Source organism: Nicotiana attenuata, chromosome 10 (genome assembly GCF_001879085.1).
Source record: "Nicotiana attenuata strain UT chromosome 10, NIATTr2, whole genome shotgun sequence".
Lineage (NCBI taxonomy): Eukaryota > Viridiplantae > Streptophyta > Magnoliopsida > Solanales > Solanaceae > Nicotiana > Nicotiana attenuata.
In genome coordinates, this window is record NC_031998.1 from 33,599,466 (window position 1) to 33,671,554 (window position 72,089).

A 72,089-nucleotide genomic window follows, 5' to 3' on the forward strand; every position below is an offset into this window, starting at 1 on the left:
TTTTTGCTTTTGATCAAATAATGTTCAGTCATTCGTGAGTAGTATTTCAGCCAACCCTTTCATGTTCTTCTCTCGGCTCATGTCTACATGTAAAATCTTTTTTTTCTTAATTGTAGAAGGGCAAAGGTAAAGGCTTTTAAACTAAAGGCAGCCACAGGTTGTAGATATCAGTCAGAGTTAGACTTCTTAAGCTAGAAATAACTAGAATTTATCACGACATGCCTCAATCTGCTGAAAAATATTATGATTAACAATCGTATATTTCTTTCACTAAGCCAGTTCCTTGTGGTCCGGCCATTACCTTGATCCCGCGCATAGCGGGAGCTTAGTGCACCAGGCTGCCCTCTAAGCCAGTTTTAAATCGCAAAGCAACTACAAAATAGAGAAATGAGCTTCCATGAACTTCTAAGAGCATCCATATTCCGATGGCATGAAGGTACAAATAGCAAAACACAGTAGTTGCAAATAAAAATTATTTGCTAAAGGCAGCCACTAGTTGTAGATATCAGTCAGAGTTAAACTTTCCTAGTCCTCTTAAGCTAGAAATAATTAGAATTTATCACGACATGCCTCAATCTGCTGAAAAATATTATGATTAACAATCATATATTTCTTTCACTAAGCCAGTTCCTTGTGGTCCGGCCCTTACCCGGATCCCGCACATAGCGGAAGCTTAGTGCACCGGGCTGCCCTCTAAGCCAGTTTTAAATTGCAAAGCAACTACAAAATAGAGAAATGAGCTTCCATGAACTTCTAAGAGCATCCCGATGGCATGAATGTACAAATAGCTAAACACAGTATTTGCAAATAAAAATTATTTGCTAACCATATCAATAAATTTCTTTACAATCTATCTTAATCTAGAAAACACACCGATAAGAAAAAGCATTTACAAGCCAAAAATCTAAATAGATGAGCACTATCTCCCAAAAGAGGCTACGGTTTGTCCTAAGGATTGGAGCACACCGATTTTTAGGTTATCAAAAAACCCACACTCTGGTACCATTATATTCTGTTCATTTATTCTATTATGCCGTATGATATCTTTCAATTATAAAATATTTCTTCTATCTTACTGTTATGACACATCATAAGCATGTGTACACATAAATTGAGACTTGAGTTAACAAATCCTAGCATATACATATATATATATATATATATATATATATATATATATATATATATATATATATATATATAAACTTCTTTAGACGACCATAACCATATTATTTTCTTAATAAAAAATTATGTTTGCTTCAAGTTCTGGACATATCTGCATTGTTAGTTTTAACAAAGATTGTAATGTCATATGATTTCGGAGCTAATTCATTGAAAGAAAAAATGATTCATATCAGATTGAACTTGTCTTATTGTCTCTTCCTGAATTTAGAAGATCTAAGTAATACTTCTCTAAAGCATAATCCTTCTCTAAACCACAACTTAATTTTTTGTGTTGCCTTAAAGTTGTTGTTTTATTTGTCAATATTATTGTTCGACTGTAATCATAATTGGTGTTTCATCAACAGCAAACACAAATTCAAAAAAAAATGTTGGGTTCACAGAAATTAGTAATCAGTTTAGAAGTAAGTATTTAATTATTCTAGTATTATAATTTTCTTATTACAGGATATACACAAAATCAAAGTTGTCCATTAGCCTCATAAAATACCAAAACAAGTAAAAAAGATTAAATATATCAGTGAAGCTGAAAAGGTAGTAGGAAGAGATTTGTTAATCTTTCACATGGACATAACTCAGGCAAAAAGTTATAATCTATAAACATGAAATTTTAAATATAACATAGCAATTTTGGTGATTTTTCAATATCGGAAAACATATTGTTGAAAGGTGTCACGACCCAAAATCCATCAAAGGCCGTGATAGCGTCGGACACCTCTGTCATGCAAGCCAACATTGAGTAATTAATTAAACTCTCATTTTAATATACTAGGAACCATAATTTCCTTTAATTTAACTAGTTAAAAGGTAATCATCACTGAATAAACAAAATATTTACAACTTTTAATATTAAAACCATAATCATCCCAGAACCCGATGTCACAAGTGCATGAGCAATCACTAGGAAATCAAGTGAAGTACAATTACTGTCCGGAATACAGATTTGGACAGAATGTAAATACAATACACTGAAAGAGAATATGCTGGCTGCGGGTCGCCTCGAGAGATGCAGCTCGCCTAAGTCTCCGTATCATCCATGTTGCTACGTTCATTAGGCCGTTAGAGGTACATGTGTCTGTGCAACAAAAATGCACAGCAAGTGTGGCATGAGTACAAAAACAACGTGTACTCAGCAAGTATCTCATCTAATCTCGAAGAAGTAGAGACGACAGGTCGACTTCGACACTTACTAGTGGTCCAATGATAATATACCAATAATTTAGTAAATCGAGGATTTTCATAAAAATGACTGTAGCTCAAATAGCATGAGGCAAGTAAAAAATTCTTTCGTTTATAGGAAATTCCGAAATTCATTTTCATCATTTATATATTTATCTCAGGCCAGGGAGAAACAAATATTAACATCTATGAATTTCAAGGCAAGCAATACAAGCATGCGCAAATCATGCCGAGGCCGTACAACCCGATCCAACAAATATTTAAACTGTGAACTGCCAGAGGGTCGATCGCGAACCATATATGCATCTATTTAATCTACCGAGGCGTTCGTCCCGTTCCTGTTCCACAATAGATAAACACATTCAAACAGTCAAATCAAGAATTCATCAAGGAGCAATTATTCAGGAAAAGGCAAGCTTCTCTTTTAAAGTCAAGAAATGATGTCTAGCCTTTTAGAAATTTATTTATACGTTCGATATGTTTTAAGCATTTTTAAGTTGACAACAAGGTTGCAAATATTACAAATAAACCATGCTTTTGGGCCCTAGACTATCCGGACTTAAGCATAATAGTAGCTACGCACGGACTCTCGTCACCTCGTGCGTACGTAGCCCCCACGAATAGGAGAATATATCCAATTAATTCACCTATGGGGACAATTCCCTCTTACAAGGTTAGAAAGGAGACTCACCTCGCTCCGAAGTTCCATAACTGGCATTCCACGCCATTCCAAAGACTCAAATCGATGCATAACGCTCCAAAACTAGCCAATAATTATGCATACCCATTAATATATGCTCAATTACTCATGATAATCCAATTTATAAAAATTCCTAACCCCGATCGAAAAGTTGACAAAATTGCCCTCAGGCCCACGTGCCCGGATTCTGAAATTTTTTCGAAGATAAACTTTACCCATAACCTCACGAACTCAAATATATAATTTACTCTCAATTTCATGCCCAAATTCGTGGTCAAAATTCAAAAATACCAATTTTTACGTTTTCTACCAAAACCCCAAGTTTTCACTAATTTTCCATGAACTTCCATGTTAATATATATATATATATATATATATATATAATCCAAGTATTTAACTTGCAATATGTGGGAATCATTTACCTTGACATGCATGATGAAGATGGAGCTCCAAAATTGCTCCTAGGTCGGCTTCCATGGAGGAAATGAGATGAAATCAGCCAAACCCATTTTTGCAAACTTATACACTGCTGATCGCTGCCAACTCCGCACTACTAAAAAGTAGCAAGAGAGGGTCGCAATAGCTTTTACTCGATTTTTGGTCGCGATCGATATCCACAGAGAGCTTGAATTGGAATCGAGTATCTATCTAGTTTAGGATTGCATATGTGTTCCAAATTACACTTCTATTCATTTTTGGGTTTTTTTTTACTTCTACTATTATCTAACTACAAATGGTAATTGCAACTAAATTATGCTAAGAGTTATAATGCTACAAGTTGTTCAAATAGGTTTAAAAGGCACTAGGGTAGTGACTACCGCCTAGGTGGTCAATTGACGGGTACTTGAATCTAAGGCATGCTTGACACGTTTGGGGAGTATGTTATAACCGTTGCACGACTTCACCCACTCTACACCTTTCGGTGGTTCGAGTGATTTTGTCCAAATTGGCTTTCTCAAGACCAATTGGGTATGCAAATTTGCACAAGCAACTAGGGTTCAATTCGGGTATTACTCTCTCGAGGTTTAACCCTTTATTGGGGCTATCAATCTCTTGAGTATGCCCCAATTCATTGTTGGACCAATTTCGGAGACTTAGGCTCTCTTTCTCAAGAGGAGCTCAAGTCAACTCAACACAAACTAGTGTTTGCAACCACTAATTCAGAAATTAATCATGAAATTGGCCCAAATAACAAACACCCATAGTCAAATTAGCCCAAAAATACAAGACCCATCCATTATCCACACTAGGGTTGAGCCACAACCCTAGCTTATGGGTCTAGCTGCTCATAATTAAAGAAGAAAAGCAAGAAATAGATGAAGAAAAGCTCATAATAATTAATCACTAAGATAAATACAAAGATTCAATGATTAAAAGTAGCTAAAATTGCCCAAAATGGCTTAGAAAGTCGAACCCACGAGTGCAACTGCTTAATTACAATATCTGATACCCTAAAAATGGAAAAATAAGCTATTTATACTAGGCTGAAAAATCTGGACAAAAATGCCCCTGTGGGGTTAGTGCGGACCGCACAAAATGGACCATGGTCCGCACTGGGCTTTTGGCTTCAAAATCTAGCTCTCTGAACTCAGGCTCCGCGGACCGCACAGAATGGACTGCGGCCGCGGAGGCTTCTAGTGCGGTCCGCGTAAAATGAACTGCGGACCGCGGAACCTTGAAACTCTGAAAATGCAACCTCTTTGATTCTCGGCTCTGCGGACCGCACTAAATCGACTGCGGCCGCATTGCCTTCAGTGCGTACCACACAAAACCTTATGCGGCCGTACTGCCTCTTAGCTTGAAATTTAGCCTCTCTGAATCTCCTAGTGCGGACCGCACAAAGTGGTGTGCAGCCGCACTAGGCCTGTTTAGCCTGAGCTTGTCTTGTCTTTGGCAATTGTGCAGGTTTCACTCCATTTGAGCTGACCTTTGACATCTCGTCACTTTGATGATCAAACCTGCAATCAAGCACAACTTGTGAGCCTTTTGGGACTATTTTGTATGAATTTCTAATCAAAGCATAAGCAATAAGGAGTATAAAATGCGTCAAAATCCCTAGTTATCAACTCCCCCAAACTTAAGCTTTTGCTTGTCCTCTAGCAAACAAAATAAGACCCACCCCTTAAGTGACTGTCCAAGAAAAATTTCAGCTGTCCTAAAGTGACCTCAACTAGCCTCAATTGGGACTAACAATTGCCCTCAATACACATTTACTCTTTTAAAACACCATGGATCAAGTGCGACGCAAGAGCATCAAGAATTGACTCAACACATCAAAGAACTCTTTTCTATTACTTTGGTCATTGTGGAACCCAAACTCACACATCCTCAACTCTCCCTAAGCAATCCTCACCTTTAAGATAGTGGCACTTAGAACGAGGACAATGGGAATTCACTCATCTCTCTCAAGAAAAAGCCACAAGCCCGGCTCTAGTTACCATATGCTTGCCCCTTATGTGAGTATCCACTAATGTAAGCTTCATTCAACTCAAGATCATATAGGACTTTTGTGGAGACATTGTGAAGGCTTTTGGTTCAGGGTAGGAAATGTTTTGGTGTAAGTAGGTTCCATCTTCCCTTAAGCACTTCTTTTGATTCATTCGGCATCCATTCACTTGACTCTTTGAGTCATTTCACTTCTTTCTGAGGGGTTAGAGAGACACATTGTCACCCTTTCTTATGCATTTCAGATCTTTTCTCCTTTTTCAACAAACATTCAGGGCAAGTTCTAGACCAATGGCTCGGGACATGGACTTGCAATACGATTACTCACCACACAAGCTATGGGATTGCTAAAGACACAGAGTCGGGGGCCCACAACGACCATAGATAAGATTTAAGCTCACAATGGTCCCGAAAAACCACTTGATGATTATCGGCCAACACAAGAGTCTCAAGGTCACGACTTTCACCATCCTCAACACAACAAAATGTCTTTGACCATAGGATCAAAGGCAAATGTGCTAGGCCCAAGTGAAGCTTTGCTCGAGGCACCCTTAACTATTAACTACCAAAAACAAAAAGAAAAAACGGACTCAAACCCTTAAGAAGGTTGTCACGCCATCTATCATTGGGAAGAGCCACCCGGTTCACACAACACCCCACCTTTGGAAAGAACCGTGGCATTAAGAAAACCAAAGGCTTATTGCAAATTTCAAAAGAAGCTACGAATCACAACAAAGAAACTAAAAATGAAGAAATTTTAGCGAAAAGTAAAACTAGAATATAATACAAGAGGGGATTTAGTCGAATATACAATAGATGGGATGAATATCTACAATGTACCATAACTTTATATACAGACCAAAAGTAAAATAAAAGTGCGAGAAATGTAGCTAAATGTTAAAAGTATATACAGACCAAAGATGAAAAATCAAGAAAGCATAAAAATTGTTAAATATATACAATCATCCAAAATGTAGGGCCTACCCCCTCAAATGAAAGCTGTCATTGTCCCCAATGCCAACTAGTCTAAATAAAACATCAAAAAGAGAGAGGGATAAGGATATAAGGAAACTCCCTATGGCCTGTCTGTCTGCATAGGCTCATGTGTGGTCCCTGGGTCTTCTCTATGCTCGGGAACTTCAGACTGGTTCCCTGTGTCCTGCTACTCTGCTGCTGGGACCTGGGCCTAAACCTGGACAGGCTCCTGAGATACATCCGGTGGCTGACTGGAGGAAACCTCAGTTGGATCGGCCAACTGGATGACTGCATCATCTGCTCTGGGAATCATCCTCCTCCTCTTGGGAGGCCTCCGAGACTGCTGCGATTGTGAAGGAACTGCTGGTGCTGGGTCCTGGAGCAATAAGTCTAAAGGCAGGTGATCTGCCTTTAGTCTGTCAACATCCTCTCTCAGCTCCTTCACGGACTCCTTGGAGGCCCGTGTCTTCCTCAGCTTTTTGTGCTCCCTAGCAAGCTCCTTGAGAGCCTTGCTGTGTGAATCAACTGCCTTAGCAAGCTTCTTCTGGTTGTCGAGGATTTTCTTCTGGTTGTCTAACATCTCCTTAAGAGCATCCTCTATGGACTGTGGAACCTGTGGAGCTGGAAGAGCCGACTGAGCCTCAACAGTGGTGGTCAAAATGGACAACTTGGATGAGGCAGTTTGCATCCAGTTGTTGATACTCATAAGTGCCTGGCTCAATCTGTGGGCAGTAATGGGATGGGTCCGGGAAGATGGAATCTCCGGGCCTACTGAGGTAGATGGGCCAGCAGGAATGGTTGTGGATGTGGATGGACCGGGAGGGATATCTGTGGAAGTGGAGGTAGGCTCAGCAGGAGCCACTACCACAACTGGCTCTTCAGACTGGCCAATTGTAGTAGTAGCTGTACCCTTGAAGTTCTTGCTCTTGGGGTTGTCATCCCCCTGCATGCTATACCAGGAAAAGGGGGCCTTCGCTTTGACTGTGACATCGAAGGACCTCTTTTCCACCTTCAAGTCCCGGAAGTACATAGTGAGGGTGCTGGAGAAAGGAGAACGAATAGTACCTGTCATGCTCGGCACCCACAATGGAGATAATCATCGACATCACATTCCCCACATTGATTGGGTACCCCGCCATGATCGAAGCTACCAACACAGCCCGGGAAAGAGGAAGGGTGTTGTCATGTGTCGTGGGGTCCAACCTGCTACATACAAAAGTCTCCCACCCCCGTGCCTCAAAGTTTAAACTCCTTCTCAGAATTTTGACTCCAGCAGTCAACCAGTCAGGGGTGGTACCTGGGATTGCCAGGTATTGTGCTAGCCAGGGACGAACTTCTTCACCCATTTCTAACTTTGCCATGTACAAGGTCTCATCCTCCTCATTGAGGCCAAGGTATTCGTTGAGTTTCTTCCCTTCAAATAACACTTTCAGATTCCGAACCTTGGTCACTTTGGAGCCCTTTTTGATGTGGGCTACATTGCAGTAAAACTCCTTGACCATGTGTTCATTGGCATCCACACACTCTTCTAGAAAATGTTCCCAGCCCACTCTTGTCCTAAACTGCCTCAGCACGTTGGGATTGTGAGGTAAGAGGTCTTTGTAAATAAAACTTCGCTCCAGGATCTACTTTCTCACCGGCCACCACTCCCGAAATTTATGGTATGCCACCTCACTCACGAATCTATCTTGCCAAGCTTCTGGCTTTCTAGTTCTGGCAATGCCTCCCACCTGAGGCTCACCACCTTCTGCTACCTCCTCATCTCCCTCTACTTCCTCCTCATCTCCTCCTCCACCCTCTCCGGATAATGAAACTGTGGGAGAGGTGGAGTATTCCCCACTACCTGCTGTTGAGCCCTTAGACGACTCAGAAATAACATTTGTTGGTGCTTGGGCAGTGGTTGATGGTGGAGGAGTGTCTCGTAACCTAAACCTCTCTGGCCAGTCAGGGATGTGTGTTGGTATCGAGTCGGAGGAAATCTCCCGGGATGGCTCATACTCACTGCCCGAGGAATATGAAGCAGCTCTGTCAGCAGCTTTGATCATCTTTCTTGTCTATTTAATGCTTTCCCGGACTTGGGGAGTGAGTTTTATTATTTTCTGCTTCCCTCCCCGGGTAGATTCTCCTCTGCCTGGTTGTTTGCCTCGTTGTCTCACCATTGTCTACAATCATAATTCAATCAGCTTATTAGTGTCAGTGTAATCAGTTAAGACAAAGTTGCAGAAGCAGGAAAGAAAAGTGGCAGACAGGTTGCAGAAGTTACCCAGTGCGGCCGCACAAAATCAACTGCGGCCGCACTGAGGTCAATGCGGACCGCACAAAATCAACCGCGGTTCGCACAGAGGTGGGGTTCAAACTACCCACTCTCTGTATCTAGGCAGTGCGGACCGCACAAAATCAACCGCGGCCACACTGCCTAAGGTTCAACAATAAGAAGATTATCAGTGCGGTCCGCACAAAATGGTAGTGCGGACCGCACAAAAATGACCGCGGTCCGCACTGAGTGCCCTGTTGTGGCACTAAATTAGGATTTCATGTATTTTGATTTTGGGTCCAATTTGTCCACCTAGGTAGTGTCCCTACATGATTACCCATTGATTTTAACTATCTATGTCTATTTTAACCTAGAAATCAATAACCCTAACCTAATCAATTGAAGAAAATAAGGGAAACATAGAAAAGGGAAGAAAGAAAACAAATTAAAAGAAATTAACAAAAATTAAACAATCAAAGAAAGATAATGGTACCAGATGTGAGTTAATGAAAAATAACAAGTCCAAGCAGTTGAGTGCAAGCAAAAGAGATGGTGAACAGTAGATTTAGGGTTCTGAGAGTGAAAGGTGCGAAAAGGGTAAAAGGAGGGCCTCAGGCCCTATTTATAGAAAAGGACCTGGGCCCAGTCTCACCAACCAGTACGGACCGCACAAAATCGACCGGCGGTCCGCACTGCACAGCCTTGTTCCAGTTCAACTTAGCAACCCACTGCGGTCCGCACAAAATGGACCGCGGCCACAGTGGTCCACCGCGGACCGCACAAAATGCAGTGCGGCCGCAGTGGCAAACTTCAGAGAGTTATCACATCACCCTTTACCGGTGCGGTCCGCACAAAATGCTAGTGCGGCCGCACTGGCAACTTCAGAGACCTGTGCATTTTTTTTCAATTATGTCCTGCACTGCATCAACTCAATCCTGTAACATCTCACAACCAGTTAGCCAAAAAATCAATCCTACACTACAATGAAAATCAAATAAAAACAAGAAGAAAAACACATGGGTTGCCTCCCAAGAAGCGCCTGATTTAACATCGTGGCAGGACGCATGTTACCATCCAATCATTTGAAATGAACAACAGCCACCACATGGCTATCATCAAACTTCCCCAAATAGTGCTTGACCCTATGCCCATTCATTCTAAGAACTTCCCCACTTTTGTTCTTCAAATCAAGAGCACCAAACGGTGTCACACACACTACTTCAAATTGTCCGCTCCACTTTGACTTCAGCTTTCTCGGGAACAACCTCAGTCGAGAATTGAATAAGAGCACCAAATCTCCCACCTTGAACTCCTTGCCTCGAGTATATTTTTCATGAAGGTATTTCATTTTATCCTTACACAGAGACGAACTAGAGTAGGCATGGAACCTAAATTCATCAAGCTCATTGAGTTGATCCACCCAAAGATTAGCAGCTATATCCCAATCAAGATTCAACTTCTTCAAGGCCCACATGGCCTTATGCTCCAACTCCACTGGTAAATGACATGCTTTCCCAAACACCAACCGGTACGGCGACATACCAATTGGAGTCTTGTAAGCGGTCCGATAAGCCCATAGAGCATCATCTAACTTTTTAGACCAATCGGTCCTATTGGCATTGACGGTTTTGGACAAAATGCTCTTTATCTCCCTGTTAGACACTTCAACCTGGCCACTTGCTTGAGGATGATAAGGCGTAGACACTTTGTGGTTGACACCATACTTGGAAAGCAAGGCATCAAAAGCTCTATTACAAAAATGCGATCCTCCATCACTAATAATTGCCCGAGGCATACCAAACCTTGTGAAAATGCTCTTCTTCAGAAATGCCACCACACTCCTAGCTTCATTGTTGGGCAAGGCCACGGCCTCAACCCATTTTGAGACATAATCAACCGCTACAAGAATGTAAGTGTTTCCACACGAGCTTACAAAAGGGCCCATAAAATCGATACCCCATACATCAAAGATATCAACTTCAAGAATTGTGTTTAGAGGCATCTCATCTTTCTTGGAAATCCCGCCCGCTCGTTGACATTGATCACACCTTTTTACTAGATCACTTGCATCTTTGAACAAGGTTGGCCAATAAAAACCACAACTCAGAACTTTCGAAGCCGTCCTCGCCCCTCCATGATGGCCACCATAGGGGGAGGAATGACAAGCCTGTAGGATGCTACATTGCTCCTCCTCAGGTACACACCTCCGGATCACTCTGTCGGTGCAAATCTTGAACAAGTATGGCTCGTCCCAATAGAAGTCCAGACTATCCCGTTTGAGCTTCTTCCTTTGGTTAGAAGAGAGCTCACACGGGATGATGCCAGTCACAAGGAAATTAGCAATGTCCGCAAACCATGGCATATCACTCATCGACACAGAAAGTAGTTGCTCATCTGGGAATGTATCATTGATCTCTAGGCCATCACACGGCCTTCCTTCCTCCTCCAAGCGGGACAAATGATCCGCCACTTGGTTTTCGCTACCTTTCCGGTCCACTATCTCCAAATCAAACTCTTGAAGTAATAAGACCCATCGCATCAGTCTAGCTTTGGAGTCTTTCTTTGTCATCAAATATCTAAGAGCTGCATGATCGGTGTGCACTATGACTTTGGCTCCCATAAGATATGGCCAAAATTTTTCCATGGCGAACACAATAGCCAACAATTCCTTCTCAGTCACCGTGTAGTTCCTTTGAGCTTCATTCATAGTCTTGCTCGCATAGTACACCGGATGAAACATTTTGTTCACTCTTTGACCCAAAACTGCCCCAACCGCAACATCACTCGCGTCGCACATGAGCTCGAAAGGCAAGCTCCAATTGGGTGCGGTAATGATTGGGGTGGTGGTCAACTTATGCTTGAGAAGTTCAAAGGCTTGCATACATCTCTCATCAAACACGAACTTTGTATCCTTTTCTAGCAACTTGCATAGAGGATTCACTACCTTCGAAAAGTCCTTGATAAATCACCGGTAGAACCCCGCATGCCCAAGAAAACTTCTAACCCCCTTGACAGAAGTGGGGGGAGGAAGTCTTGAAATCACCTCAATTTTGGCCTTGTCAACCTCAATACCATTCTTTGAAATTTTATGACCCAAAACTATGCCCTCTTCAACCATGAAGTGGCATTTTTCCCAATTTAGCACAAGATTGGTGTCTTCACACCGGGCCAACACTCTATCCAAATTGTGCAAACACTCATCGAATGAATCACCCATAACACTGAAGTCGTCCATGAACACCTCTAATATATCTTCCACCATATCGGTGAAAATGGCCATCATACACCGTTGGAATGTTGCCGGTGCATTGCACAACCCAAAGGGCATCCGAGAGAAAGCAAAGGTGCCATATGGACAAGTAAAAGTTGTCTTCTCCTGATCCTCGGGAGCTATCAAAATTTGATTGTACCCTGAATAACCATCCAAGAAACAATAGAAGGCACGCCCAGCAAGGCGATCAAGCATCTGGTCCAGGAAAGGCAATGGGAAGTGATCCTTGCGGGTCACCTTGTTCAGCTTGCGGTAGTCCATGCACACCCTCCATCCGGTCACTGTCCAGGTTAGAATAAGTTCATTATTAGCATTGGTCACCACGGTCATACCACCCTTCTTCGGCACACATTGCACCGGAGAAGTCCATGAGCTGTCAGAGATAGGATACACCACGCCGGCATCTAACCACTTGATCACCTCTTTTTTCACAACTTCTTGCATTGCCTCATTGAGCCTCCTTTGATGTTCCAAGGAGGGTTTTGCATCATCTTCCAGAATAATCTTGTGCATACAGAATGCGGGGCTTATTCCCCGAATATCAGCTAGAGTCCATCCAATTGCCTTTTTCCGCTTTTTGAGCACGGCAATGTGGCATCTACCTGCATGTTAGTAAGACAAGAGGAAAGAATAACTGGTAAAGTTGAATTAGAGCCCAAGAATTCATACCTGAGGTGTGGAGGTAATGGCTTCAACTCCAACACCGGGGGTTCCTCAATTGAAGGCTTTGTAGGAGGAGTCTTTCTATTTTCAAGGTCCAAGGATAGCTTCCTTGGCTCATAAGAATAAGAGCCCATTCCATGCAAAGCATTCACGCACTCCACTCGGCCCGCATCATCATTGACATCCAAATTATAATACGGCCTCCAAAGGGTCCTCAACATTGATCATTGCACTAGTATCATCAATTATCACAGCCGTGACTAGATCCACAAATGAGCACACTTCGGTACAATTGGGCTGCTTCATTGACTTGCACACATGAAAAATGACCTTTTTCATCACCCATCCTGAAAGTGAGTTCCCCTGCTTCCATATCCACTAGAGCCTTCCCCGTAGCAAGGAAAGGTCTCCCTAATATGATCGGGACCTCATAATCTACCTCACAATCCAAGATTACAAAACCAGCTGGCAAGATAAATTTGCCCACCCAGACGAGCACATCATCAACAATACCCAATAGTCTCTTCATAGATCGATCTGCCATTTGCAATCGCATGGAAGTTGGCCTCGGTGGCCCAATACCCAAAGTCTTGAAAATTGAGTAGGGCATTAAGTTGATGCTTGCCCCAAGATCACATAAAGCTTTAGCAAAGTCTGCACTCCCTATAGTGCAGGGGATAGTGAAAGCACCGGGATCCTCTAATTTCGGAGCCATTGAATGTACTATAGCACTAACTTGGTGGGTCATCTTGATAGTTTCACAGTCCATGGATCTTTTCTTTGTCACCAAATCTTTCATGAATTTAGCATAGCCAGGCATCTGCTCTAAAGCCTCTACCAAAGGAACATTAATGGATAAGCTCTTCATCATGTCAATGAACTTTTTGAATTGATTCTCATTTTTCTGCTTGGCTAGCCTCTGAGGATAAGGGGGAGGTGGCCTAGGCAAAGGTGCCTTGGCTTTTGGCACAACCGGCTCCGGCATGTCAATTACGTGCTCCCTAGACGGGTTCACGTCACTTTGTGTTTCCACCTCGGCATCTTGAATATTGATCCTCACTTCTTCATTCACATTTTCATCAACCACATTCTCAACCACCAAAGGAACTTCATCTTCTTGCAACTCAACTTCATCACCCAAAACTTGCTTTTGTTTGGAGGCATTCACATCACCGCCTCGTCCACTCCGAGTATCACAGCAACATGATTGTTCCCACCCTTCGGGTTCACTACCGTATCACTCGGTAGAGCCTCCTTAGGGCGAGTATTCAAAGACTATGAGATTTGGCCTAGCCAGACCTCCAAATTCCTAATTGAAGTATTGTGAGAAGCCAATTACGCATCGGAGTCAGCATTCTTTTTCATCATCTGTTCAAACATCATTTCAATTCTACCCATTTCATTGTTGGAAGAACTAGGACCCTGGGATGGAAAAGGCGGTGGATTGCTCGGTTGTTGGTACATTGGGGGCCTTTGAAAGCCTTGCCCCTGATTTCCTTGGTTATTGTTCCACCCGCCTTGGTTGTTGTTGTTTCCACCCCAATTGTTGTTGTTGCCCCAGTTTCCCTGATTGTTCCGATTGTTATTTTGATTTCCCCAATTGTTGTTCCCTTGTTGTTGATTGTTCCAATTATTGTTGCCTTGTTGTTGGTTACCCCAATTGCCCTGGGATCGCCATTGTTGTTGTTGGTTGGAAGAATTTCCTCTTTGGCCTTGGTAATTATTCACATATTACACCTCTTCGTTCTGCCCATCATAACAATCATCTTGGAATCCACCACAATCATTGTCAAATTGATCCGAATTCCCTTGGTTTTATTGACCTCTCTAGCTTCTATTGTTCAAAAGCATGTTAACACCCTCCATGGCATTTACTTGGCAAGGATTCTGAACTTGTTGCAATTATGCCTTTGCTAATTGGTTCTTTGTTGTTGTAAGTTCTGCTATAGCCTGTCCGTGGTCATGTAGTTCCTTGTGCAAATGAGTGACCGTGGGGTCACCATGTGGCACATTGGCTCTACTTTGCCAAGCGGAGGATGTGTCAGCCATTTCGTCAAGAATTGCACAAGCTTCATCATAAGGCAGCTTCATGAAATTTCCCCCAACCAATTGATTCACTATGCACTAATTTGTTGTATTGATGCCCCGATAGAAGGTCTGTTGTATCATAGCCTCGGTCATATCATTGTTGGGGTATTCCTTCACCATAGTTCTATATCTCTCCCAAATCTCGTGTAATGGTTCGGTGGGCTCCTGCTTGAAGGCTAAGATCTCATCCCGTAGTGCTGCCATGTGTCCCGGTGAGAAAAATTTGGCAATGAACTTATCCGCCAACTCATCCCAAGTTGTGATGGAATGGTTGGGAAGTCGCTCAAGCCAGTGAGAATGGGAAGATCCTCAATCGAAGTGCATCCTCGGACACATTGGTTTGCTTGCTCCCACAAAAAGTATCCACGAACCCTTGAGATGTTTGTAAGCATTTTTAGTGGAAGCGCCCGTGAAGTACCAACGCTGCTCCAGCAATGTCAACATCACATTAGTAATTTGGAAATTGCCCGCCCGGACTGGGGTGGGACAATTGCACTTGCATAGCCTTGGTTGGGAAGAACTCGAGGAACCGCCCTTGGAGGTGGCGGAGGAGGTTCTGGAATGTTCTTATTTGCATTGGCCTGGCGGCCTCTAGGTTGTCCTTGAGTTGCAAGAGGCACCTCTTCATCTCCATTGTCATCAACCTCCTCCCCCGATATCACGTTTCCAAGAGGGTTATTAGCATTTAATGCCATTTTTGTACCTGAAGTATTGAAACACACAAATTAGTAACAAAGAAGGAAAGAAGTACAAAACACAAATCTATTTAGATAGATAGCCAAAACCGTTAGCTCCCCGGCAACGGTGCCAAAAAGTTGATCACGGCCAACCCTGCACTACTATTAAGTAGCGAGAGAGGTCGAAGCAGCTTTTACCCGATTTAGGGTCGGGATCGAATTCCACAGAGAGCTAGATATTGGAGTTGGGTGTCTATCTAAAGTGGAGTTGTGTATTTGCTCCAAATTGCACTTCTACACATTTTTGGGTTTTAATTTTGATTCTAATTCTATAAACTACAATGATAAATTAAACTACTATAAGCTAGGATTAAACTATTGCAAGTTGTTCAAATGATTAAAGGGCACTAGGGTAGTGACTTTCGCCTAGGTGGTCAATTAACGGAATCTTGAGTCTAAAGCTAGATTGACACAATTGGGGAGTATGATATAACCATTGCTCGATTCTACTCACTCTATACCTCTCGATAGTTCGAGTGATTTTGCCCGAATTGACTTTCTCAAGACCAATTGGGTATGCAAATTTGCACAAGAAATTAAGGATCAAGTCGGGTATTACGATCTCTCGGTTTAACTCTTTAATTGGGGCTATCAATTCTCTTGAGTATGCCCCAATTCCTTGTTGGACTAATTCTAGAGACGTAGGCTCTCTTTCTCAAGAAGAGCAAAAGTCAACTAAACACAAACTAGTGTTTGCAACCACTAATTTAGCAATTAAACATGGAATTAGCCCAAATATCAAACACCCATAGTCAATCAAGCTCTAAAATACAAGACCCGGCAATTACCCACACTAGGGTTGAGCCACAACCCTAGCTGATGGGTCTAGCTACTCATAATTAAAGAAAGAAACAAAGAAATAGATGAAAAACAACTCATATTAATTAATTGCTAAGAATAACTAGAAGATTCACTGTTGAAATGAAGATAAAATTGCCCAAAATAGCTAAAGAAACGGAAGTCACGAGCGCAGCTCAGTACANAAAGGTGCGAAAAGGGTAAAGGAGGGCCTCAGGCCCTATTTATAGAAAGGACCTGGGCCCAGTCTCACCAACCAGTACGGACCGCACAAAATCGACCGGCGGTCCGCACTGCACAGCCTTGTTCCAGTTCAACTTAGCAACCCACTGCGGTCCGCACAAAATGGACCGCGGCCACAGTGGTCCACCGCGGACCGCACAAAATGCAGTGCGGCCGCAGTGGCAAACTTCAGAGAGTTATCACATCACCCTTTACCGGTGCGGTCCGCACAAAATGCTAGTGCGGCCGCACTGGCAACTTCAGAGACCTGTGCATTTTTTTTCAATTATGTCCTGCACTGCATCAACTCAATCCTGTAACATCTCACAACCAGTTAGCCAAAAAATCAATCCTACACTACAATGAAAATCAAATAAAAACAAGAAGAAAAACACATGGGTTGCCTCCCAAGAAGCGCCTGATTTAACATCGTGGCAGGACGCATGTTACCATCCAATCATTTGAAATGAACAACAGCCACCACATGGCTATCATCAAACTTCCCCAAATAGTGCTTGACCCTATGCCCATTCATTCTAAGAACTTCCCCACTTTTGTTCTTCAAATCAAGAGCACCAAACGGTGTCACACACACTACTTCAAATTGTCCGCTCCACTTTGACTTCAGCTTTCTCGGGAACAACCTCAGTCGAGAATTGAATAAGAGCACCAAATCTCCCACCTTGAACTCCTTGCCTCGAGTATATTTTTCATGAAGGTATTTCATTTTATCCTTACACAGAGACGAACTAGAGTAGGCATGGAACCTAAATTCATCAAGCTCATTGAGTTGATCCACCCAAAGATTAGCAGCTATATCCCAATCAAGATTCAACTTCTTCAAGGCCCACATGGCCTTATGCTCTAACTCCACTGGTAAATGACATGCTTTCCCAAACACCAGCCGGTACGGCGACATACCAATTGGAGTCTTGTAAGCGGTCCGATAAGCCCATAGAGCATCATCTAACTTTTTAGACCAATCGGTCCTATTGGCATTGACGGTTTTGGACAAAATGCTCTTTATCTCCCTGTTAGACACTTCAACCTAGCCACTTGCTTGAGGATGATAAGGCGTAGACACTTTGTGGTTGACAACATACTTGGAAGCAAGGCATCAAAAGCTCTATTACAAAAATGCGATCCTCCATCACTAATAATTGCCCGAGGCATGCCAAACCTTGTGAAAATGCTCTTCTTTAGAAATGCCACCACACTCTTAGCTTCATTGTTGGGCAAGGCCACGGCCTCAACCCATTTTGAGACATAATCAACTGCTACAAGAATGTAAGTGTTTCCACACAAGCTTACAAAAGGGCCCATAAAATCGATACCCCATACATCAAAGATATCAACTTCTAGAATGGTGTTTAAAGGAATCTCATCTTTCTTGGAAATCCCGCCCGCTCGTTGACATTGATCACACCTTTTGACTAGATCACTTGCATCTTTGAACAAGGTTGGCCAATAAAAACCACAACTCAGAACTTTCGAAGCCATCCTCGCCCCTCCATGATGGCCACCATAGGGGGGAGGAATGACAAGCCTCTAGGATGCTAAATTGCTCCTCCTCAGGTACACACCTCCGGATCACTCTGTCGGTGCAAATCTTGAACAAGTATGGCTCGTCCCAATAGAAGTCCAGACTATCCCGTTTGAGCTTCTTCCTTTGGTTAGAAGAGAGCTCACACGGGATGATGCCAGTCACAAGGAAATTAGCAATGTCCGCGAACCATGGCATATCACTCATCGACATAGAAAGCAGTTGCTCATCGGGGAATGTATCATTGATCTCTAGGCCATCACACGGCCTTCCTTCCTCCTCTAAGCGGGACAAATAATCCGCCACTTGGTTTTCAATACCTTTCCGGTCCACAGCTCCAAATCAAACTCTTGAAGTAATAAGACCCATCGCATCAGTCTAGCTTTGGAGTCTTTCTTTGTCATAAAATATCTAAGAGCTGCATGATCGGTGTGCACTATGACTTTGGCTCCCATAAGATATGGCCAAAATTTTTCCATGGCGAACACAATAGCCAATAATTCCTTCTCAGTCACCGTGTAGTTCCTTTGAGCCTCGTTCATAGTCTTGCTCGCATAGTACACTGGATGAAATATTTTGTTTACTCTTTGACCCAAAACTGCCCCAACCGCAACATCACTCGCGTCACACATGAGCTCGAAAGGAAAGCTCCAATTGGGTGCGGTAATGATCGGGGTGGTGGTCAACTTATGCTTGAGAAGTTCAAAGGCTTGCATACATCTCTCATCAAACACGAACTTTGTATCCTTTTCTAGCAACTTGCATAGAGGATTCACTACCTTCGAAAAGTCCTTGATAAATCACCGGTAGAAACCCGCATGCCCAAGAAAGCTCCTCACCCCCTTGACAGAAGTGGGGGGAGGAAGCCTTGAAATCACCTCTATCTTGGCTTTGTCAACTTCAATCCCATGCTTTAAAATTTTATGGCCCAACACTATGCCCTCCTCAACCATGAAGTGGCATTTTTCCCAATTTAGCACAAGATTGGTGTCTTCACACCGGGCCAAAACTCTATCCAAATTGTGCAAACACTCATCGAATGAATCACCCATAACACTGAAGTCGTCCATGAACACCTCTAATATATCTTCCACAATATCGGCGAAAATGGCCATCATACACCGTTGGAATGTTGCCGGTGCATTGCACAACCCAAAGGGCATCCGAGAGAAAGCAAAGGTGCCATATGGACAAGTAAAAGTTGTCTTCTCCTGATCCTCGGGAGCTATCAAAATTTGATTGTACCCTGAATAACCATCCAAGAAACAATAGAAGGCACGCCTAACAAGGCGATCTAGCATCTGGTCCAGGAAAGGCAATGGGAAGTGATCCTTGCGGGTCACCTTGTTCAGCTTGCGGTAGTCCATGCACACCCTCCATCCGGTCACTGTCCAGGTTAGAATAAGTTCATTATTAGCATTGGTCACCACGGTCATACCACCCTTCTTCGGCACACATTGCACCGAAGAAGTCCATGAGCTGTCAGAGATAGGATACACCACGCCGGCATCTAACCACTTGATCATCTCTTTTTTCACCACTTCTTGCATCGCCTCGTTGAGCCTCCTTTGATGTTCCAAGGAGGGTTTTGCATCATCTTCCAGAATAATCTTTTGCATACAGATTGCGGGGCTTATTCCCCAAATATCAGCTAGAGTCCATCCAATTTCCTTTTTCCGCTTTTTGAGCATGCCAATGTGGCATCTACCTGCATGTTAGTAAGACAAGAGGAAAGAATAACTGGTAAAGTTGAATTAGAGCCCAAGAATTCATACCTGAGGTGTGGAGGTAATGGCTTCAACTCCAACACCGGGGGTTCCTCAATTGAAGGCTTTGTAGGAGGAGTCTTTCTATTTTCAAGGTCCAAGGATAGCTTCCTTGGCTCATAAGAATAAGAGCCCATTCCATGCAAAGCATTCACGCACTCCACTCGACCCGCATCATCATTGACATCCAAATTCAACAATATGGCCTCTAAAGGGTCCTCAACATTGATCATTGCACTAGTATCATCAATTATCACAGCCGTGACTAGATCCACAAATGAGCACACTTCGGTACAATTGGGCTGCTTCATTGACTTGCACACATGAAAAATGACCTTTTTCATCACCCATCCTGAAAGTGAGTTCCCCTGCTTCCATATCCACTAGAGCCTTCCCCGTAGCAAGGAAAGGTCTCCCTAATATGATCGGGACCTCATAATCTACCTCACAATCCAAGATCACAAAATCAGCTGGCAAGATAAATTTGTCCACCCGGACGAGCACATCATCAACAATACCCAATGGTCGCTTCATAGATCGGTCTGCCATTTGCAATCGCATGGAAGTTGGCCTCGGTGGCCCAATACCCAAAGTCTTGAAAATTGAGTAGGGCATTAAGTTGATGCTTGCCCCAAGATCACATAAAGCTTTAGCAAAGTCTGCACTCCCTATAGTGCAGGGGATAGTGAAAGCACCGGGATCCTCTAATTTCGGAGCCATTGAATGTACTATAGCACTAACTTGGTGGGTCATCTTGATAGTTTCACAGTCCATGGATCTTTTCTTTGTCACCAAATCTTTCATGAATTTAGCATAACCGGGCATTTGCTCCATAGCCTCCACCAAAGGCACGTTGATGGATAAGCTCTTCATCATGTCAATGAACTTTTTGAATTGATTCTCATTTTTCTGCTTGGCTAGCCTCTGAGGATAAGGGGGAGGTGGCCTAGGCAAAGGTGCCTTGGCTTTTGGCACAACCGGCTCCGGCATGTCAATTACGTGCTCCCTAGACGGGTTCACGTCACTTTGTGTTTCCACCTCGGCATCTTGAATATTGATCCTCACTTCTTCATTCACATTTTCATCAACCACATTCTCAACCACCAAAGGAACTTCATCTTCTTGCAACTCAACTTCTTCACCCAAAACTTGCGTTTGTTTGGAGGCATTCATATCACCGCCTCGTCCACTCCTAGTTGTCACAGCCATAACATGATTGTTTCCTCCCTTTGGGTTCACTACCGTATCACTTGGTAGAGCACCCTTAGGGCGTGTATTTAGAGATTGAGAGATTTGACCTAGTTGCACCTACAAATTCCTAATTGAAGTATTGTGAGAAGCCAACACATTGGAATCCGCATTCTTTTTCATCATTTGTTCGAACATCATTTCAATTCTACCCATTTCATTGTTGGATGAACTAGGACCCTAGGGAGAAAAAGGTGGTGGATTGCTCGGTTGTTGGTACATTGGGGGCCTTTGAAAGTCTTGCCCCTGATTTCCTTGGTTATTGTTCCACCCGCCTTGGTTGTTGTTATTTCCATCCCAATTGTTGTTGTTGCCCCAGTTTCCTTGATTGTTGTGGTTGTTATTTTGATTTCCCCAATTGTTATTCTCTTGATGTTGATTGTTCCAATTATTGTTGCCTTGTTGTTGGTTACCCCAATTGCCCTGGGATCGCCATTGTTGTTGTTGGTTGGAAGAATTTCCTCTTTGGCCTTGGTAATTATTCACATATTGCACCTCCTCATTTTGCTCATCGTAGACATCATCTTGAAATCCATTACCATAATTGTCAAATTGATCCGAATTCCCTTGGTTCTGTTGACCTCATCGCCTTCTTTGGTTCACTAGCATGTTAACACCCTCCATAGCATTCACTTGGCGAGGATTTTGGACTTGTTGCAACTGTGCCTTTGCCAATTGGTTCATTGTAGTTGTAAGTTCTGCTATAGCCTGTCCATGGTCATGTAGTTCTTTATGCAAATGAGTAACCGTGGGGTCACCCTGAGGCACATTGGCTTGACTTTGCCAAGCGGAGGATGTGTCGGCCATTTCATCAAGAATCTCACAAGCTTCGCCGTAAGGCAACTTCATGAAATTACCCCCAGCCAATGGGTTCACTATGCATTGATTTGTTGTATTGATGGCCCGATAGAAGGTTTGTTGTATCATTGCCTCTGTCATATCATTGTTGGGGCATTCTTTCACCATAGTTCTGTATCGCTCCCAAATCTCATGCAATGGTTTGGTAGGCTCCTGCTTGAAGGCTAAGATCTCATCCCGTAGTGCTGCCATGTGTCACGATGAGAAGAATTTGGCAATGAACTTATCCGCCAACTCATCCCAAGTTGTGATGGAATGGTTGGGAAGTCGCTCAAGCCAGTCCAATGCTTTCCCCCTAAGTGAGAAAGGGAAAAGCCTCAATCGAAGTGCATCCTCGGACACAATGGTTTGCTTGCTCCCCCAACTGGTATCCACGAACCACTTGAGATGTTTGTACGCATTCTGAGTGGGGGCACCGGTGAAATACCCACGCTCCTCCAATAATGTCAGCATCACGTTGGTTATTTGAAAATTTCCCGCCCGAATCCGGGGCAGAACAATAGCACTCGCATAGCCTTGGTTGGGAAGAACTCTGGGAGCCACTCTTGGAGGTGGAGGAGGAGGGTCTGAAATATTGTCATTTGCATTGGCTTGGCGGCCTCTACGTTGTCCTTGAGGTACAAGAGGCACCTCTTCTTCTCCAATGTCATCTACCTCCTCCCCCGCATTCACATTTCTAAGAGGGTCATTAGCATTTAAAGCTATTTTGGTACCTGAAGTATTGACACACACAAATTAGTAACAAGAAGGAAAGAAGAACAAAACACAAATCTAACTAGATAGATAGCCAAAACCGTTAGCTCCCCGGCAACGGCGCCAAAAAGTGATCGCTGCCAACTCCGCACTACTAAAAAGTAGCAAGAGAGGGTCGCAATAGCTTTTACCCGATTTTGGGTCGGGATCGATATCCACAGAGAGCTAGAATTGGAATCGAGTATCTATCTAGTTTAGGATTGCGTATGTGTTCCAAATTACACTTCTATCCATTTTTGGGGTTTTTGTTTACTTATACTATTATCAAACTACAAATGGTAATTGCAACTAAATTATGCTAAGAGTTATAATGCTACGAGTTGTTCAAATAGGTTTAAAAGGCACTAGGGTAGTGACTACCGCCTAGGTGGTCAATTGACGGGTACTTGAATCTAAGCCATGCTTGACACGTTTGGGGAGTATGTTATAACCGTTGCACGACTATACCCACTCTACACCTCTCGGTGGTTCGAGTGATTTTGCCCAAATTGGCTTTCTCAAGACCAATTGGGTATGCAAATTTGCACAAGCAACTAGGGTTCAATTCGAGTATTACTCTCTCGAGGTTTAACCCTTTAATTGGGGCTATCAATCTCTTGAGTATGCCCCAATTCATTGTTGGACCAATTTCGGAGACTTAGGCTCTCTTTCTCAAGAAGAGCTCAAGTCAACTCAACACAAACTAGTATTTGCAACCACTAATTCAGAAATTAATCATGAAATTGGCCCAAAAAAACAAACACCCATAGTCAAATTAGCCCTAAAATACAAGACCCATCAATTATCCACACTAGGGTTGAGCCACCACCCTAGCTTATGGGTCTAGCTGCTCATAATTAAAGAAGAAAAGCAAGAAATAGATGAAGAAAAGCTAATAATAATTAGTCACTAAGTTAAATACAAAGATTCAATGATTAAAAGTAGCTAAAATTGCCCAAAATGGCTTAGAAAGTCGAACCCACGAGTGCAGCTGCTTAATTACAATATTTGATACCCTAAAAATGGACAAAATGCCCCTGGTGGGTTAGTGCGGACCGCATTAAATGGACCGCGGTCCACACTGGGGCTTTTGGCTTCAAAATCCAGCTCTCTGAACTCAGGCTCCGCGGACCGCACAGAATGGACTGCGGCTGTAGAGGCTTCTAGTGCGGTCCGCGTAAAATGGACTGCGGACCGCGAAAGTTTGAAACTCTGAAAATGCAACCTCTCTGATTCTCGGCTTTGCGGACCGCACTAAATCGACTGCAGCCGCATTGCCTTCAGTGTGGACCGCACAAAACCTTATGCGGCCGCACTGCCTCTTAGCTTGAAATTTAGCCTCTCTGAATCTCCTAGTGCGGACCGCACAAAGTGGTATGCGGCCGCACTAGGCCTATTTAGCCTAAGCTTGTCTTGTCTTTGGCACTTGTGCAGGTTTCACTCTGTTTGAGCTGATCTTCGACATCTCGTCACTTTGATGATCAAACCTACAATAAAGCACAACTTGTGAGCCTTTTGGAACTATTTTGTATGAATTTTTAATCAAAGAATAAGCAAGAAGGAGTATAAAATGCGTCAAAATCCCTAGTTATCAACTGCCCAGGCGATCCTTCTTCGCGTTCGCGGTGAACAAAATTCTCAAAAGTTATTTCCAAACTCTTCTCAGATAGCCTCTACTATAATGGCTATAACTTTTTCTGCAAAAATCCAAATGACAAATGGTTTAAATTTGAGAACTAGACACCAAGATATACAACTTTCATGTTTTGGTCATCTCCCAATCCTTATAGATTTTGAGATATAAGCTGCCAAAGTCAGCCCTGTGCAACACAAATTTCATCTTCATCTTCCTGAATAGCTTGTAGTGTACTAGCCATAATGTTTTGTACACAAATCCAAATGATAAATGACTTACCTTTCTGAAAGCTAGACACAAAGGGCTACAACTTTCATTTTTGGATCATCTCCAAATTCCTTATAGATTGTGAGATATGAGCCTCCGAAGTCAGACCTGTGTAACAGAGATTTTCTTCTTCGCGAACGCGAAGAACAAAATCCCTGAAGCCAAATCCTTCTTCGCGAACGCGAGAAGTTCCTCGTGAACGCGAAGAACAACACCAGACACCAGCATCAGCTATAGCAAAACAACCCCGAAACACACCCGAGGCCCCCAGGACCCCATCCAATCACACCAACCAGTCCTATAACATAACACGGACCTGCTCGAGGCCTCAAATCACATAAAACAACGCTAAAACCATGAATTGCACTCCAATTCAAGCTTAATGAACTTTAGAATTTCAAACTTCTACATTCGATGCCGAAACCTATCAAATTACGTCCGATTGACCTCAAATTATTCACACAAGTCATATTCGACATTACGGACCTACTCCAACTTCCAGAATCGCAATCTGACCCCGATATCAAAAAGTCTACTTCCGGTCAAACTTCTCAAAAATATTCAAATTTCTAACTTCAGCCAAATGACTCCAAAATGGCCTACGGACCTCCAAATCCACTTCCGATCGCGCTCCCAATACCAGAATCACCATACGGAGCTATTCCCAGACTCGGAATCCCAAACGGACATCGTTAATACTGAAATGCACTTCATCCCAAATTTATGAAATTCACCCAAAAATGCTAACTTCCACAATAGGCGCTGAAACGCTCCCGGGTCATCCAAAACTCGATCCGGACATACACCCAAGTCCAAAATCATCATACAAACCTGCTGGAACCTTTAAATCCTGATTCCGAGGTCGTTTACTCAAAAATCCAATGTTAGTCAATTCTTCCAACTTCAAGCTTTTGAAATGAGAATTTCTTTCCAAATCCAATCCGAACTTCCCGAATTTCGACTCTGACCATGCATACAAGTCATAATACCTGAAGTGAAGCTACTCATGGCCTCAAACCACCGAATGATGCGCTAGAGCTCAAAACGACCGATCGGGCTGTTAATAAAGGTTTGCAAACTTAACTTTTGTTACTTATGGCTCTGAAGCCAACACAAGCCAACATACGCGAGAAGAAATAAATAAAAGCTACCGTAACCAAATCTAATATTGAGGAAATTATCTATATTTAAAAATCGCAAACAAATCTAAGTACATATTTCAACATCTATTTTTTGAAGATTATAGAGCTACATCAAACTTTGAAATTAGAGTTTGAATATTTGAAATTTTTAGAGAAAGTTAAATCTACTAATCAACAGAGATGCATGCATCCCATAATCAGAAACCCAAAAAGCTTGCTGCATAGTCTTGATTAAACACAGAGGAGGGGACTTGAGACAAAAAAGAGGAAGGAGCGACAAAGAACGTGGGAAAAACCAAGATATGAGAAAGTTTACCCTTTTCAGGTGAAAAGCTCCAAGTTGTCTCTCCATTTTGCCTACACTTTCTCCCTCATGCCTTACTATCTAACCCTAAAAATTCAGATCTGATTTAAAAAAACAAAGAACATTAAAAGTCAAAATAAAGAAAATACATACATATCAAGATCCTTGGAAGAGGAGCTAACTAGTGAAGTGGGCGTACCTTTGAGAAACTAATAAAGAGGAGACATGGGAAATGGATCGGAAGAAAGATGGTTGAGAAAGAAACAAAGGAAAATGCGGTGGCTGCAAAGTAAAAGCCGCGTAAGGAAGTGATCACGCCCAACTATGCCTTATACAAAGGACTAAGTGGTCGTTGCAAATATAACCCGGTTTAAAAGTCCGGAGTCAAATCCCACAGAGAATTAACGTACTAATCACAACTTTTGGTTTCGCAAAAATCCAGGTAATGAAATTCCAAAAATATTAAATAATGAATTGAGTGTTTACTAACTAATAACAAGGTAATTAAGAAGCTGTAAATTTACTACTAACAAAGCGAACGTTGTAGACAAGATTGGAAAGGTCTAGGGTTACGATTTCCCCTCTTATCGGAGTCCTCTCTGTTACGTCTCCTATAAATTTGCCTAGATACTCTCTACCGATCATGAGCACTTTAGGTGTTGTAATTCTCTTCCGAGCAATTACAACAATTTACTAAACGTATTCTTCTGAACTACACTAGCTAGCATTATTTTACCGCTTACTAATCGCACCAAGGTTTCGTTATTCCTAACTCCACCTTTAAACCCTTCGCATTGATCCCTCATATACGTTAGGAGTAGTGTTGTTCAACAACTACCTAAATATGTACCCTTTTCCAAGTAATACACACTAAATAGGCATAGATTGAGGGCCCTTCAATCAACCACAATAATTACGTAGCTGAACAAGTAGAGAAAATTCAATGGCAAATTTATATTAAACGCAACAAAAATTCATCCTCCAAGAGGTTCCATCAAACCCTAGAATAAAGAGTTTAGCTACTCATAATTGTTTTCACAATCACGATATAAGAATTCATCATCAATGATAAAAAGGGGAAGAAGAAAGATAAAAACTCGTTTCCAAATCTTCCGTCTTGTTTCTTGCCTTTTCTTGCCTTCAAAATTCTTCTAAAAATCGAGATACCCTCTTTTTGGGTGAGAAAGGCTTCATATAGGTCAAGGAAAGTCGCCTTTGGAATTACAATTTTAGCGCTGGAATAATTTTTCTCGGAGGGACGTGCGCGGCCGCGCATCTGGCCACGTACTTTGGCCAGTTTCTGCCTGACTTGCGTGGCCCCGCACCTGGGCCATATTCTGCACTCTTCTTCGTTCTTCTTTTTAAGTACGCTAACCTCATTCGATCCTCTAACGAACTCCCAATTTACTCCATAAGATTTTACTTGGCCTTCAACGCTCCATATTAGCTCAAAACGCTCCTTAACCTCATTGTACCCCGGAATTGCTCCTGCAAAGCATAAAATACTCAATCAGAGCAATTTACTACCATTTAACGCTCAAACATCAGTAAAGTGCGGCCAATTTAGAGTGCAAATAGTGGCCAAAATACATAGTTATAGCCTACTATCAATACCCCTACACTTAAACCATTGCTCGTCCTCGAGCAGTCAAACCACACTTTACATAGACACAACCTCACTAAGCGACTTTCCTAACTCATCACACCAAGAATATTTCAGATAGGCTAAACACAGTAGTGTAACATCTTCACCTCAAGAATTGACTCACAAGCACCACGCATTATTCACAACTTACTCACTTACTCTAACATAAAGGTCAAGAATTACCTTTCCTTCATGCATCAAGTGCCCTCCCACAACATAAGAGAATAGTTACACAATCAATAATATTCAAGAACAATTAGGAACTCCAAGATAGACAGAATTCACTCACTCTCAGAAACGACATTCATATGCCACAAAAGATGCACCATAGGCTTGCCCGTAGTGTACTACTCTACTAATTGAGTTCATTCATTCAAGGATCAAGTAGGACTTTTAACTGATTGTAGTGTAGGTTGTGGGATGGGTAGGATACATTTAGATATAAGAGTGACTACACCTCCCTAAGCACTTTAGCACATACACTTTAGCAGTTGAAACCCCACACTTATGTCAAACCATACTCCAACTTCAAATCAATATACATTAGCTCCAAATTATTTAGGCACCATTTCATCAAGAGTCACCACTTATCAAGGAATATTTTTTTCACAGCAATACAACTATTTTTTCCTTTTCTTTCCTTTTCAATTCAAGTGGCTCTTACTTTTTCAAAATAGTGCACCTTTCTCCTTATTTCATTAGTTTCACTCAAAAGCCAAACCAACCACCCTACACTTTAACTTTTACAAAGTTCATAACAATTCAAGTGCTCATGAGAGGTGAAAAGGTTCAAATAGATGGTTAATTCCAACAACTGGATAAGGCTTGTAATGTGGTTGCCAAAGAAATAGGTTTACAGGATCAAAGGGGTTAACTAAGATACATAACAATTAGGTGGTAAAAGTATATCACTGGCTCAAAAAAGAAACGCCTATATCACTTCCAATACTAAAAGAAACTATTATTTCGCTTTGCAAACACACAGGGCAAGTTCTAGACATCATATGTAATGCACAGAATACAACAAACCTCAGACGCACATGGCACATGACTCACTCCAGATTGGATAATCCACAACACTCTAGTCAAAGCACTAAAGCCAAGTTAAGAACATACAATTTAAGGCACTTATACCAAAGTCAACAGCTGAGCCTAAGCGTCACACTAAAGCACTCGCTATTCTCAAGGCATAACGAAGTTAAGAGACCTTGTTTTCATTTCAGCCCATAGACCAAGGGTTCCTACTTCTAAAAAAATAAAACTGACTACACCCGGTTCAAACGAAATCCTTGAAAAAAAGCTGCGGACCAAAGAAAAACCAAGGGGGAATTGATACACTACCAACAAAAGAAAATCTTTTTATCTTTTTCTTTCGACTTTAATCCCTCAAGAAACCCATCGAATGATATCCATCATTGGGAAAAGTCGAAACTTTTGAGTTTTTTTTACTGCTCAAACTAACCAAAGAAACTAACACTAATCTACATTACTATATATATATATATATATATATATATATATATATATATATATACACAACATAAATACAACAATATCCCCCACCCCACACTTTAAATGGTGGCATGTCCCCATGTCACATGATGAAAAATGTAAGGCAAAGGAAACTTCCCTGATAGAGTCAGTCCTGGTCGGAGACGGTGCCGGGATCGAGATGGCAAGCCCTGCCAAGCGCACGTAGCCATGCCAGGACATTCCTCTTAGATTTGGCATTTTGGGTAGCAAGGACATCCACTCGAGCTCCCAAGTCTACGACAGAAGTACGCATCCCCGCCATTTCTTGCTCCAAGGCCATCATTCTTGTGTCCCATCTGACAACTGAGGTTCCCTCAATAACCTGCTCATGCAGGGGTGAAGCAGCCACAACCGCAGCTTGCCCTTCATTACCCTCTTTTGGAGCATCAGAATCATCACTACTTGTCTCAACAGGTGCAACAGGATCCTTCCCAATTGCCACTTTATCAGCCCGAAACTTCTATTCTTTTTTTACTTTCCCATCCAAGTCCCTATTTTCCGTTACACGTGGCGCACGGCATAATCTAGTGACTAAGGATGGAAAGAAGAACCCATACCTTTACACCGGACAACGAATGAATATTTCGTCATGAATAACCTTAGCCACATCAAAATCATGGCCATTGATAAAACACCAGATCAATGCTGCCCGGGGACCATTCACCTCAGTGGTATAGAAGAGGGCAGCATGTGGCTATTGATGGCGTAGAGCCAACACTTCCCTTCAATGGTAAGCGATGCCGAATGAAACTTCCGCCCCGGGTTAATCCACACTACTTCCTTGTTGGGCACACATATTGTTCGAAAGAACAAATTCCACGATGTTGGTACTCTGCCATTGGTGTCATAGTAGTCCCTCGCTTCAGGATCTTCTCCAAACACCCGCAACCGGTAAGCCCTCCGAATGGCCTCTATGGATGCATCCACACTCTTCTTTCGCATCGTGCAGACATGGTTCACATGTTCCGGGCAGTTTGCATAAAACTCCCGCACAACCATTAAATTGGCTTCGTCCGGTTCTTCAAACAAGATACCCAGCCTGCGCCGGACCAATTCACGATACATATTGGGACAGTCATTTTGGAGGCACCCCAGATCAATTCCCGTCTCCGGTATGGGTTTCTTGGAGGCCTTATGACCAAAACGTTCCTGGGCTGCGCTGGATACAAACTTGGTACTATCATACTGGCGAGCATTGGCCGAAGCACGCGGCCGGGATGAGCCTGCGTGACCACTGGAGGAGGCACCTGTGGTTCTTCGTTTTTGGATGGCATCACACTACCTGAAACAAATACCACTATCAGCAAAAGGCACGATGTGTGAACCAAGAGCGGTTACTCAGACTTCACCAGTACACTTGGTCACAAAACTACATTCTTAAACTCATTGTGGCATTTATACAAACACTTGAGGTGCACAATTCACCCAAACTCCCAAACAATAATTTTATAACCCCAATTCAACCACAGATATACCAATGTTGAACCTAACCCATCATGATGAAATTCGAATATTACCCCAACCTACAAATAAGTATAACTAGAAAAATCAAAGAAATCTACTATAATTCCAGAAAAAACAAAGAAATTAAACTAAATTAAGAAAAAGACGATGACACTTACCTGAGGGAACTTGTGAGGATTTGGGTTGGGGAGACTAAGAAAGAAAGCAAAAGAGAAGAAATGAGAGAAAAGGGAAGTTATGGGAGAGAAGAGATGAGAGGAGAGGATAGGGTTTTTCTTTTATTTTGAAATTGGGGTGGGTGGGAAGGGATTGTTCGATCCTTTTGGGTACAGAGAAGGGGGGTCGGGGCTTTTAGGTTAGCAAAAAAGAGGGGTCGGGGTATTTTAAAAGAAAAACAAAGAAAAATAAAATAAAATAACTAACTAATTAAATACTCTAGAAAAAGATGCCTAGTGCGGGGTCGGTGCGCGGCCGCGCATGTGAGGCAGTGGGGATCTAAAAATGCGTGGCCATATGCGCGACCGGCCACGTTTGAGTTTTTCTGTTTTTGTTGTTTTTCCAGCTTTTTAACTTGAGCTACTGTTGGCCCCTCTTCAAATTGATTTCTTCACCCGAGTCATTCCAACCCGCAATGTTTCATCCCTGCAACATTGATAAACCTGTCAATACTTCCACAATTCAAAATCAAGCACGGAAAATAAAGAAAAACACAAAAAGAAAAAAAATTGGGTTGCCTCCCAAGAAGCGCTTGATTTAACGTCGTGGCACGACGAATTACCACAAAACCATGGGTTGCCTCTCAAGAAGCGACTGATTTAACGTCGCGGCACGACTCGGGCTATCCCTTATCAAGGATCTTTCAAGTACAAGGTCGAGATCATTTTATCTTCCTCAACCATGCCATGATAATGTTTTAGCATTTGTCCATTAACTTTTGAACTTGCGGGAGACATCTTCTGACGTAATCTCGACGGCTCTAGTTGAATGCATCTCTACCACACGAAATGGTCCTGACCATCTTGACTTCAACTTGCCTGGAAACAACCTCAATCTTGAATTGTATAGCAATACCATATCTCCGGGTTTAAAACTTCGCTCAAGAATATTTTTGTCATGCATCATCTTCATTCTCTCCTTGTATAGTCTTGTGCTCTCAAAAGCATGGTAGCGAAACTCATCAAGCTCGTGCAACTCTGTGACTCTACTTGTACCTGCCTCTTCTATACCAAGATTACTGCCTCAATGCCTACAAGGCTCTATGCTCCAACTCCACTGGTTAGTAACACGCCTTCCCAAATACCAATTTATACGGTGACATGCCAATCAGTGTTTTGAAAGCGGTACGATAGGCATAGAGTGCATCATCTAACTTTGTCGCCCAATCTGCTCTTGTAGCATTCACGGTCTTTGTCAAAACGCTCTTTATCTCTCTGTTTGAAACTTCTACTTGCCCACTCGTTTGTGGGTGATATGGGGTGGCAATTTTGTGGCGTGCACCATATTTTTCTAACAACATTGCGAAGGCTCGGTTGCAGAAGTGAGTGCCTCCATCACTGATTATAGCCCTTGGAGTGCCAAATCAGGTGAATATATTCTTTCTCAGGAAACCAACGACTCCATTTGCATCATTTGTAGGGAGTGCTGCAGCTTCCACCCATTTTGACACATAGTCCACAGCTACGAGTATGTACTTGTTGCCATATGAGCTGACAAAAGGCCCCATGAAATCGATTCCCCATACATCGAACACTTCTACCTCCTGAATTGGGTTCATGGGCATCTCATGTCGGGGGGAAATATTTCCGGTTTGTTGGCATTCATCACAACCCTTCACCCAGAAGTGTGCATCTTTGAACAACGCCGCCCAGTAAAAGCCTGACTCCAACACCTTCGCAGCTGTCCGTACTCCCCCGAAATGGCCACCATATGGGAATACGTGACAAGCCTACAAAATAGAAGATTGGTCTATCTCGGGGATACATCTCTGGATCATGTTATCAACACAAATCCTGAACAGATAAGGCTCATCCCAATATTACATGAGATAGTCACGAATGAACTTTTTCTTTTGGACAGAGGAAAGGTCATAGGGAACAATATCGCTTGCTAGGTAGTTTGCAATGTCTGCATACCATGGCGCTACCTCAAGGTTCGTGGACAACAGTTGTTCATCCGGGAGAGTCTCCACAATCTCTTCCACCTCAACCTTCTTCTCTACTCCTTCCAGCCTAGACAAGTGATCAGCCACTTGGTTCTCCGTTCCCTTTCGGTCATGGATTTCTAAGTCAAATTCTTGCACCAGTAGCACCTATCGAATCACGCGTGACTTTGACTCCTTCTTCTCAATTAGGTACCTGAGAGCAGCATAGTCAGTATACACAATTACCTTCGAGCCTATCAAGTATGACCTAAATTTGTCAAATGCAAACACTACTGCAAACATCTCCTTCTCGATCACTGTGTAATTTAGTTGGGCACCACTCAAGGTTCTACTTGCGTAGTAGATTGGATGCATCACTTTATCTTTTTGCTGCCCAAGAACTGCTCCCACAGCATAGTCGTTTGCATCACATATCAGCTCAAATGGTTGCTCCAGTCGGGTGCAATTATGATATGTGCAGTCACCAGCCTCTTCTTCACTTCCTTGAAAGTTACCCCGCAGTCATCAGAGAACACAAAAGGGTGATCTTTTTCAGCAATTTACACAACGAGTTAGCAATTTTGGAAAAATCTTTTATAAATCACCTATAGAAACCGGCGTGGCCAAGGAAACTTCTTATTGCCTTGACGCAAGTGGGTGGTGGCAAGTTTTCTATTACATCAACCTTTGCGCAATCCACTTTAATGCCTTTACTCGACACTAGGTGCCCTAAGACTATACCTTCCTGTACCATGAAATGGCACTATTCCTAGTTTAATACCAGATTAGTCTCAATACACCTCTTCAATACTCTTTGCAAGTTCATAAGGCAATCATCGAATGAATTCCCCACCATTGAGAAGTCATCCATGAAAACCTCCATTATCTCCTCTACCATATCTTTGAAGATGGCCATCATGCACTTTTGGTATATGGCGGGTGCATTGCATAGGCCAAACGGCATTCTACGAAAAGCGTAGATGCCATATGGACAGGTGAATGACGTTTTCTCTCTATGTTCCGGGGCAATGGAGATATGGTTATACCCCGAGTATCCATCCAGAAAACAGAAGTGGGACCTCTCCGCCAATCTATCTAGCATCTGATCAATGGATGAGAGTGGGAAATGTTCTTTCCGGGTGGCCTTGTTCAACCTTCTGTAATCGATACAGATTCGCCATCCTGTGAATGTTCTTGTTGAGATCAACTCGTTGTTCTCATTTTGCACTACAGTCATTCCACCCTTCTTTGCAACACACTCAACTGGGCTGACCCAGTTACCGTCAAAGATGGGGAAGATGATTCCTGCGTCTAACCACTTAATCACTTTTTTCTTCACCACTTCTTTAATGTTGGGGTTCATCCTTCTTTGATGTTCTCTTGAAGGTTTGTGCCCATCTTGCAGTAAAATCTTATGCATACAAAATGCCGGGCTGATACCCTTAATGTCTGTAATGGTCCAACCAATTGCAGTCTTGCACTCCATCAACACCTGTAAAAGATGTTCTGCTTACACATCTAACAAACTAGATGAGATAATAACAAGTAAAATTGAGTTAGGTCCCAAGAAAGCATACCTGAGGTGAGACGGTAGCAGTTTTAGCTCCAACTGTGGTGGCTCTTCAATTGATGGCTTAGTTGGAGGGGTCTCTCCTTCTTTTAAGTGTAAAGTCTCGAATTCGAGCTCTCTTTTCCAATACCCTTGACCTTCAAGGTCCAAAACCCACTCCGCCAAGTCCTCACCATCTACCTCTTCTAAGTTCGTGAGGTAGGCTGCTAGAGGGTCTTTTGCATTCAGAGTCTCATCTTCCTCCTCCAAAATCACATTCATAGCTTCTATCAGAGAGCAGTTAGCAAAATCACTGGGTCGCCGCATAGATCTCTACACATTGAACGTTATCTCTTCATCGTTCAGTCTCATCTTTAGCTCCCTAGTTTCACAACCAATTAGAGCTATCCTAGTGGCCAAAATGGCCTTCCCAAAATTATGTGAATCTCCTCGTCAACCCGGCAGTCCAGAATGACAAAATCTGCCGGAAACACAAACTTTCGAACCTGCACCAGCACATCATCAAATACCTGATGGCCTCTTTACCGTTCGGTCGGCTAGCTGTAATAACATGGATGTAGGTCTTGGTCTTGTAATGCCTAACCTTTTATAGATAGCCAAGGGCATCAAGTTTATGCTCGCCCCAAATCACATAGTGCTTTAGCAAAAGCATAGTTGCCTATTATGCATGGGATTGTGAAACTCCCTGGGTCGGACAACTTCTCAGCTATGGGTCTCGTCACGACAGCACTACACGTCTGAGTCAGTGTAACAGTGGCCAACTCTTGAAAGTCAAACTTCCGAGACATAAAGTCATTCATCATTTTTGTATAACTAGGCATCTCCTTCAAGGCGTCAATCAGTGGAATGTTCACCTTGATTAGCTTCAACATCCGCGTGAATTTCTTATACTAATCAACTTTCTGTATTTGGTCAATCTCTAGGGTAAGGGTGCTGGAGGCCGCTTCTTTCCTGTGATTTGAGTTTGAATCTGCTCGGGCACTGTTTCTATTGCCTTCTCTTGCACTAACTCAGTTTCCTTTGCAACCTCTTTTTCATTGCTTGATTCTGCTGGTGCATGTTGCACCGTCACCTCTGTTAACCTTGTTGAATCATCCACCTCAACCGGTATTGGCACAAGTGTCTTAGTTGGTCGCCTTCGCGAGCAATTTCTTGCTCTATATCAAGATCTCAACCATTTCTTAAACTCACCGCCATAAGCTACTTTGGGCCCTGCTCTTTTCGATTGACATGCGTGTCTGCAGGCAACGTCCCTTGAGGACGATTATTCAGAGCCATGGATATTTTCCCTAGTTGAATCCCAATGCTCTTGATAGCTGAATCGTGTTCTTCGACTTTCTCTTGCATTTTTCCATTGGACCCAATCGGTTGTTGCAGCAGTCCTTTAATTTCAGACAACCCATCATCTTGTCTCACTATTTGTTGTTGTTGAGGCTGTTGATAAGCTAGCTGCTGATTTTGATTGTATCCTTGTTGCCTTTGGTACGACACAACTTGACCCTGTGGTCGCATAACTCCAGGATTGTTGCCATTATTGTATTACTACTGTGCTAGTCTATACTGCTCATTTTGCTGCCCCCAATTCTGACCACCCTGCCTCTGTCCTCCATAGTTGGCCACATAGTTCATATTTTCCTGATAATTCTGATTTTCACTTTCAGCACTCCACGAGCATACGTATGGTTGATTAATGCATGGTGTACATAATCCTCCATTAGTCATATCAACTATATGTATCTGTTGCTTCTGGCCCGATTCATCAATCATTTTGGAGAGGATACTCATTTGCATCATCAGAGTGGCCATATTCTTGGCTATGGATTTGTTTGGGTCCAAAGCCACTAAGTGAACTACAGGAGTGATTGTAGAGTCTCTTGTCATCCATCCTAAATTTTGAGCAATTTTATCAAGTAAGACATTGCATTCTCGGAATGTTTTGCTAAAAAATGCTCCACCTGCTGAAGCATCAACATTAGCCTTCAAGCTATCTGCCAGTCCCATGTAGAACCTTTGTCCCAACATCTGATCTGGAATGCCAGATGTGGATACTTAACCAGCATACTTTTGAACCTCTCCCATGTTTCTTGCAATGTTTCAGCTGGTTTCTGCTTGAAGCTCAATATCTCATCAACTTGTTTGGCAGTCTTATCGGGTGGGTAGAACTTGTTCAAAAATTGCTTGACTAATTCCTCCCAAGTGACAATGGAGTTTATGGGGAGCGAATTTAGCCAAGTCTGAGCCTCTCTCGTCACTGAGAATGGAAACAACAACAGCCTTATTGCTTCCGGTGTCACATTCGGTTGCCTTTGCGTGACACATATCGATAGGAAATTTTTTAGATGCTGCTGAGGATCTTCAGTGTAAGACCCCGAGAACAGTCTCTTGTTCTGAAAAAATGTAGCATGTTGTTTGTGATTTGAAATGATTCCGCTTTTATCTGAAGGGCTGCAATTGCAGTTGCCAGATTTTCGGCGATGGGTTGTGCCCAATCATACAATGCTGCTTCTAGCACAAGAGGTACCACACCCTGATTGTTCGGGTCATTCGCATTGTTTCTGTTATTTGGATATTCTATTGCGTCATCCATGTTTGGTTCGATTCGTTCTGTTGAGTTCTGTTGTTGTTTTTCCTTCTTATTTGCAGGACTCAATGCCTTGAAAATTTTCTCAGGATCTGATAATGCTTTGAACAATTCACCAGTTCTTGAGGAGTTTTTAGGCATGCACCTGTAACACCTAAAACTACAAACATTAGAATTTCAATGTATTTAGTTTCAAAGGAAGAAAATTGACTACAGTAAGAATTCTATCACTTCTTTTTGCTTCAATTAATAACACCATTAACTTCCCCGGGAATGACGCTAAAATTTGATCACGCCCAACTATGCCTTATATAAAAGACTAAGCGGTCGTTGCAAATATAATCCGACTTATAAGTCCGGAGTCGAATCCTACAGAGAATTAACGTACTAATCACAACTTTTAGTTTAGCAAGAATCCAAATAATCAACTTCCAAAAATGTTAAATAATGAATTGCGTGTTTACTAACTAGTAACAAGGTAATTAAAAAGCTGCAAATTTACTACTAATAAAGGGAACGTTGTAGACAAGATTGAAAAGGTCTAGGGTTACGATTTCCCCTCTTATCGGAGTCCTCTTTATTACGTCTCCTATAAATTCGCCTAGATACTCTCTACCGATCATGACCACTTTAGGTGTCGTAATTCTCTTCTGAGCAATTACAATAATTTACTAAATGTATTCTTCCGAACTACACTAGCTAGCATTATTTTACTGCTTATTAAGATCGCACCAAGGTTTCGTTATTCCTAACTCCACCTTTAAACCCTTCGCATTGATCCCTCATATATGTTAGGAGTAGTGTTATTCAACAACTACCTAAATATGTGCCCTTTTCCAAGTAATATGCACTAAATAGGCATATCCGATTGAGGGCCCTTCAATCAACCACAATAATCACGTAGTTGAACAAGTAGAAAATTCAATGGCAAATTTATATTAAACACAACAAAAATTCATCCTCCAAGAGGTTCCATCAAACCCTAGAATAAAGAGTTTAGCTACTCATAATTTTTTTCACAATCACAATATAAGAATTCATCATCAATGATAAAAAGGGAAAGAAGAAAGATAAAAACTCGTTTCCGGATCTTCCGTCTTGCTCCTTGCCTGTTCTTGCGTTCAAAATTCTTCTAAAAACCGAGATACCCTCTTTTTGGGCGAGCTAGGCTTCATATAGGTCCAGGAAAGTCGCCTTTGGAATTAGAATTTTAGCCCTGAAATAATTTTTCTCAGAGGGACGTGCGCAGCCGCGCACCTGGGCAGGTGACCGCACATCTAGCTGCGCACTTTGGCCAGTTTCTGCCTGACTTGCGCGGCCACGCACCTGGGCCATATTCTGCACTCTTCTTCGTTCTTCTTTTTAAGTACGCTAACCTCCTTAGATCCTCTAACGAACTCCTAATTTACTCCATAAGCTTTTACTTGGCCTTCAGCGCTCCATATTAGCTCAAAACGCTCCTTAACCTCATTGTAGCCTGGAATTGCTCCTGCAAAGCATAAAATACTGAATTAGAGCAATTTAATACCATTTAATGCTCAAACATCAGTAAAGTGCAGCCAATTTAGAATGCAAATAGTGGCCAAAATACATAGTTATAGCCTACTAATAGGAAGCAAAATCAAATAATATTGCCCTTGATTTGAAATGTATTGACATGAAGCAGCCATATCGAAAATCTTGTTCTTCTATATTATAGAAACTCTAATTTGAGAGTAATATAGCTCTCAAAATAATTTAAATATATCATATTTTATGTGTAAGAATAGAAACAAAAATTTTAATTAGCGCATTATTAAATATGGTTAGTAAAATTTCAGAAGGACCAAAATCAAAATGCATCAATAACTAAGTGACCAAAGTTGCAATTTCCTTTTTCGAACTAACGAATAGAGTCTCTACTGAAATCAAATTGCTTCAGGTTCTGAGCTCTCAGCTCTTATACTCACTCGATTCAAAAGTTCCTTTTCATCTTCTTCCCCGTTAGGGTTTATCACAATTATTGCATAAACCCTCTTTTCATTTGCAGCAATTACATCTCTTTCTTTCAAAATTGTTGCTTTTTTAGACTTCAATTTACTATTCAAGCGCGCGAATTCACAAATATGCCTGAAAATTATCTGTAAGTACACATTTACAAATTCACATAGAAACCTAACCTCGAGTAACCTCCGTGTATATGTGTACTTTTTTACATGCGCCAGAGTTCTGCTTTTGCTCGCTAATGCAGTCTGGAATCTAGGTTTTCATGAATTGCGCATTGTGATTTGGTTCATTTTGAGTTTTAGGGATTTGTTAGTGGCATGCTGTAGTTTTATAAGTAAGCCAAAGCCAAACTTTGAGCTGAAGGGTAAAGTTTTTGAGGAAAAGCCCCAATGATTCTAGAATTTGAATATGAACAATGGAGGTAAAGCAGAAAGTGAAAGAGAATACAGTTTATGATGATAGGAAAGAAAGAGCTAGTACTGATGATTTTGGTCGAGCAATATCGAGAATTGCAGCTGCACAGATATGCGAAAATATTGGATTTGAGGGCTTTAATGAATCAGCTCTTGACTCATTTGCTGATATTACGGTTAAGTATCTTTATGACTTAGGCAAGACTGCAACTTTCTGTGCTATTTTAGCTGGGAGGACAGAGGTCAATGTCTTTGATGTAATAGAAGGATTAGGGGATTTGGGTGGGTCCACAGGTGCATCAAAGGTGAAACATTGTGGATTGGATTCTCGGACTATTAAGGGGATCGTTGAGTTTGTGAAATCAGCTCAAGAGATTCCATATTGCAACCTCTTCCATGTTTTCCATTGATTAGAATAAAAGGAAGATACCCTGTTTTGTACAAATGGATGAAACTCCAGCGTTTAAGCACATACCTTTATGGATGCCTGCATTTCCTGATCGGCATACTTATGCACGCGCCTCTACATGGAATGAGAGAGCTTCTGATCCCTGAGCTGATAACGTTGAGTTACCGAGGCAGCGAAGGAAGGCGGAAAGGTGTTTTTGAATTTACAGCAACGATTGGGGTGCAACGGTTCAGCAGAGGTATCAGCTTCCAATGAACTGGATGATGTTAGGATTGAATCAAATGTTAATGCAAGTGGAAACCCATTAGTTGCAGTGTCTTCAGAAGCTGGAGAAAAGACATGGCTGCAGTTTCCCTTGCAGCTAAACTTCCCAATGAAACGGACAAAAACCATGTTTCTTTGCTGGAGATATTTTCTCCTGCAATTGAGGCATTGAAGGATGATCCTTCTGAATCAGGAAATGGTGTGGAAGAAAATCCTTCTGACCAGGGGAGTGCTGTCTGTTTAGAGTGTAGACCTGGTAAGAAAGTCTTGCGCGATTCTTTTGATCTGAGACTTCGGAACAAGGGTTCTAGGAGAACAGCATCCGGGTTCAGGTGGGATAAGAAAAAGATGACAAGAAGAGAAGAGCAGAGTTGTTACTTAGACAATCTGTTGAAAACCAGTAGGAGTTGACTCAGTTGTAAATTAGTTCATGGAATGGCTAACTTGATGGGTTGTTTCATATTCTGTTAGAAAAGGTCAGCAATTGATTAGGCTAGGTAAAAAGTTGGTCGAAATGTAGTTTTCCTGTGAATGGCCCACGTCTATGACGAAGTCTGATGTAGTGCAAAGCTTTTTTGGACGTTAGTTGTTTAACCTCCATTGACTGAATTGTTCCCTTACCCTAACAAACAAATGAAAAAGGAGGAAGTATGATTATAAATGGAAACTATTAAGGATTTTCAATGGGATCTTGTATTTCTTGAAGCTGGACGTGTGGATTCTTTTTTACCATGCAAATTTGAAGTAAAACTGGGAGTGTAATAATTAAGGGAATAAGCATAGGTGAAGCTATGAACTCCATCTGATCTGCTACGGCAGAAATAGACAATGTCAATCATGTTAATTTTTTGCTACTGTTTTCAGGCCCTTAAATTGTAGTTCTACACTTGTATTATTTACTATTTTCTTTATAGATGAGAGACTTTCTTCCTGTGCAAACTCTTGTTCCAGCCTTATCTGCCACTACTTGCTTCCTAGTAAATGGTTCGTATGAGGGTCTTTTCTTATGTTGTTCACAAAGCATGATGCAGCGTCATTCTTGACTAACTGATTACTTTTGTTGATTTCGTCGCTGGGACACTGTAGTCTTATCTCTATTCAGAATACACTGCTTAAATGTCATTGTGCTATTTCTATAGAATTATAGTGATTGTCTTTAGTTCGCTGCTTGGCTGTTTTGTAAAACTCAAGGCAACTAATCTGCCAAAGCCGTTGGATTGGCTAAATTCAGCTGTGCAGTCATGACACATGAAATACCAAATCTCTTTCTCGTAAAGCCATAAGGCTAGAGAGCTGTGTTCATTTCCTGTAATCTATTGTTAGCTGTATCGTTTTCCTATGAATATTTTCCTTCCACCGCATCTTACTGAAAAAAACAGTGGAGCAGCCTTATTTCGATTTATAGCTAATATGGCTGAGGATTAAATTTGCAAATCATGATTTGATGATTTGGCTTCATCCAAGTATTTGCCAGTGTTTGCATTTCGTTTATTTGAAACAACTACGCAACAGAAACTCACAGACATCAGTGTGCACTATAGTCATGATAATTTACATTTTGGGTGCCTGAAACCAACAACTATTGTGCAACTTCTTTTAAAAACTATTTTTCATTTAGTTGCACACTTTGTTTTTAACTCTGATGTACTGCAGCATTATATGTTGATCTCAGCGTAAAAGAAGTCTTTGGATCTCACTAGCTTCACATGGTATGGCTATCACACCTTGCTGGTAATATCCAAATTCTCTTTCTGCTTCCTCTAGTAACTTGATAAATGCAGGATGAGAAAGATAATCTAGAGCCAGTGAAAATTTTCTTGGCTCTGTATTCACCCCCAGAGCGAGCACCGAGAAGTGCCCTTTCTTTATGGTAGTTGTAACTTGAGCTTTCCTTTTCTTCCAGTTGCTGATGTTGTGGAGAAACATATTGTCAAAAAGCTTTATGATCTGCTTAACCTTGGCAAAATAGCCCCCACATATCACTTCTGTTTTTTGGCTTTTCGTGCTCATTCTTATTCTTCTAATTTGCTGAAAGAGTTCAAGTCCTTGTTTCTCTATTGAGAAAGTTTTAGGTGACATTTTCGGCGGAATTGGAATCTCATATATATATAGTGTCTGACTACTATGGCAGCCGTGTTTATTTTCTCATTTGACAAACCATTTTAGGGTTATCCAATTTGTCCTCCCCACAAAGGGACACACCAGAGATGTCACTGTTGAAAGGGTTTTAGGTAACATGGATTGCCACTTGCTAGTAAACATTCCTACTTTGTCCACTTTATATTTTCATTTTGACACCATTTCTGCTGTGGATTATCGAATGAAAATTGATTTGTCATAAATTCCTTTGTCTTTTCGTTCTTCTTTTGTTTGTTTTTTCAGTATAACTAAGAAATTCTCGAAAGCAAGTTGGCGCATGATGCATGATGTCAAATTTCAACGGATAATGGGGTTGCTCGTTTACGGTTCTCTACTTAAATGCTAAGCTTTGTCTAATGCACGATTCGAACTCATGACGTGCACTTACCTCCACATATCATTGCGTTCTGCTTTTACTATTGAACCAATACCCTCATTCTCTAATCATTACTTAGGTGAATACTTGCTCTCGATGTCTTTACATCAAATCAAACAATTTTGTTTTAGCACTTAAAAGTTAAAGTGAGATTATTTCTCTTAACCATGGTGAATTAACACATGTGTACGAAGATATGTGTTTTATTTATTAGTTTAGTGTAAGCACCGAATGCGGCTAATTTTTTACCTACCTTATCCATTCCCCCTCTCCCCACACAAAACAAAATGGAGATACTGATATCCTACTCTGCTTAATTAGAAACTTGTGTTGGGAGCTGTCTTTCTTGAATTTTATTATATACAACCATACAATGTGTATGCAAACCGTGGCTAAGGTAGTAACCACAGAAAGTTATGAAGGAGAAAATGACTGTTGAAGTACTGTTCACCAAAGATGTTCCCTTATTGGCTAGTAAAGAATTTGAATGGTAAGCACACTAGAAACGGGGCATTTACAAGTTCAGATATATAAAAAATTAGCTTGGTACAATGCACCTGGGAATTGGGATAGATATTATATTCATTGCTAAGTTGCTATGATAGGAACATATTCGGGGAGAATTTCACTTAAGTACAACTCACACACCTGACTTGCAACATAATAGCTTAGATATCACATTGCAAATCTATAGCCCAAAAATAATAGGCTAATTCCCGAAAAAACAGCTTATTTCACACAATCAATATATTATCTGAAGGTAAGAAATTCAAACACCTTTATGTGCAATTGCTGAAGCAATCCAACAGGATAAAAGAAATATAAAAAATTGATAAATGAATTGTAGAATTCCTCCAACGCGTACAAATTTGTTTCATATAGCACATAGACGAAAAAGAAGAAGAGAAGGAAGTGTCAAACTTCTGTAGAGACTTCTTACACGCTAACAATGTATATACATCCTTATAAACTGAAAATATATATATATATATATATATATATATATATATATATATATATATATATATATTTATACAACATTATACACAAATATACACATTTATACACAATTATACAATACTGTATAACTTGTATAAACATGTATAATAGTGTATAAGAGGTGTCTGTACACATATATACACAATTACACACTATTATACAGTGTCGATACAACCTGCTACATAGTTATGATTTTCCAGAACTTCAAACTTCAGAATCTTCCAAAATTACCAGAACTTCAAACTTCAAAATCCTCCAAAATTAGTGGTTGTTTGTTGGTGCAAATCAAGTTTGAGAGCTATTTATTTTCAGATCTGTGTGTATTTTCATGTTTCTTTCAAAAATCTTCTTCGTTCTTCTGCTTGCCACCATGGACGACGGGGTCTTTCTTCGAGCCTTCTTCGAGCCATTAATGGCAGAATTGCGTAGGGGGTAAAGGAGGGGAATAGCGGGGGCTAGGTTAAGAGAGGATGAGGGATCTATGTGGGTTAGAGAGAAAGGAGTGAGAGGCGGTGAGAGAGAGAAGGGAATGAAGAAAGAAGAAAATAATAAAAACCCTAAAAGTATGTCTTTAATAGTGGGCTAAAGGCTGAAAAGTTTCTTTCAAGTTATGTACAACATGGGCTATACAAGGTAAGAGCTTTAAATGTGGGCCATTTTTGATTGGGCTATTAGGCCAAGTGACATGGGCTGTAATTCTTTCACATATTTGCTGTATTCATAGCTGGCCCCTTATCCCAGCCTCTTCATCTTTTCTCAATTAAACTCCATTGTTGGATTGTCCCATTTATTCTCTTCCATTCACTACGTGGTCTAATATGAGCTTTAGTTCGGTTGAACGATTTGACTATCTTAGAGTGTTTCATCAGAAATGCAATCAATTCTTTGGGCCAAGGTAGCTATTTTACTGTTAATAACTACAGTTTCTTTCCAGCTCAGCACTTCTTCCTTCATAGTTCCACATAGAAGTCAAAACATTTGCGCAAGTACGTACATGCAATCATGATCATGACTAACGTTTTCTCTTGATCGTATTTCCAATAAAAAGGGCAGTCCACCGCAGAAAGCTCCCCACATTCACACAAGATCGTGGGAAGGGTCGCACCCCAAAAGGTGTGCTAATACAAGCGTTAGTGGCTGCTTCCGCAGCTCGAACCAATGACCTATAGATCATGCGGGAATAACTTCACCGTTGCTCCAAGACTTCCTCTTCTTGATCGTGTTTCAAATCTTCCTATAAATCTCTTCCGCAAGAATCTCGACAAACCAGAGAAAAAACAGTATTTCTGAAAATTATGAACGTTCATTTGTAAAAAAAAAAAATGAATAAGATCTCTACATTCAATAAGATAAGTGAAAAGGGTTCCTCTAAACGCGGTTAAAGAACAGAATTGGTTAATTAACAATGACTGGCACATTATAACCAGATCTAAATGTCCCAAAACCAATTAACAAGTGAACATGGAGTAGTTTAATATTAGCAGCTTCAAGAACAAATAGAGAGTCTAGAGCAATTCCAGTTATCACTTCATCAGATTGACATCAATTTCCAAAGGAAATGACTTCCCACGGTGTTTAAAGATCATAAAATCAAGACTGGCAGGTGAAGCAACCACCTGCATTCTAGTCTTTAGAGAACGTAGTAGATATTCCAATCTTTGTAATTAAAAGAAAATACTTTCCGTCTCAATTAATATGAAAGTATTTGATTAAGCATGAAGTTTAATAAAGAACGGAAGACTTTTGAAATCAATGATCTAAAACAAGCCATTAATATTTGTGTGACTTTAAATTATCTCATTAAGGTAAAGTGAGAAGTTTAAAGTTAAATTATTTCTAAATGAGAAAGTATGTGATAGACTAAAAAGGAAAGTATATCACATCTGTTGCGTTTTTTCTTTAAAGAGTGTGATTGGGAAATGGAAGAGGCACCTTTTAGATTGTACCTCTCCATCTCACCCTTCCTTTGTCTATAAATTTAGAGGCTTGACCTCATTTTTAAGAGATGGAAAATCAGAAATCTTCTCCCCTCTTTTCTACATTGTTGCATTATTTTCTAAATAAACATAAGTGTCAAGTGTGATTTGCTCCGTTTGTTGAGTTCGCTGAAGTTCTGTGATTTGAAGTGCCGCTATCACAGAATAGTTATTCCGTTCTATCCTGAGAGGAATTAATCCGTATACCTTGGGCAGCAATGAGAGGATTAAATTCCTTAAGGACACACTGTGCATTCAGTGGGCTCAGAATTATTTTACGATTTGTTTATTGAATTAACGTTTGTTTGCTTCTCTGATTTTCTGATTTTGAACACAGTAATACCAACAATCTTAAGGAATTTAATTATCATACATCATATGGTCGATCGAGGGAAAGGCAATATTTAAAGTGGGTATTTTACAGATCCGCATAAGAAGTTATTCTTGATAATTACATTTGTCAAGTCTTTGTATTGCACAAAATGGTGCCATTTGCTGTTTGAGAGTTCCAAAGGAATATTTTGAAAGTAGAAGCCGAATCGGTGCTTCAAGTCGGAGTTATTTATACTGCCAATTATGAAAAGTTGCTACTGAATATTTTTGCTTGAGTTTTCTCCGATTTATTGGATGATCACATAATCAAAAAGGACAAACTCTTGAAAGCAAAATGATGTTTTAACTTCAATACCGCTGAGTGATTTGTGTGGTGTCCAATTTTTCGCTTAAACTTATTATGGAAATACCTGGTTCTTCTATGTGTTCCATATACTACTGTTGCAGAATAATAAATGCAGAAAGTAAAGAACACAAGTATTTTACGTTGAAAACACCTGGCTCAAAATGTGAAAAAAAATCACGACCTACTTCTCAGTAGGATTTTCCCAAACTCTCCACTAAATCAATGAGCCAAAAACTGCATTTACAAAACACTTTTGTAAACCTAGGATTAACTCTGATCCCTTGTAGCAAACGGCCTCAAACTGTTGCGACAACTTCAAGTTAACTCTAACTTGAATACTCTCAATACCTATTACAATTGCCTCTAGATAAAGCTGAAAGGTACAATATGAAAATACCTACTACAATTGAACTAGAACAAAAGACAGACACTTGATACTAATTCTTCTATCTGGTTCATGTAGCTTCAGGTTTGCACACTTGAATCACACACACACTGCTTGCAAAAAGCCTTGCTATTTTGCTCTCAATTCACGTTTAATTAAATTCTGCGTTTGTGCAACCCCTGTAAAGGAGAACAACACTGATATTTATAGAGTTAGTAAATAAAGATTAATTAGAATTCTAATGCTACTCTTCCTTGGTAGAAGAGTTCTAGTTGATCTCAACATCTAAATCCTTCCCTATCTTGGGCAGTGTTCTCTTTGATTAAGAAGTCCTTCTCCTTATCAATTATGCAACCTTTTCGATCAGGAGATATCAATTCTGTAAAGTTAGGTTTATCTTCTTCACGTGCATCCCACATGCTCAAATCTGGCCGTGTCTGTGCTCACAAGGGATGGACCTGGTTCATGCCTAAGTTCCTTTGTCAGTCTTCAAAACTAACCTTTACTTGGGCCAACAAATTTCCCTACTTTGATGATGACAAACTCTGTGCTTTTTCATAAGCTTAGGCCCTGTTTAAACTTAGCTCAACATCAACACAATGTTAGAAACATTTTTTCTTTTTATCATTTATCATCAAGGAACAGGTTCATTAATACTAAAAACATGAGCAGGAGAAACAAAAAGTCCCGAACTGGGTCATTGGTTGATCTACACTAGGCTAGGAGACTTAAGGCTTGGAAGAACTAGGTTCTTGGTTTTTGTCTTGGAGAAGTTTCGGCATGTCTTGAAGAATTCCATCATTCTTCTCCTTTTCCCTTGCCAGCTCAGTTCTGAGAGCATCTCTCTCAGTCTCTACCTCAGTCAACCTCTTCTTCAGCCTCTCAATCTCAGCATCCTTAGCCCCACTTTCTTGCATCAGGGCTTTGACCTTGCTATTCCCTGGTACCTTCTTGGATGAACCAGTTTCTTTAGGAGTGGTATTGACTTCATAATCGCAGCCAAGTAGAGTATTAACCCCAAAATGATCCTTTCTTGTACTAATCTCCACTTTTTCATAGGTACCTTGAAATGTGTAAGCACAGTTGTGAGAATGAAGCCATAGGGAATGGTATGAGTTTTGGTGCCATTGATAACCCTATCAAGAAGCTGGATTATAGCTTTCAGTCACTTTCTTCAGCAGGTCTGTGAGGGTTTCCTCTACAGATGAACCAGGTTCATCTACATTTTTCCCAAGTTGAACCAGCCCTTCAGCAGCTTCGCCAGACCCATTTCCCCCTATTTTTTTTACACTCCTCTATTCCAGCAGATTCCTCTCCCCAAACAACCATTGCACCTGTTTCTTTGGTTAGACTAACAGAAGTTGGTGAAGAATCAACCACTTTTTTACCCTTTCCCCCCATAACACTCCTAGCACCCTTGCTCTCTTTTTCTTTTCCCTTATCATTTTTACCACCAACTTCTCTAGATTCTGTAGTCTCAACACCTGCTATAGACTCTACCAATACAAATCTATTCTCCAAATCTATAGCAACTTCAGAAATTGTCGCAGGAGTAACTTTAGGACTAGAAGATACTTGTTCAGTTTCGGAAAAACCCCTTTCTTCCCCTACAGTAGCAGACTTAAATGAATCTTCACATTTCTGTGATTCTTCTTCCCTACCTGCTTTCAATTGCTTGTTTATTTTATTGATCTACTCTCCTTCAGCGACAATCTTACGAGCCACTATCTTTACTCTACTTTTCTTAGAGATTGGTATGGTTGAAGGAGTGGTAGAAGGTGTGAAAGTGGTTTCTTGTGATGGTGATGAAAGATTTTTAGAGGTGTTCGACATATCTGGCTTGGGTAAGGAAGAGAAGAGAATTAGATTGTGTTTGGAAGATGAAAGAAGAATGAGAGTTTTTGACGGCTTTAGAGAGATGAAGTAAGGAATACACTAAAGCTGATCAATATACAGAGGAATAATTAATGGGGTAACGATAGTTTTTCAGACTCTTAGAAGTCCAATCAAACTGAAATTCAGTTTTGATGAGACGTTGGAGTGTATCCCTAGAATCTAGGTATTTCAATTCGGTTGGGACTCTTTTGAACAGAACTGGTTCACTTGTAACGGATAAGTCCAAAAGGAGTTTGGAATTAGGTAGGACTCTACTCATGATCAAAATATAATTATTTCAAATTATGCAGAGTGTAGAAAACATACCTATTTATCTTGATGAACCAGGTTCTTCACTGAAAATTCTCTTGTGTAAGTCTAAATTTGCTAAAACAGAGAAAATATCATTAGAGATTAATGAGTCATTTTTGCACATGGCACAAGAGTATACTATTGAAAGTATGAGACTGAGCAAGATTTAATCTAATTATACATAATTTACAAACTTTCTAACCAATTTTTTTTTAATTTTTTCATTTTTTTCGATTAACCTTGAACTGGTCCTTTTAGGTGATCTTAATCATCCCTAATTCCAACCTGTTCCTCTAAAGGTGATCTCCACATAAGGCTTTTGTTTCTGAAGACCTATTTTGTGCCAATTACTGATATGTCCTTGGGTGTTGGTACTAGATGCTAAACTCGACTCCTTTCGAATTGGTTGAGTTCATCTTGCATTGCATTTACCCAGTCTGCATCCTGCAAAGCCTCATCAACATTTTTAGGTTTAATAAGAGATAAGAAAGCATCAAAATCACAAAGATTCTTTAATAAAGATCTAGTTTTGATTCTAGAGGTTGGGCCAGTGATTATATTCTCAATGGGATGAGAACTTTGATACTTGTAAGATTTCACAACCATCTGGTTTCCCCTTGATGTTATTTCAATGCTTTGTTGCTGTGGAACAGGTTTATGGATAGGTTCCATCGAGGTTTGAGATTCAGTTCCTCTTTGTTCAGTTCCCCCTGTCAGGTTGCCCTGAGTAGAAGAACCTGTTCCATCACGTGTTCCTTCTTCTGGTGCAGCTTCAGTCTGGGCTGTGATTTCATTTAAATTTCTTACCAGCCCAATTGCTTCATCTTCATGTTCCTATCTCTCAGAAAGAATGTTAGTTTCATCAAAAACCACATCGACACTTTCTTCTACACACATAGTTCTTTTGTTGTATACTTTATAAGCTTTACTATGTGAAGAATATCCCAAGAATACTCCCTCATCACTCTGGGATCAAACTTACCTAGGGAGTCTTTACCATTGTTGTGCATAAAGCACTTACATCCAAATGCCCTACGATGAGATATATTTGGTTTTCTCCCTTTAAGTAACTCATAGGGAGTCTTCTCTACAAGAGGTCTAGTCATGCACCTATTGATGATGTAGCATGCAGTATTTACAGTTTCTGCCCAGAAACTATGGGGCGGTTTACAAGAAAGAAGCATAGTCCTAGCCATATCTTCAAGTGTCCTATTCTTTCTTTCAACTACTCCATTTTGTTGTGGAGACTTAGGGGCGGAAAAATTGTGATCTATGCCATGCACATCACAAAATTCAGCAAACTTAGCATTTTCAAATTCAGTTCTACGATCAGACCTAATTGATGCAGTTGATTACCTAGTTGTTTTTTAGTTTTTCTAACAAAAGAAGTAAACATGTCAAATGTTTCATCTTTAGATGTTAAAAACAATGTCCAAGTAAACCTAGTCTTTTGCCACCTCTGCTTAATGTTCTCATTGGACCACAGAGATCCATATGGACCAGTTCCATCGGTCTGGTGGTGCTTACCACTTTCTTTCATTTAAAAGAGGATCTTTCCTGCTTCCCCATTGCACAAGCCTCACAAACTTTGTCTTCCTTAAACTTGATGTTAGGCAGTCCTATCACCAGGACCCTGGAGATTAATTTGTTGAGTTGACTCAGACTTGCATGTCCAAGTCTCCTGTGCCACAGGAGGGGATCAGTGTCCAACACACTTAAGCAAGTGAGTTCATTTTCTGAGAGTGTGGACAGATCTACAATGTAAATATTGTTTACTCTTTTTCCTTGCAAAACAATCTTGTCAGTGGTAAGATTTATCACAAAACATTTGGTAGAAGTGAATTCTACCAAGTTATCTCTGTCACACAGTTGTGATACACTGATTAGACTGCATTTCAAGCCATCTATTAAGTAGACATTCTCAATAGAGTGAGAGTCTATCTTACCTACCTTTCCAATCCTAATGATCTCACCTTTCTTTCCATTTCCAAAGGAGACATTTCCTCCTTTAAGGTCCTCAAGTTAAAGGAACTAGTTCTTGCTTCCTGTAAGGTGCTTTGAGCAGCCACTATCCATGTACAATATTTGGCTGCTCCCTTTCACTTAAACCTGCAAAAGGAAATCAGGGGTTAGTCTTAGGAACCCAAACTAGTTTGGGTCCCTTTCTATAGGTAAAAGGGTGAATTAGATTCTTTTTGGCCCATCCTGGCAGCATATTTTTCCCTTGAACAAATATTTTATTCTTTTGACTAGCCTTTTCTTTTGCAGTACATTCACTTTTGTAGTGACCAGTCTTGCCACAGTTTGTGCAGATTTTGTTCTCAGGAAGTGTGATGTACTTGCTTTTGGGATCCCACTTTGGTGCAGGGGTCCCGTAGCCAAGTCCTCTTTTATTGCTACTATGGTGTTCTTGTAGCCATGGAAGTGCATCAAAGGACCTATTCCATTTACAGGTTCTGTCTAGCTTGTGCTTGACCTTGCTTAGATCCTCCTTTAGGAATCTTATCTGCTAATCTCTTTTGTACAACTCATCTTTCATTTTTCCTAGGTTTTCTTCTAAAGTGAGTTGTGTATGATCAACTTTCTTTTTACCTGTTCCTAATTTCAGTTTTAGATTTTCAGATCTAAGCTCTAGGACAATGGTGTCAAGTTCAAGAACCTGGTTCTTTAACTCAGAGTTTTTACTATCGCTTTCACTAGCCCTAAGTTCCAGATCTTTGTACTTAGCTTTCAAAATCACACACTCCTTAGACAGCTGTTTCTTTTCATTGTTTAGATCCTCAAATTCGATGAAATCCAAGAGTAACTCAGATAGCCTTTCTTTAGACAAAAATTTAATCTTGTCTTTTAGATGAATTACACTTACCTTAGATGCCTCATCAGATTCTCTAATGGCCCTAAGTGCTTGTTCATCTCCATCTTCATCCTCTGAGTCCTCATCTAAGCTTTCTCCCCAGGCAGCAACCATAGACTTTGCTGATCCTTTGTTCTTCTTGGGATGAACCTGTTCCTTCTTCCTATTTCTGCGTGCAGCTCTTTCGTTCTTCCATTCAATTTCCCATTGAGGGCTGTTTTGATGTGGTGATCAGTCTTCCCACACTTGTAACATCCCTCATTGGTTTGCTTTTCAGGAACCCTTGGTTTGCTGTAGTTTCCACTTCTGGAAGGACCCTTTCCTCTCATTAGGTACTTCTTGAAGTCCTTTGTGATCATGGCCATTTCATCCTCTTCTAGATCAACACCTTCAGTGATTCTGAGTGCCATCCTTTTCTTCTTGGGTGCATCCATCTTCATGGTTTGCCTTCTAAGTTCATAGACAGTGAGATTTCCAATTAGCTCATCTAACTTAAGAGAGGCAGTGTTCTTTGATTCCTGAATGGCAGTGATTTTGCTCTCCCAAGAGAGTGGCAGAACCCTTGTCAAAATCTTCTCAACTTTGTCTTCTTCAAGAATAACCCTTCCAAGAGACCTAAGTTCATTTGTCAGTGTGGTGAACCTTGTATACATCTCCTGGATGGTTTCCCCTTCCTTCATGGTGAAATTCTCATATTGAGAATACAGCAGTGTTCCTCTGGACCTCTTCACTTGTGGTGTTCCTTCATGAGCCACTTGAAAAGTGTCTCAAATATCCTTAGCAGTGGTACATCTTTGAATTCTGCTGTACTCGCCTGGACCAAGTCCACACACAAGCAATTTCTTAGACTTAGCATTCTTCTCCCATTTCCTCAAGTCCTCAGCATTGCAATCAGCTCTCATTTTTGGCACATCTACTCCTTCAGCATTTTTCTTCATGGTAGCCAGGGGACCATCACTGAAAATGTCACATAGCTCATAGTCTTCTCCAATGATGTGATCTCTCATCCTGTTTTTCCACCAAGAGTAGTACTGGCCATTAAAGAGTGGAGGCCTAGCAGTGGATGGCCCTTCCTAGTTTCCAGGTGGTGCGCTCATCTTGATCTGTTCCTAAGGTGTTAGCCTCTTCAAGGATAACCTGCTCTGATACCAATTGATGCTTTAACTTCAATACCACCCAAGAAGGGGGGGGGGGAGTGATTTGTGTGGTGTCCAACTTTTTGCTTAAACTGATTATGGAAGGACTTGGTTCTTCTATGTGTTACTTATACTACTGTTGCGGAATAATAAATGCAGAAAGTAAAGAACACAAGTATTTTATATGGAAAACACCTGGCTCAAAAGGTGAAAAAAACCACGACCTACTTCTTAGTAGGATTTTCCCAAAGTTTCCACTAAATCAATGAGCCAAAAACTGCATTTACAAAATATTTTTGTCAACCTAGGATTAACTCTAATCCCTTGTAGCAAACAACCTCTAACTGTTGCGACAACTTCGAGTTAACTCTAACTTGAATACTCTGAGTACCTATTACAATTGCTTCTAGATAAAGCTGAAAGGTACAATATGAAAATACCTACTACAATTGAACTTGAATCACACACGAACTGCTTGCGAAGAGCCTTGCTATTTTGCTCTCAATTCACGTTTAACTTCTGCATTTGTGCAACCCCTATAAAAGAGAACAACACTGATATTTATAGAGTTAGTAAATAAAGATTAACTAGAATCCTAATGCTACTCTTCCTTGGTGGAAGAGTTCTAATTGATCTCAACATCTAACTCCTTCCCTGTCTTGGACAGTGTTCTCTTTAATTAAGGAGTCCTTCTCCTTATCAATTATGCAACCTTTTCGATCAGGAGATATCAATTCTGTCAAGTTAGGTTTATCTCCTTCACATGCATCCCACATGCTCAAATCTGCCAGTATCTGTGCTCACAAGGGATGGACCTGGTTTATGCCTGAGTTCCTTTGATAGTCTTCAAAACTAACCTTTACTTGGGCAGCACAAAAGACAAAAACCAAAGTCTAAGATCTCTGAGAAAACTTTACGGAGATATACACACTTCCTGTCATATTTGTTTTAAGGAAGTGAAGACAATGTGCATATGACAAGGCTTTGGGATCCTTTTAAAGCACGATAGAGAGAATATTGGATTAACTTTTGATTCTAAAATATTCTTACAGTGCTCCGGTAAGGTTCTAACGATCAACGGAGGCATCGCAATTTGGAAAAGTTTTTGCTATCATGCATTAATGGGAGAGATTGGAACCTTTTTTTGCGATAATAAAACGGGTTCTATTTTCTCTTACTCAACATAAAATGTTTGATCATTAATTTTTTATCCTTTGTGATCTATGAATTTAGTTTCTATAAATATAAGGGTAGATGTTATTATGTGATCGATCTCATATTACAAATCTAGATTATACGCATGATTAGGAATAACATGTGTTTATGGTTAATTTGTTATTCCTTTGACCAAATACTATTAACAGTTGATATACAATTTGGTAGCGTGCATGGTATTTTCAAGGAAGTAAGACATGAATTAGACTTACACTAATACTTGAAAATTATTTTGAGATCATAAATAGGATATTTTATATATGTATATCGTGGAACAGCCAGTTATGTCCCAAACAATTTGGTACCATTTCGTGGAAAGATTTAGAATTAGAATTGGATTGAAACTATTTAAAGGTCTAACTCTAATGCCGCCTAGTTTCACTATGAGTCTCTAATCCATAACTGATTAACTCGTATCTCATGTGTTGTGATTATTCGTGTTAATATTCGAAAGACAGAGACATTATTTGGCATGCCACAAGGTGCATGAATTTTTATATATACTTATGAGATAAGATTTGCATTAAAACTAGTTGATCTTGTTTCTTCTTTAACGGAGAAGTTCTAAAGTATTGAGTAACTTTATAGTCGTACCATGTAAAGTTTTCTTTGCAAGCTTTATTCTCACCTTGGTTTATATATGTGAGAGTATATATTTGCGGCATTCAAAATTTTTGCGGAAAATTATATCAGCTGCTTTTAATTTAGTAGTTGTTTATGTGATATACATATTAGTTTGATAAGATAAATATATCAAACTTTTAAAATGTGTAGGGAGTACAATGGTTTAGTTGAAAAACTATTTGGAAAGGGAACTAAATTCTTGTGATTTTATACCCCTGGTTTAGGAGACTAAAATCTTCGTGATTTTCTATTCCTGCTTCGAGATTAAAATTTACGTGATTTTCTACTCGTTCGTTGAGGTTAAAGTCTTAGTTACTTTCTACTCATTTTGGAGATTAAAATCTTAGTGATTTTCTGCCCCAATTTATTGTTCGGTTTGAAGATTAAAAACTTCATCGTTTATTAAATTTGATTGTGTCACATATTACTCGGTTTGAAGATAAAAAACTTCACCGTTTATTAATTCTGAATGTGTCAGACTAGTTTGAAGATTAAAAATTTCACCATTTATTAATTCTGGTTTTGTCGTGACACAAACAACAGTTCTTGTGGTTGGCTCTACAAAGTAAAAGGGGCGGTGAATGTGAGTCTACTTTTGAAGAAATATATTTGGAATATGGTATTATCCATCAAATGACAGCCCCTTAGTCACCACAATCAAATGGAATTGTAGAAAGAACAAAATGTTAAAGGAGATGATGAATGCCTTGTTGATAAGTTCTGATTTACCCCAGAACTTGTGTGGGGAAAGTTATTCTTACAGATAACCATATACTCAGTCGAGTTTCCCATAGCAAGACGCAATCAATTCCATATGAAAAATGAAATGGAAGGAAGCCCAGCTTAAATATTTTAAAGTGTGGGGGTACTTAGCTAAAGTGCAAGTTCCTAAACCCAAAAAGGTAAAGATCGGACCGGAAATTATTGATTGCGTTTTCATAGGATGTGCAACAAATAGTAAGGCATATCATTTTCTGGTTCATAAATCAGAAAATCCCGAATTCATATTAATACGGTGATCGAATCAGATAATGCTGAATTCTTTGAGAATATTTATCAGTATAAAAAGAAATCTGAGTCGTCTAGTGAAATATCTAAGCGAACTCGGGAACTCGGGAAGAAGCAAAGGAAAGTATGTTGAATTAGAAAAATCCAAGACGTAGTAAACGTCAAAAGATAACTACTTCCTTTGGATCGGATTTTCTGACATTCTTGTTGGAAAATGAGCCTCAAACTTTTAAAGAAACATTGTCTTCATCGGAAGCACAATATTGGAAAGAGGCAGTCAATAGTGAGATAGAATCCATATTAAGTAATCATATTTGGGAATTGGTTGATCTTTCTCCAAAAATAAACCTTTGGGTTCTAAGTGGATTTTTAGAAGGAAAATGATAGCTGATGGTACTATTGACAAATATAAGGCAATATTGATTGCCAAAAGATTAAGACAACGAGAAAGTCTTGATTACTTTGACACATACTCACCGATAATGAGAATTACATCTATTTGGATGATAATAGCGTTAGCCATCGTATGGTCTTGAAATCCATCATATGGACTTAAAGGCAGCCTTCTTAAATGGAATTTTGGAGGAAGAAATTATAATGGAACAACCTGAAGGGTTCGTGGTTCCTGAAAAAGAAAGAAGGTGTGTCGACTTGTTAAGTTACTTTACGGTCTAAAACAACACCCAAACAATGGCATGCGAAACTTGACTAGAAAATGTTGTCAAATGATTTCAAACTAGTGTATTTACATTAAGAATACTCTAAATTATGTAGTCATTTTTGTTTATATATGGATTATATGTTGATAGGAAAGGCACATGAAACATGTGAAATGTGGGGGCATTTAGCTTATGCATAACCAAAGCTAATGTTAGACGTGATGTATATATTATGTAGAAGAATTAGATGATATGATTCTTCGAACCCCCACGAATCCTTAGGAATATTGATATGGTAGTCGGTGAATTCATTACTTGTTCAGTCTTAGTGATGACTAGTGATGAAACTACAAATTCAAAAGTTGTTTACGTGCCTTTCTAAAAATGATTTGTTCTTTCTTGAACATTTATAATGTTTAGCTCTTTTATGAAAGGGTATCGCCTGAAAGGTTGTGACTATTCATGAAAGATGTGTTTGTATATTTTGTATAAACATGGTCGTTCATGAACGAATTTATTAAGACGTTGGTCTATAATGAGGTGAATGAACCGATGACATGACTAAAATCCATTGCAAGTTGGATTTGTTTCATAAATGAAGGTGCTATAATTTGCATATCATATAGGCGTATGAATAAATAACATACAAATGCTTGAAATGGCGGATTATTGCGAAATGTGTTATGTATTAAAAGGTTGTGGCCACAACTGATGCCAATCATTCCTACTGTTGTTATAATATATTATTGCTATATTAAGTGTAGTCAATAATCTGATATGCAATAGAATGTCGAGAAGTATTAGTCAACAGCATAAGGAAGTTCGTATTGAACTGTCAGGACAATAAAATGAGATTTGGGATATTTAAAATATATCCATGACTATGCATTGCACTATAATAACTGTCTTGCTGGTATTGAAGGGTATGGGATGCAAATTGAATCACCAGATAGACCTAAACTAAATCCACAAGTGGATATTCTTTACCGTAAAAATGGTAATAACAATTAAATTTGATTATGGGATTCTAAAAATACGTGATCTATTTTTATGCTAGTTGTTAAGCAGTTGATGCTATGTGAAAGACTTAGAACGAGATAAGAGTTTGAGAACGGGGTGGTGGCCAAATCGAATGATTAATAATTGGGGCCTCGAGCTCGCTTATTCGAGGGCCTCGGGGTCGAGTCTGAAGCTCGGCTGGGAGCTATCGGAGATAATCGATGGGTGACTAACAGTTAGAATAGAATCAATGACGCCTCTTTATGCCCAATAATAAGCAATAAATGATGAACAATGAATGTAAGCAATGAATGAAATAATAAAATCAAGCGAATGTGTTAGAGAGCAGAGAGAATGTTCTTGTGTATTTAGTATGGAGCAACAGATCCTTACAAAATGACAAGGATCCCCTTTATATAGGAGGGGGAATCCCCACTTAATACAAAAGAATTAATTACAAAGATATGGGCTGACACAACCATTTAATGCCTTGATTCGCCTTTTTACTAGCCCACTAGACTTGACAAGCTATATGTGCGCGCCTTGGGAACTTCGCCTTGGTCCGCCGAGACCACTAATTCACGTTGCCTCGGGGCCGGTCAGTACTTATACTATCTCGAAGTCGACCATCGAGAATTCTCGGAGTCGATCACAGGAAATCCCCGAGATGCCTTGATGCTCGTGAAATCGAACCGCCGATTTCTACCATATACAGATAGTCCCCGCGTTTCCTAGAGCAAAGTGATAGGAAACGATTTTGAACTCCTACTCCGTAAGCATGATTGTCATGACGTCAGCTCACCAGAGCATTAAATGCCATACTAAAAAAGCCGCACACGGGTCTCCGTCAAACACGACTATCGAGAAGCCCACGAACCGCTATTGGTTCGTCCTTTCTGCTGCCCACGTGGCTCCTATAAATGCGTTAGTCGTTTGAGAATTCATACTTTCACAACATCTTCAAATTTTCAAGGCCAAATCCATCCCCTTTCACATTCTTTCTTCTTCCGTTCTTGATCCTTTGCCTACTTTCTCAGAAAAGCTTTACCACCATCATGGCTAGAACTTCCAAGATAGTTCCTCGGAAAGACGAGGCTGCCTCTTCATCCTGATATCCAAAGGAAAGCCCAAAGTGATACCCACCGTTGAACAGTGCACCCCTACCGGGTTCGACACGGCGAAGGATTTTTCCATCGACAAACCTTCGTCTACACCGGGCCAATGCGAACACGTGTCCCGGTACATTAGCGTTGTGACCGATATAGGGAGAGTGAAGAAAGATTGCTGATGGAGGGAGGCAATGTTGGTCGAGATCCCCCGCTCCAACGAGAGTGTAACAGATTACAAAGCTGGTTTCCTTTACATGTATACTTACCTGTTCACTTTGGGTCCGGTCGATTCTTCGAACACTTCTTTCCCGGAGATAGATCCGGTTATTCTTGATTTCTGAGACAAGTACCAAGTGACGCTTGGTCAAATCTATCCATCCTTCTGGAGGATAGTCTACATGCTCCACCACTTCTCCAATGAGGTCGAGGGTGCGACTTTTACCCTCGACCATTTGATAAGACTGTACAGCCCTCAATTTTATCGAGGTTTAATTAAGCTTCACCATCGGTCCAAAAAGCCATTTTTCTCAAGCATTGATGAAGACAAGGATCGAGGGTGGATGAGAAAGTTCGTCCGAGTGAGGACCTCGGACATCAACCCGGCCGGGAGGATGCCATTCCCGGAGAAGTGGAATACACAGCATAAGTATTTTTCCTTCGAACATACTTTGTGGTCATCTTACCTTTCTTTCGAGAAATGATCTCCCCTTGGTTTTTGCAGCTACCGCTTGGTATCTCGAAGCGGTTCAGGATCTGCTGGGTTGGATTAGGCGGTTGGATACCTCGTTCCCATATCTCGTGCGGTCTTGGCCCGACCTGGCTAAAACGCGGTGGGTGGCCAAGAATCATGGTAAAGTCCTTCTTGCTACCTATATCTTAATCTTATGCTTCTCCCCCGTATCCTTTGTGCTGATAAATTTTGGCCACTATGTTTGTGCAGGCCTTGGGGATGGTGTGCAGATGAGACCGCCTCCCGATGGCGAGGTGGAGACTTCGGAGCCCGTTAAGGCAAGAAGAGGAAGAATAAGGCGGCTGCTGATTCTCCTGCCGCAAAGAAACCTAAATCGCGCGGGCCTCGAGCTACCACCAGGACCTCGGCTTCAGCTTCCGGAGCAAGTCCCGGCACAGGGATGAAGATGATTATGAGGGCGATTACCGTTTGGTACAAAGAACGGGGTCGGGTGCGGAAGTCCCGCAGGTGCCCCGACCGGAGGCCGCTGAATCGGGAACGGCCGATTTAGATCGGTCCCGTGCGATGGAGACCCTCGAGGGGGGTGTAAATGCAGTCCTTGATCCCGTGTCGGATGTGGTGTAGTTCCCGCTGGGGAGACCGTTGCTGCTGGTCCCAAAGGGTCTGGGCCCGGAGCTTTTCGGGGGCAGGAGTTGCCCCTTGGTGACATCGATGCCCTGGGTGGTCTTAATTTGGGCCCTTAGGTCTCGTCGGGGGAATTAAGGGACGCTCAAGACCCGAATGCCGCCAACGCGGGGGGTCTTCTCAAGGGGGAGGTGCGCTTGGAAACTTCCTTGATGATATTGACGATGTCTGTGAGGACATCGATCTCGACGCTCCCAGTGCCATCGAGGCAGCGGAGAGGTTCCAGCAGCAGGTGATAGCTGTTCATGTATACCTTTTTAGTCTCAAGCATTTTTCCTCGTTTTTCTGACTCTTCTGTTTCGCTGTAGTCTAAGGAAATGTACGATCACGCCCTCTCTAGGCTCCGAGAGGAGCTTTCATGCCGTGAGAAGGAGCTCGAGAAGCTCACCTCAGGATTGCAGGAGTCGGAGGCCTCCTCTGCCCGAAAGGAGAAGGAATTAAGCGAGCTTCGGGCTACTTTGGAGGGAGTGCTCCTAGAAAAGGCTGATCTTGCTGAGCAGGTATTTTGTTATTCGTAAATCCGTTCATCATTCTTATAATTCAATATTTACTGACTTATCTTTTCTTTCGCAGATCAGGCAGAAAAACGTGGAGATCCTCGAGCTGAGGAAGCGAAACGAGGTAGTGACCTCGGAATTGGCGTCGACCTAGGGTCTCCTCTAAGAGCTCGAAAAGAGATTGCTGCGCTATCTGCGGCCAAGTCCGAGGTCGAAGAAAAAGTTGCTACTTATCTGAAGGACGCCGCTACTGCGAATCAAATAGCCCGAAATATATCGGTGGAGGCTGAGCAAAAATTGATTCGGACTGTCGCTCATGCTAGTTCAAAGGCGAGGAGGCAAGCCTTAGAGGAAGCCAGTGCTAAAGGTGCCGATCTCTCACCTGAGATCGAGGAGGCCCGAGAGTCGGAGGAAGAATTGCCGCTCTTAGTTGCTTTGGACGAAGGTCCCAGAGATGGCTCGGAGGGCAGTAGAGATGAAGAGTAGGCCTGCGCCGCCTTTGCTTCTCTTTTTTCTTTTTGTGTACGTATTCCCGGGGAAACAAGTCTTGTAAAGACGCCCCCTTGTAAATATACTTTTTGGCAATGCAAGAGAATTTTTTCTGTTTCAAGTCTTGCCATTCTTTATATTCCAGCGTTCATGCGAGGTTAACCTTCAAATTTCGATGTTGGCTCTTTAGAGCCCATACTTGGAGTAATCAGGGCCCTCGAGATTGGGTACCATCTCGAAATTAGGCCGATAGCTCCTTTGGGGCTGATGCTTATGATAGCAAGACCCTCGGGGTCCAAATACCTCCCGAACTTCGCGTGATAGCAGCATTCATGTGACTTGATGGTGAGACCCCCGGGGTGGTCCTGCTAGTACATTTCCCAAAAAAGGTGACGCTGTCATGGCCAGAATTAATTGGTCTTCTGGGTGGGCGAGCATTCGCTGCTTGCCACTATATATTCACTCGTTTACTTCTCAAATGGAGATTTTGCTACTTTGAGTAATTATTTCTTCCATAGAACTTTGTTCTTTGTGCTAGTTCTCCCGTCGTTTTGACTCAAAGCCTTCGTCCAAATCTTCATCCTCCTCTTCCTATATACCGTAGCCATGGCTGCTACATCGGCATCTGCCCATCAAGGAGAGGGGAGTTCTGCCTCTGTTCCGTGTCCGGTCGATGGTACACCGCCGGCACCCGGTGAGCGGGCCTCAAGGTGCTTTGTCTCGAGGAGAGATTTTACGTTGGAGAGACCTCCCAATGTTCAAGGGCATCGGGAGCATGCATCGAGGTTCATCTCTTCAATAAGGGAGGAACACCTCGAGATGATTAGGAAAGACTGCGGATGGGGGGAAGGAGTGGTACTGTAGGTACCTTCCCCGGAGGAGAGCATCATGACCCATGTCGAGGGATTTTTGAGCGTGTATACGTATCCTTTCATGTCGGGTCCCCCCGACAGGGTCGTGCTTGAATTTTGTAGGAGATATCGTGTTACCTGGCGCAGGCTCACCCATCCCTTTGGAAGATAGTGCTGACGATAAGGTACTTTGCGGATAAGGCCGGACTCAAATTCACCCTCAGCCATCTCGTTAGGTTACATCGGCCTCTGCATTATCGGGGCTCGATTACTCTGCAGCATCATTCCACTCGGTCCCCTACCATTAACGATGAAGAGGACGAGGACCGAGGGTGGATGAGCCGGTTCGTTCGAGCACGGACAGTCGATATTATCCCTGGAGAGTTTTTGCCATTTCCTGAGTAATGGAATTTCACACGTAAGTGGCATACCTGTATTTTTATCGCTTTGTCCATAGTGAAGGTGGGCTCCATAAAGGCATCTTTCTATTTCACTCTTTGTAGCGATTCCTTGGTTGCCGAACGAGGTCCCTGATCTGGCTGAATGGTCCCGCAAGCTGGCAGCTTGTTTGACCTATGATAAGCGCAAGTGGCGAGACCCGTCAAAGGGGAGATGGGAGGCAAAGCATCACGGTAGGTGTTTAGTGGCTTATTTCCTCAGACAGGCACTTTCTTTTTAGCACACTAACTCCACCGCCGCAGGTGTTGGAGGTTTTCCCGAGATGAGGCCGTGCCCCCTAGGGGAGGAGAGATTGCCGACCTCCGGGTCGAGGGTCGATAATAAACGGAAAGAGTCTCCGAGGTGTGAGAATGCTCGCGTCGAGGTGAGTCCTTCTCTGAGGTTCAAAAGAGGCGAGTTGGCCGATATTCCGACTTCGGAGGCCCCTGTTTTTGAAAGAACATTTCCTGCTCTAATCGAAGGTACTTCGAGGGACAAGGGTCATGCATCACCTTCCTCTTTTCCTACCGAAGGCACTTCGGGGAACACTAGGCCATCGGACGTTGGCTCAGCCTTTGGTGAGGCTCAGCGGCTAGGCTTTATGGTAAGCTTTGGTAGCCGGTATAGGCTTATCTTGGTTTTGCGCCCTCTCTTTCTTATTGAACTCTATTTTGCAAGCCTTTTACAAGCTTAAGTCCGAGCTGCTTCGCCATGAGGCCAGGCTGCGGAAAGCTTTAAATAGGAAGAAATCCCTTAGGCTCCTTTGTACGAGAAAGGAAAGTGAGTTAGTGTACCTGCAGTGCGAGGCGGATCGAAGTCGGAACTATGAGAGCCGTCTCGACAGATGGGTAACCTGCATTTTTTATTAATGTATGCTCCCCCTTTCATTTTCGGAGATTAACGTTTTGATATTTCAGTTGGAGAGCAAAACGGAGGAGCTAGAACGATTTTGGGTTGAAGTTGGCCGGGTCAAGCGTGAGTTTAACGAGTAAAAGGCTCAGGTAGATGCCCAAGCTGCGGCCAAGGAGGGTGCCTTGGATAAGGCTTCTGCCCTCAAGGTGCAAATTCGGAACGCTCGTGCGAACGATTCTGTCCGAGCGAATATGATCATAAGGCTCGAGTCTGAGCTTTTGAAGGCGAAGGCCGAGGTTGTGAATGCCTGGGCTGAGGCTGTAACGAGCCACACTAAGGCTGACCAGAAAGTGGCAGCCTATTTGAAGGGCGCTGCTTATGCTAGAGCTGAGCTGAGGAAGGCTCTTGATCATGAGAGCAATAATAAATAGTACGTGAGGTGTAAATCTCGGAGAAAAACCCTCGAGGAAATTCATGCCAGGGGCTTCGACCTCTCGGAAGAGATAGAGCAGGCAAAAGCGGAGGAATATGATGCTAAATTCCTTTTATTCGATGCCGAAGATAGCGAGGATGAGGCCGACGGGCCATAGTCCCCAAGGAGGACGTAGATTACTTTTTCTGTTTCTGTATATAGTACTTTCAAAGTACGTTGTAAATGGAGCTTGTATTTCTTGCGTGTATGTATAAAGAAGAAACCTCGCAGTTTTGTTTCTCCTGAATTTCTTTTTGCCTTGATTTTAGCCAGATGAATTGGTCTTTGAGTTGAGAGGAATCCTTAGATTCATGGTATGGCCTTGGGGCTCATTAGGCTGGCCCGTAGGCTCTTACGCGCTTGGTCGATGCAAACTTTTAGTATAAGCCGGCGACAATGGCTCTTACGCTTTTGCTCTTAGGCATATTTAGTTAACTATTTTGGGTTCAGTCTCCGAATCGGGTTCCAACTTGAGCTCATTCGACCCTTAAGTTTTTGAATTTAGAGTTGGCCCTTAGGCTCTTACGCTGGGTCGGTACGACCTTTTGTGTGTGCTGGCGATAGTGGCTCTTACGCTTTTGCTCTTAGGCATATTTAGTTAAATGTTTTGGGTTCAGTCTCCGAATCGGGTTTTGACTCGAGCTCATTCGACCCTCAAGTTTTTGAATTTCAAGCTGGTGACAGTGGCTCTTACGCTTTGGGTCGGTGTGACCATTTGTGTGAGCTGGCGATAATGGCTCTTACGCTTTGGGTCGATGTGACCTTTTGTGTGAGCTGGCGACAATGGCTCTTACGCTTTGGGTCGATGCGACCTTAGTATAGGCTTTATTTTTCCCTCGTTAAGGATTTTTGAGATTGTGTTTGCCTGACTCTTCGACGACTTGATAAAAACCTTGATTATGGGTCGTTATGTGGCGATGGTCGAGTACCTCGGGAGGTTTGGCTCGGTGGCTGAGTAGCTCGAAGCCTGTAATTTGGAGCTGACATGGTTGAAGCTCGTTTGCCTATGTCGAGGGTAGCCTGTTTAACAGGTTCTTTTCGAAGTATATTCGAAGTAATTGAAGGCCTGTGATTTATAGCGACGGTCGGGCATCCCCGAGTCGCGTTAGTTTGGCTGGTATAGCCTTGTGACCGTAGTCAATTGTTTTGGCCGGAGCCTTTTAGTCCCGAATGAAGTAGTTTCGGCGTCTATATCGAGGGTATGCCTTTTTAGGGGTCTTACAAGTTCGATATATAGCCTTAACTTTGAGATCGGGTTTATGCCTTTAGTAAGGTCTTACAAGTTTTACATGCCTTTGAGGTCTTACAATTTGTATACTTGGTACAAGTATGGTTCATGCCTTGCTTGAGGTCTTACAGATATTGTCACTTGGTACAAGTGTGGTTCATACCTTGCTTGAGGTCTTACAGATATTGTTGTTGCCTTATATAGGTCTTACGAGACCGAGGCTGCCCGCATCTGGTTTTATGGCCTCGGGTTTTGATAAGTCGATGGAGATGGCGATTGACGGCAGTCCCCGAGTCGTCGAGGGTTTCTCGGCTCGGGAGCCATTACTTATGCACTTGGTATTGCCTCATTGAGGGCTTGCGATTTTGGAGTTTCCCACCCGGAGGTCATGTGGCCTTGGGTTTTTGACTCCAGTCCCCGAGTGTTTTGGGACGTTTTTGATAGAGGAGCCATTTTTGCAAGAATATCGAGCTTCTTTTAAATGTAAAATGCTTTTTGAAATTATTCTTTGATTTCTTGGTGCAAGCATACATGTCTTTGCTGTTGAGGGCTCGGTTATTCTATGCGGGCACGGTTCGTTCGGCCGTTTGGCCCGGTACATTGTTTTTCCTATCGAGACCCTGTTCAGCACATCTTAGCTTCTCCGAGAAGGTGATCTTCCGGGGGGATGCCCCCCCAGTATTCGAGGTTGATCATAAGAGAAGCCTTGAATACTCATTGAGTTTTCCTTAGGTAGCATATAGGTGTTGCCTCATTAAAAACCTCGCCGGTAAAACCCTTCCTGGGATAAAAAACCCTATCGAAGGAAAAGAGTGCAACGTATGCTTTTGAAACCTAAAGGCCTTGGAGTTGAGAAGCGCTTCAGCTATTTCGATCGGATACCTGTACTTAGGTTAGTGTAAGATGTAATTGAAAAAGGGGAGGCGATCATACCTTAGTGCTGATGGCGCTTCGGCCCCTGATATGTTTCGATCGTTTGTCACAAGGACGCGGTACGGTCCTTTGCTTCGTTTGTTTCGGACTTAGCCGAGGGCATAGCTTGCTATCGCTATTTTACTGTTTGATAATCCTTTGGCTACTTCGAGGGGGGGTACTGGTGTCGGTGTTACATCATGCACTGCAAACATTTCCCTTGCCGCGTGCTGTTCTCCGTAGACGGTTTTAATCCCCTCCTTAGTCGGGAATTTCATCATTTGATGGAGGGTGGATGGTACTGCTCACATGTAGTGTATCCATGGCCTTCCGAGAAAGGCGTTGTACCTCTTGTCTCCTTCGATGACATGGAATTTGGCATTTTGGGTTGTGCTGGACACGTTGACTGGGAGGGTGATTTCCCCTTTTGTTGTTTCGCTCGCCATGTTGAATTCGTTGAGGACTCGAGAGGCGGGCACGATTTGGTCGAGTAGCCCGAGCTGCTCTACCACTCTCGACCTGATAATGTTGGCTGAGCTACCTGGATCCATGAGTACACGTTTAATTTGAAATGTATTTACAAGGAAATAGATTACCAGTGCGTCGTTGTGAGGTTGAGACAAGGTCTCGATGTCCTCGTCGCTGAATGTGAGGGCATCCTCGGGTATGTAACCCTGAGTTCGTTTTTCTCTAGTGATGGATATTTTTGTTCTTCTGATCGTGGGTTCATGTGGTTCATCGATGCCTCCCAAGATCATGTGGATGACATGGTGTGGCTCATTTGTTTCGTTCTTCTTTGTCGCCTCTCTTTCCCGGAACTGGTTTTTGGCCTGGTCGTTGAGAAATTCTCGGAGGTGTCCTTTGCTTAGTAGTCGGGCTACTTCTTCCCGGAGCTGATGGCAATCTTCGGTTCTGTGGCCGTGTGTGTTGTGAAATTCAAAACACTAAGTTATGATTTCTTTGCGAAGGATCTGATTGTACAGGCCTAGGCCACCTGGCGTCTCTGATTTTACTGATGGCGAACACGATGTCTGATATGTCGATGTTGAAGTTGTACTCCGACAAGCGAGCTGCCTCCGTTGGCCCCGTGTGCCTATCGAATCCAGCTTTGCTGACGAGTCCCCGAGGATTCTGTCCTCGATTCATCCTTCGATCATTGCGGGGTATGTTGCGCCTTGGGGCTTTTCTCCTGTCTTCGGTGTACGACTGGTACCTTTCTTTGCTTGGCTTTGGCTCCTTCGCCAAAAGCCTGCTTGGGTACACCGAGCCCGAGGGGGCCCCTAATTGGTCGTCCTCGACCCTGATTTTCGACTGATATCGGTTGTGAACGTCCGACCAGGTCACGGCGGGATATTCAATCAGATTCTGTTTCAGTTGCTTCAAAGCCACCGAGCTTCGCTCGTTCAAACCTTGAGTGAAGGCCTGTACAGCCCAGTCGCGGAGATTGGTGGTAGTTCCATTTGTTCCATTTGAAAGCGAGATACGAACTCTCGTAGCATCTCATTCTCCCTCTTTTTAATCTTGAAGACGTCGGATTTACTTGTTGCTACTTTGATGGCACCAGCATGTGCCTTTATGAAAGAGTCCGCCAGCATGGCAAATGAATCTATCTAGTTTGGATCCAGGTTGTGGTACCACATCATTGCCCCCTTAGAAAGCGTTTCCCCGAACTTCTTCAGTAGGACGGATTCGATCTCATCATTCCTTAGGTCGTTGCCCTTCACTGCGCAAGTGTTAGCAGTAACATGCTCATTGGGGTCTGAGGTTCCGTTGTACTTCAGAAGGTCTGGCATTCTGAACTTCTTCGTAATGGGTTTCGGAGCCGCTTCTTGTGGGAACGGCTTTTGCACGAACTTCTTGAATCCACACCTTTAAGGATCGGGGGTGCTCCCGGAATGTGGTCGACCCTGGAATTGTAGGTCTCGACCTTTTTGTCGTTGGCCTCTATCTTCTTCTCGCCCGATTTGATCCTCCTCGTGAGGTCCTCGAGCATCTTTACGATGGCGGGGTTGGCTGCCGACCCATTATTGCTTGATCTCTCTGGTACCTGCTCGGCTGGGGGAGCCGTCCCTGGTGCTACCGTGCTAGGAGTTTTCTGGTGACTTTGCAGCTGAGCAATAGCCAGTTGTTGTGCCTGCAACATTTCAAAAATAACGTGAAGGCTAACCTCCCGTTCTTCCCTAGCTGGGGTTTTCTGGGCTTCTTGTTGGTCGCCAGGGTGTATGCTCCTGTTGGTGTGGGAGCTTATTTCGACGTGTTGAGCGTCGCGTGAAACCGCATCCACGGGAATCGGTTCCGGTGCATTCTCAGGGTATCGTGGTGGTACACCAACACCTGGGACGTCAACACCATTTTCTCCATGGTCTTCAAGGTTGATGTTTTCACGTGTGTTTACTGAGTTAGACATTTTGACCTGAAATCAAAGATCATGGACAAGAAAAAGTGTGAAAGATAACTTGCGTTACGTGGTTAAACCAACAAGAAAATAATCACTATTATTTTTAGCCCCACTATGGGCGCCAAACTGTTTAACGTGAAAATGGTAATAACAACTAAATTTGATTATGGGATTCTAAAAATACGTGATCTATTTTTATGCTAGTTGTTAAGCAGTTGATGCTATGTGAAAGACTTAGAAACGAGATAAGAGTTTGAGAACAGGGTGGTAGCCAAACCGAATGATTAATAATCGGGGCCTCGGGGTCGAGGTTGAATCTCGGGTGGGAGCTATCGGGGGTAATTGATGTGTGACCAACAGTTAGAATAGAATCAATGACGGCTCTTTATGGCCAATAATAAGCAATAAATGATGAACAATGAATGTAAGCAATGAATGAAATAATGAAATCAAGAGAATGTGTTAGAGAGCAGAGAGAATGTTCTTGTGTATTTAGTATGGACCAGATCCTTACAAAATGACAAGGATCCCCTTTATATAGGAGGGGGAATCCCCACATAATACAAAAGCATTAATTACAAAGATATGGGCTGACACAGCCATTTAATGCCTTGATTCGCCTTTTTACTAGCCCACTAGACTTGACAAGCTATATGTGCGCGCCTTGGGAACTTTGCCTTGGTCCGCCGAGACCACTAATTCACGTTGCCTCGGGGCCGGTCAGTACTTATACTATCTCGAAGTTGACCACCGAGAATTCTCGGAGTCGATCACAGGAAACCCCCGAGATGCCTTGATGCTCGTGAAATCGAACCGCCGATTTCTATCGTATACAGATATATTTTTACAATCAGTGGAGGAGCACTGTGTTGGAAATCGTCCAAACAAACATGCATTGCCGCTCTACAATGAAGGCTGAGTTTATAGCCTTAGACAAGGCCGGTGAAGAAGCTGAATGGCTCCGGAATTTCTTGGAAGATATTCCATTTTGGCCCAAACCTTTGGCACCTATATGTATACATTGTGATAGTCAAGCGACAATAGGCAAGGAAGGGAGCGTTATGTATAACGGAAAATCTCGTCATATTAGACGGAGACACAATACCGTTAGACAACTACTCCCTAGTGGTGTTATCATGATTGACTACATAAAGTCAAGAGATAACGTGTCGGATCCACTTACAAAAGGCCTATCTAGAGAGGCAGTTGAAAGATCATCCAAGGGAATGGGGCTAAGGCCTAGGACAAGTCATTATGGCAGTAACTCTACCTAGCAGACTAGAGATCCCAAGAGCTAGGTTCAAAGAGATCAAACAAAGTTATGAATGACGGTTCAACATTGTCAGATAACTCAACCCATTCTCGTGATGAAGACAATGTTCAGAAATCAAGGTAACACATTAAGGCTTTTTGATGAGTCAATAAAGCTTAAAGCATTTTAATGATTTGCTAAGTCTGGCAGGATATGACCAGATAGTGTGTCTAGAGGATTATACGTTTAGAAATTATCTATGTGAGTGTGAAGTGCAAGCCGCTTTAAGGGGAATGAAAGTAAAGGCCCATTCTCTAAGCACTCATGAAACCAGGCGGTGATCATGGCTGAAACGAACGCAACCGTGAGAACCAAAGATGGTTAAGAATTGATTGTGTGACTTATGGTTGTCTAGGTATACACCAAAGCTTGACGGTTCAAAGATATCAAATCTACCGATTGACCGAGTATATCTGACATAAGTTCACTACGGAAAGTTCAAAGGGAAACCTACTTATCCAGATGCGATTAATCCTTACTTGCGAATCACACTGCATATTCATGCATATTTTTTCACATATGTCCATTCCCCATTCATGTGGACGATTGTTGCGTTTTTTCTTTAAAGGGTGTGAATGGGAAATGGAAGAGGCACATTTTGGATTGCACATCTCTATCTCACACTTCCTTTGTCTATAAATTTAGAGGCTTGACCTCATTTTTAAGAGATGGAAAATATGAAATCTTCTCCCCTCTTTTCTACATTGTTGCATTATTTTCTAAATAAACATAAGTGTCATGTGTGATTTGCTCCGTTTGTTGAGTTCGCTGAAGTTCTGTGATTTGAAGTGCCGCTATCACAAAATAGTTATTCCGTTCTATCCTGGGAGGAATTAATCCGTATACATTGGGCAACAATGAGGGGATTAAATTCCTTAAGAACACACTGTGCATTCATTGGGCTTGAAATTATTTTACGATTTATTTATTGAACTAACGTTTGTTTGCTTCTCTGATTTTCTGATTTTGAACACAATAATACCAACAATATCAACTGGGACATAGGGAGTATTAGATATCATATACTCCCTCCGTTCTAATTTATATAAACTTGTTTGACTGGGCACAAAGTTTAAGTAAGAAATGAATACTTGTAAAATTTGTGATCCTAAATAATCCATAATATTTTGTGTGGCTATAATTCTGTTAAAAGTTATTCCTTCCAATCCGCTTCAATTTATGTAAACTTGTGCCCTTTCCCTATTTGGAAACAATTTACTTTTATGCAATAATTTATAGCCAGACAAAATATATGTGCCTCATTTTACACCACAAGTTCAAAAGTCCTCTCTCTTTTCTTAAGCTCCGTGCCCAGTCAAATGGGTTCACATAAATTGAAATGGAGGGTGTATTTTAAACATCCTAGAGTATTTGTCTGAGTATAAACTTCTCATTGAAGTTAGAACTGAAAGCTTAATGTAAATTCATTCCAAATTTAGAAAGGTGTCATTTTTTCTGGAAAATACAAAAAAAAAATATATTTACATAAACTGAAATGGAGAGAGTAATACTAACGTATCGAGAAACACCCACAAGAGCAGATCAGTTTTTGTATCCCACAACATGTCATGTAGCTAGAGCTATACCATAAAATTAATGAGCATCAGTCGAATAGATCCAACAAAACACAGGTATACATGCCTATCAGACCTATGTGGTTTAAAAATAACGTTGTTTTAATATCTGATTCTCATTCTACCACTAGCTTTGATGGTGTTGCAGTTAGATGATACAAGTGTACTCTAACCTCAAGGGTTCCAAGTGATGGCTATATTTCCTTTTCCAAACATATATTCAGGTTCTCTAATGCATAATCGATATTTGGATTAGCTTAGGTTTTTCTCTTGTATTTAGGTCCGTTTTCGTAACCGTATTCTAAAGGTATTTAGCTTTGATTACAGCTCGCACAAGGATAAGAGCTGAATTAAGGGGAATAATATTTCTTGTTTTGAGTGCGAACAAATGGGGTTACAAGCCGAAAAGAAGCTCGATTTGGCTCTTGAAATATTAGGGCTAGCTGGTTTGCTCATTCAGATTAGTATAGAAAAGAGTTTCAGAATCCAGAGCTTTGTGAATTCATAACTTAACTACTGTAGGTTGTACAAATTGGAATGGGACACTTAAAAGCTGCTTCCGCCAATGTAAGTAACATATAATGCTTATTGCACTTGTTTTTTGGCATTGAAATGTTTTGCAGTCTAAACAGATTGATAGTAGAATGCAGCACTTTGATGTCCCTTTGGTTTTCTAGTTCCCAAGAAATGTTGAAAAGATGATTTGATTGTACCACTAATTATCAAGGCTAATTGCCTATCTTCCACATTCTCATGCACTTCTACAAGCGGGCCTACATTGGAGTTTGGGGGGTCACGGAGCCTCAGCAAAAATTCTGTATATATTATAATATATAGTGAGGAACCTTAAGTATTTTCCTTGGCCCCCTCAAATTATACTCCATTAGTAGTCAACTAATTTTTTTTCTTTTCTGAATTAGTTTAGTTTCAGTACATAATAGTCAACTTATTTTATTCTTTTCAAATCCCTCCCTCAAAATCTAGAGCCCTAAAACTTAGCTCCACTGAAATAGAAAAATACAAACCCTTTCGCCTCAGGCCCTTAACATTCGAGCAACAATTACTTCAACAACGTAGCAACATCTCTGATTCGGCAAAGGTGATTGAGAATTTGAGACTCTTCTTGAATTCCTTGACTGTTGTATACCATTAATCTTGATTTTGTTTGAGTCAATATTTTGATATTTTGAAGTTTGAACACTCTCTTGTTATTTTTTAAAAGAAAAATCAGAAATCATGAAATTTGACCAATAAAGTTCATCTTTGGAAGACCATAAAATCTATATATATATATATATATATATATATATATATATATATATATATATATA

The 72,089-nt window shown here is 41.5% G+C and overlaps 1 protein-coding gene and 1 pseudogene across 1 annotated transcript; one reads left to right on the forward strand and one right to left on the reverse strand.

The window, feature by feature from the left end:
* LOC109233696 lies at positions 11,281 to 34,155 on the reverse strand (annotated as a pseudogene).
* Positions 39,345 to 39,897, forward strand: LOC109233697 (transcription initiation factor TFIID subunit 8-like). Its single transcript, XM_019399565.1, has 2 exons — positions 39,345 to 39,647; positions 39,757 to 39,897. Exons 1-2 carry the CDS (start codon positions 39,345 to 39,347, stop codon positions 39,895 to 39,897), a joined length of 444 nt encoding a protein of 147 aa, XP_019255110.1.

What these genes read in the sequence shown, in the direction of transcription:
- LOC109233697 (XM_019399565.1), top strand. Translation starts at nt 39,345, where the DNA reads ATGGAGGTAAAGCAGAAAGTGAAAGAGAATACAGTTTATGATGATAGG. An exon ending in GGTCCACAGGTGCATCAAAG is followed by an intron (nt 39,648 to 39,756) that starts GTGAAACATTGT and finishes TCCATTGATTAG; the next exon opens with AATAAAAGGAAGATACCCTG.